This window comes from Arachis hypogaea, chromosome 9 (genome assembly GCF_003086295.3).
Source record: "Arachis hypogaea cultivar Tifrunner chromosome 9, arahy.Tifrunner.gnm2.J5K5, whole genome shotgun sequence".
Taxonomy (NCBI): domain Eukaryota; kingdom Viridiplantae; phylum Streptophyta; class Magnoliopsida; order Fabales; family Fabaceae; genus Arachis; species Arachis hypogaea.
Window position 1 is genome coordinate 31,779,089 of NC_092044.1, and position 72,089 is coordinate 31,851,177.

At 35.6% G+C, this 72,089-nt stretch overlaps 2 protein-coding genes and 1 non-coding gene across 4 annotated transcripts; 1 reads left to right on the forward strand and 2 right to left on the reverse strand.

Annotated features, from left to right (window-relative positions):
* Nucleotides 1-2,994: 2,994 nt before the first annotated feature.
* Nucleotides 2,995-3,102, reverse strand: LOC112713694 (small nucleolar RNA R71). The gene has a single exon (XR_003158665.1). It is a non-coding gene; the product is annotated as a small nucleolar RNA R71 (small nucleolar RNA).
* Nucleotides 3,103-33,365: 30,263 nt separating this feature from the next.
* Nucleotides 33,366-41,097, forward strand: LOC112710820 (E3 ubiquitin-protein ligase JMJ24). 2 transcript variants are annotated; one of them, XR_003157046.2, is made up of 13 exons: nt 33,366-34,571; nt 34,785-34,939; nt 35,037-35,136; nt 35,254-35,386; nt 35,482-35,536; nt 35,646-36,285; nt 36,422-36,751; nt 37,205-37,618; nt 37,708-37,838; nt 38,437-38,522; nt 39,776-39,895; nt 40,023-40,093; nt 40,654-41,097. XR_003157046.2 is itself a non-coding variant. In XM_025763235.3 (13 exons), the coding sequence occupies exons 1-13, from the start codon at nt 33,972-33,974 to the stop codon at nt 40,751-40,753; spliced, it is 2,877 nt and encodes a 958-aa protein (XP_025619020.1). In that variant the 5' UTR covers nt 33,366-33,971; the 3' UTR covers nt 40,754-41,097. The 2 variants fall into 2 exon arrangements, 1 of the variants encoding a protein (XP_025619020.1); XM_025763235.3 differs by having other exon boundaries at nt 37,766-37,838.
* Nucleotides 41,098-41,420: 323 nt separating this feature from the next.
* LOC112710821 (psbP domain-containing protein 7, chloroplastic) lies at nt 41,421-45,807 on the reverse strand. The gene is made up of 3 exons (XM_025763237.3): nt 45,175-45,807; nt 42,330-42,543; nt 41,421-41,858 (listed from the first exon to the last, which is right to left on the reverse strand). Exons 1-3 carry the CDS (start codon nt 45,521-45,523, stop codon nt 41,546-41,548), a joined length of 876 nt encoding a protein of 291 aa, XP_025619022.1. The 5' UTR covers nt 45,524-45,807; the 3' UTR covers nt 41,421-41,545.
* Nucleotides 45,808-72,089: the final 26,282 nt, after the last annotated feature.

Below are 72,089 nucleotides of genomic sequence, written 5' to 3' on the forward strand. Positions count from 1 at the left end.
GGAAGACATCCTCATTGAAGAGGACAAGCCCATCACTAAAAAGAGGATGGAGCAAATAAGAGAGCCCACTCATGGACCCCAACAAGAGCATGAGGAAGTCCCTCATCAAGAAATCCCTGAGATGCCTCAAGGGATGCAATTTCCTCCAAACAACTATTGGGAGCAACTCAACACCTCTTTGGGAGATTTGAGTTCCAATATGGAGCAACTAAGGATGGGGCACTAAGAGCACTCCATCATTCTCCATGAAATTAGAGAGGATCAAATAGCCATGAGGGAAGAGCAACAAAGGCAAGGAAGAGACATTGAGGAGCTCAAGCACTCCATAGGATCTTCAAGAAGGAGAACTAGCCGCCATCATTAAGGTGGACTCGTTCTTTAATTTCTTTGTTCTTATTTTTCTATTTTTTTATTTTTATGCTTTATGTGTTATCTATGTTTGTGTCTTCATTACATGATCATTAGTGTCTAGTGTCTATGCCTTAAAGCTATGAATAATTCCATGAATCCTTCACCTCTCTTAAATGAAAAATGTTCTTAATTACAAAAGAACAAGAAGTATATGAATTTCAAATTTTATCTTGAAATTAGTTTAATTACTTTGATGTGGTGGCAATACTTTTTGTTTTCTAAATGAATGCTTGAACAGTGCATATTTTTTATAGTGAAGTTTATGAATGTTAAATTTGTTGGCTCTTGAAAGAATGATGAAGAAAGAAAAATGTTATTGATAATCTGAAAAATCATGAAATTGATTCTTGAAGCAAGAAAAAGTAGTGAATAACAAGGCTTGCGAAAAAAAAAAGAGAAAAGAGAAAAGAGGCGAAAAAGGAAAAGAAAGAAAAAGAAAAAGCAAGTAGAAAAAGCCAATAGCCCTTAAAACCAAAAGGCAAGGGTAAAAAGGATCCAAGGCTTTGAGCATTAATGGATAAGAGGGCCCAAAGGAATAAAATCCTGGCCTAAGCGGCTAAATCAAGCTGTCCCTAACCATGTGCTTGAGACTGTGTGGTTAAAGTCGTGATCCAAAGCAAAAAGAGTGTGCTTAAGAACTCTGGACATCTCTAACTGGGGACTCTAGCAAAGCTGAGTCACAATCTGAAAAGGTTCACCCAGTTATGTGTCTGTGGCATTTATTTATCCGGTGGTAATACTGGAAAACAAAGTGCTTAGGGCCACGACCAAGACTCATAAAGTAGCTGTGTTCAAGAATCAACGTACTAAACTAGGAGAATCAATAACACTATCTAAATTCTGAGTTCCTATAGATGCCAATCATTCTGAATTAATTGTCTTGCAATTTTCGAAACACATGCATTGTGTTCTTGATGATCTTCAAGTCGTTCTTGATGAATTGCCTTGTTTGATCTTCATGATTTATTGATTTGCACTGCATGATGTTCTACATATGCATTCTTGCATTCATATGCCCCAAACATGAGAAAATTCTAAGTTTGGTGTCCTCCATGTTTTCTTTCATTAAGAAAACTGAGTTCTTGATGTTCATCTTGATCTTCAAGATTGTTCTTGGTGTTCATCTTGACGTTCATAATGTTCTTGCATATATCTTGTGTTTTGATCCAAGAATTATATGTTTTGACTCATTTTGTTATTTTTCAAAATTGAAAACGTATCTTCTTGAATAAAGGATTTAGCAAAATGAAGATCCAAGAACATAAAGCAGAGGAATTACAGAGAAAAAGCTGGGCGTTCAAAACGCCCAGTGAAGAAGAAAAACTGGCGTTTAAACGCCAGCCAGGGTACTTGGCTGGGCGTTTAAACACCCAAACCATGCAGCAATTGGGCGTTAAACACCCAAAACATGCAGCTCCTAGGCGTTTAACGCCATGATGACACAAAGAGAGGAATTTTGTTTTCAAATCAAATCTTTTTCAAATATTCATTTTTTTTTTCAAAATCAAATCTTTTTCAAGTCAAATATTTTCAATCATATCTTTTTCAAAATCATATCTTTTTCAAAAAAAATCAAATCTTTTTAAAATTTCATTTTCAAATCTTTTTCAAAATAAATTTTAATCATATCTTTTTAATCATACCTTTTTCAAATCATATCTTTTTTTAAAAAATATTGATTTCAAAAATCTTTTCTAAACTTCTTATCTTTTCAAAATTAATTTTCAAATCTTTTTTTCAACTAACTAATTAACTTTTTCTTTGTTTTACTATTTCTTATCTTTTTCAAAACCACAACCAATTTTTCAAAAATTTATTTTAAATTTTATTCTTTTTATTTTCAAAAATTCTCCCCCCTCTCTTATCTTTTTCTATTTAAACACTAACATTCCTCCTCCATTGTCAATTCGAACTCCATCTCTCTTTGTGTGTTCGAATTCTTACCTCCTTCTTCCATTCTTGTTTTCCTCTGACACCTCAAGGAATCTCTATACTGTGACATAGAGGATTTTATATTTTCTTTGTTTTCTTCTCTTTCATATGAGCAGGAACAAAGATAAAGGCATACTTGTTGAAGCTGAAGCTGAACCTAAAAGGACTCTGAAGAGGAAGCTAAGAGCAGCTAAAGCACAAAACTCTGAAGAGGACCTCACTGAAATTTTTGAAAAGGAAGCAGCAAAAGAAACAATTATGGCCGAACCAAATAACAATGCAAGGAAGATTCTTGGTGATTTTACTACACCAACTTCCAACTTCTATGGAAGAAGCATCTCAATCCCTGCCATAGGAGCAAACAATTTTGTGCTAAAGCCTCAATTAGTTTCTCTACTGTAACAGAACTGCAAGTTTCATGGACTTCCATCAGAAGACCCTTATCAGTTCTTAACTGAGTTCTTGCAGATCTGTGATATTGTTAAGACAAATGAAATTGATCATGAAGTCTACAAGCTTATGCTTTTCCCTTTTGCTGTAAGAGACAGAGCTAGAACATGGTTGGACTCACAACCTAGAGATAGCCTGGACTCTTGGGATAAGTTGGTCACGGCTTTCTTAGCCAAGTTCTTTCCTCCTCAAAAGCTGAGCAAGCTTAGAGTGGATGTTCAGACCTTCAGACAAAAAGATGGTGAGTCCCTCTATGAAGCTTGGGAAAGATACAAGCAACTGACCAAAAAGTGTCCTTCTGACATGCTTTCAGAATGGACCACATTAGATATATTCTATGATGGTCTGTCTGAAATTTCCAAGATGTCACTGGACCACTCTGCAGGTGGGTCCATTCACCTAAAGAAAATGCCTGCAGAAGCTCAGAAACTTATTGAAATGGTTGCAAATAACCAGTTCATGTATACCTCTGAGAGAAATTCTGTGAGTAATGGGACGCCTCAAAAGAGAGGAGTTCTCGAAATTGATGCTCTGAATGCCATACTGGCTCAGAATAAAATATTGACCCAACAAGTTAATATGGTCTCTCAGAGTCTGAATGGATTGCAAAATGCATCCAACAGTGCTAAAGAAGCATCTTCTGAAGAAGAAGCTTATGATCTTGAGAACCCTGCAATGGCAGAGGTGAATTACATGGGTAAAGCCTTTGGCAACACCTATAATCCTTCATGGAAAAATCATCTAAATTTTTCATGGAAGGATCAACAGAAGCAATGCTTCAATAATAACAATGGTGGAAGAAACAGGTTTAGCAATAGCAAACCTTTCCCATCATCATCTCAGCAACAGACAGAGCATTTTGAGCAGAATCCTTCTAGCTTAGCAAACATAGTCTCTGGTCTATCTAAGGCCACTCTTAGTTTCATAACTGAAATAAGATCCTCCATTAGAAATTTGGAGGCACAAGTGGGCCAGCTGAGTAAAAGGGTTACTGAAACTCCTCCTAACACTCTACCAAGAAATACAGAAGAGAATCCTAAAGGAGAGTGCAAGGCCATTGATATAATCAACATGGCCGAAACCTTAGAGGAGGAGGAGGACGTGAATCCCAATGAGGAAGACCTCAGGGAACGTCCAAAGATCAGTAAAGAATACCCTAATGAGGAACCAAGGGAATCTGTGGCTCATACAGAGACCATAGAGATTCCCTTGGACCTCCTTTTACCATTCATAAGCTCTGATGACTATTCATCTTCTGAAAAGGATGAAGACATTGTTGAAGGGCAAGTTGCCTAATATTTAGGAGCAATCATGAAGCTGAATACCAAGCTATTTGGTAATGAGACTTGGGAGGAAGAGCCTCCCTTGCTCACCAATGAACTAAATACATTGGTTCAGCAAAATTTACCTCAAAAGAAACAGAATCCTGGTAAATTCTTAATACCCTGTACCATAGGCACCATGACCTTTGAAAAAGCTCTGTGTGACCTGGGATCAGGGATAAACATGATGCCACTCTCTGTAATGGAGAGACTGGGAATCTATGAGGTACAGACTGCCAGATACTCATTGGAGATGGCAGATAAATCTATGAAAAAGGCTTATGGACTAGTAGAGGACGTGCTAGTGAAGGTTGAAGGCCTTTACTTTCCTGCTGATTTCATAATCCTAGACACTAGGAGGGATGAGGATGAATCCATCATCCTTGGAAGACCCTTCCTAGCCACAGCAAGAGCTATGATTAATGTTGACAGAGGAGAGTTGATCCTTCATGTGAATGAAGAATGCCTTGTAGTAAAGTCTCAAGGTTCTCCATCGGTAACCATGGAGAGTAAGCATGAAGAGCTTCTCCCAATACAGAGTCAAACAGAGCCCCCACATTCAAACTCTAAGTTTGGTGTTGGGAGGCCACAGCCAAACTCAAGTTTGGTGTTGAGAGATCTCAACCATACTCTGATCATCTGTGAGACTCCATGAGAACTCACTGTCAAGCTATTGACATTAAAGAAGCGCTTATTGGGAGGCAACCCAATTTTATTTTAAGTTTATCTATATTATTTTATTTTCTTTTAGGTTGATGATCATGTGAAGTCACAAAGACAATTACAAAAATAAAGAGAAAAATAAAAAAAAACAGCATTGAAAACAGCACACCCTGGAGGAAGGACTTATTGGCGTTTAAACGCCAGTAAGGATAGTAAAATGGGCGTTTAAACGCCCAATCTGGCACCTTTCTGGGCGTTTAAACACCAGAATAGCACACTAGACTGGCGTTTAAACACCAAAATAGGGCAACAAACTGGCGTTTAGACACCAGAACAGGAAGAAAAGCTAGCGTTTAAACGCCAGAACAGGGCAGCAGACTGGCGTTTAAATGCCAGAATTGCACTCTAAGGCATTTTGAATGCCCAATTGGAGCAGGAAAGCGAATTCCTTGACCCCTCAGGATCTGTGGACCCCACAAGATCCCCACCAACCTCAATTCACTCTCTCTCCCCTCACACCTTCTCATACCACTTTCCCCTCCCAAACCCAACCCCAAATACATGAACCTACCTATCCCCCCAGTCCTATATAAACCCCTCCACACTACTTCATTTTCACACATTACATATACTTTTCTTCTACCCTTGGCCGAATCCTATACACCCTCAATATCCTCCATTTTCTTCTTCTTCTACATCTTTCCTTCTTTTTTTGCTCGAGGATGAGCAAACCTTCTAAGTTTGGTATGGTAAAAGCATTGCTTTTTGTTTTTCCATAACCATTTATGGTACCTAAGGCCGGAGAAACCTCTAAAAAGAGGAAAGGGAAGACAACAGCTTCCACCTCCGAGTCATGAGAGATGGAGAGATTCATCTCAAGGGTCCATAGCTCAGTAGTAGAGCATGTGACTGCACAACAAGAGAGCCCATTCATGGCACTCAACAAGAGCATGAGGGAGTCCCTCATCAATAAATCACTGAGATGCATCAAGGGATGCAATTTCCTCCACACAATTATTGGGAGTAACTCAACACTTCTTTGGAAAGCTTGAGTTACAACATGGACCAATTAAGGGTGGAACACCAAGAGCACTCCATCATTCTCCATGAGATTAGAGAAGATCAAAGAGCTATGAGGGAGGAGCAATAAAGGCAAGGAAGAGACATAGAGGAGCTCAAGAGCACCATTGGTTCTTCAAGAGGAGGAAGACACCACCCTCACTAAGGTGGATTCATTCCTTAATCTCCTTATCTATTTATTTTTCTGTTTTCGACTTTATGCTGTGTCTTCTATCTATGTTTGTGTCTTCACTACATGATCATTAGTGTCTAGTGTCTATGTATTAAAGCTATGAACAACTCCATGAATCCTTCACCTTTCTTAAAAGAAAAATGTGCTTAACTACAAAAGAATAAGAAGTACTTGGATTTCAAATTTTATCTTGAAACTAGTTTAATTATTTTGATGTGGTGGCAATACTTTTTGTTTTCTGAATGAATACTTGAACAGTGCATAATTTTTATCTTGTTGTTTATGAATGTTAAAGTTGTTGGCTCTTGAAAGAATGATGAACAAAGAGAAATGTTATTGATAATCTGAAAAATCATGAAATTGATTTTTAAAGCAAGAAAAAATAGTGAAAAAAATTTGAAAAAAGAAAAGAAAAGAAAAAAATGGTGAAAAAAAAAAGAGAAAGAGAAAGAAAAAGCAAGCAGAAAAAGCCAATAGCCCTTAAAACCAAAAGGCAAGGGTAAAAAGGATCCAAGGCTTTGAGCATTAATGGATAGGAGGGCCCAAGGAAATAAAATTCAGGCCTAAGCGGCTAAATCAAGATGTCCCTAACCATGTGCTTGTGGCATGCAGGTCCAAGTGAAAAACTTGAGACTGAGTGGTTAAAGTCATGATCCAAAGCAGAAGAGTGTGCTTAAGAACTCTGGACACCTCTAACTGGGACTTTATCAAAGCTGAGTCACAATCTGAAAAGGTTCATCTAGTTATGTGTCTGTGGCATTTATGTATCCGGTGGTAATACTGGCAAACAAAGTGCTTAGGGTCATGGCCAAGACTCATAAAGTAGCTGTGTTCAAGAATCAACATACTGAACTAGGAGAATCAATAACACTATCTGAAACTCTGAGTTCCTATAGATGCCAATCATTCTGAATTTCAAAGGAAAAAGTGAGATGCCAAAATTGTTCAGAAGCAAAAAGCCACAAGCCCCGCTCATCTAATTAGGACTAAGTTTCATTGATACTATGGGATTCATTGTATATTCTCTTCTTTTTATCCTATTTTGTTTTCAGTTGGTTGGGGACAAGCAACAATTTAAGTTTGGTATTGTGATGAGCGAAAAATTTATACGCTTTTTGGCATTGTTTTTAGGTAGTTTTTAGTAGGATCTAGCTAATTTTTTGGGATGTTTTTATTAGTTTTTATGCAAAATTCATATTTCTGGACTTTACTATGAGTTTGTGTGTTTTTCTGTGATTTCATGTAATTTCTGGCTGAAATTGAGGGACCTGAGCAAAAATCTGATTCAGAGGCTGACAAAGGACTGCTGATGCTGTTGGATTCTGACCTTCCTGCACTTGAAGTGGATTTTCTATAGCTACAGAACTCCAAATGGCGCACTCTCAATTGCGTTGGAAAGTAGACATCCAGGAATTTCCAGCAATATATAATAGTCCATACTTTGCTTGAGTTTTGACGACGCAAACTGGCGTTCAAACGCCCCTTTTCTGCCTTATTCTGAAGTCAAAATGCCAAAACTAGCATAAAAGTTGGAGTTAAACGCCCAAACTGGTATAAAAGCTGGCGTTTAACTCCAAGAGAGGTCTCTACACGTGTAAAGCTCAATGCTCAGCCCAAGCACACACCAAGTGGGCCCGGAAGTGGATTTCTGCATCATTTACCTATTTCTGTAAACCCTAGTAGCTAGTTTTCTTATAAATAGGACCTTTTGACTATTGTATTTTCTTCTATCTTTGGAATCTTGGAACCATTGTTCACGTTTTGGGAGGCTGGCCATTCGGCCATGCCTACCCTATTTTCACTTATGTATTTTCAACGGTGGAGTTTCTACACACCATAGATTAAGGTGTGGAGCTCTGCTGTTCCTTGAGTATTAATGCAAAGTACTATTGTTCTTATATTCAATTCATGCTTATTCGTATTCTAAGATATTCGCTTGCACTTCAACATGATGAATATGATGATCCGTGACACTCATCACTATTCTCACTCATGAACGTGTGACTGACAACCACTTCCGTTCTACTTAAGACTGAGCATGTATCTCTTAGCCTCCATTCCGAAAGATCGGAGTCTTCGTAGTATAAGCTAGGATTATTGGCGGCCATTCCTGAGATCCAAAAAGTCTAAACCTTGTCTGTGGTATCCCGAGTAGGATCTGGGAAGGGATGACTGTCACGAGCTTCAAACTCGCGAGTGTTGGGCGTAGTGACAGACGCAAAAGGATAGTAAATCCTATTCCAACATGATCAAGAATCGACAGATGATTAGCCATGCGGTGACAGTGCATTTGGACCATTCTCACTGAGAGGACGGGAGGTAGCCATTGACGCCGGTGAAACCCAACATACAGCTTGCCATGAAAAGGAGTATGAAGGATTGGATGAAGGCAGTAGAAAAGCAGATATTTAAGAGGAGCAAAGCATCTGAGTACGCTTATCTGAAATTCCCACCAATGAATTACATAAGTATCTCTATCTTTATTTTCTATTTATTTATCTTTTTATTTATTAAAACTCCATAACCATTTGAATCCGCCTGACTGAGATTTACAAGGTGACCATAGCTTGCTTCAAGACGACAATCTCTGTGCGATCGACCCTTACTCACGTAAGGTATTACTTGGACGACCCAGTGCACTTGCTGGTTAGTTGTGCGAAGTTGTGACAAAGTGTGATTCACGTTTGAGAGCTCCAAGTCTTTGGTGCCATTGTTGATGATCACAATTTCGTGCACCAGTCACCTATGCAATTTAGCTGGACTTGTCATAGAGGAAGACATCCTCATTGAAGAGGACAAGCCCATCACTAAAAAGAGGATGGAGCAAATAAGAGAGCCCACTCATGGACCCCAACAAGAGCATGAGGAAGTCCCTCATCAAGAAATCCCTAAGATGCCTCAAGGGATGCAATTTCCTCCAAACAACTATTGAGAGCAACTCAACACCTCTTTGGGAGATTTGAGTTCCAATATGGAGCAACTAAGGATGGAGCACCAAGAGCACTCCATCATTCTCCATGAAATTAGAGAGGATCAAATAGCCATGAGGGAAGAGCAACAAAGGCAAGGAAGAGACATTGAGGAGCTCAAGCACTCCATAGGATCCTCAAGAAAGAGGACTAGCCGCCATCATTAAGGTGGACCCGTTCTTTAATTTTTTTGTTCTTATTTTTCTATTTTTTTATTTTTATGCTTTATGTGTTATCTATGTTTGTGTCTTCATTACATGATCATTAGTGTCTAGTGTCTATGCCTTAAAGCTATGAATAATTCTATGAATCCTTCACCTCTCTTAAATGAAAAATGTTCCTAATTAGTTTAATTACTTTGATGTGGTGGCAATACTTTTTGTTTTCTGAATGAATGCTTGAACAGTGCATATTTTTTATAGTGAAGTTTATGAATGTTAAATTTCTTGGCTCTTGAAAGAATGATGAACAAAGAAAAATGTTATTGATAATCTGAAAAATCATGAAATTGATTCTTGAAGCAAGAAAAAGCAGTGAATAACAAGGCTTGCGAAAAAAAAGAGAAAAGAGAAAAGAGGCGAAAAAGGAAAAGAAAGAAAAAGAAAAAGCAAGCAGAAAAAGCCAATAGCCCTTGAAACCAAAAGGCAAGGGTAAAAAGGATCCAAGGCTTTGAGCATTAATGGATAAGAGAGCCCAAAGGAATAAAATCCTGGCCTAAGCGGCTAAATCAAGCTGTCCCTAACCATGTGCTTGAGACTGAGTGGTTAAAGTCGTGATCCAAAGCAAAAAGAGTGTGCTTAAGAACTCTGGACATCTCTAACTGGGGACTCTAGCAAAGCTGAATCACAATCTGAAAAGGTTCACCTAGTTATGTGTCTGTGGCATTTATATATCCGGTGGTAATACTGGAAAACAAAGTGCTTAGGGCCACGACCAAGACTCATAAAGTAACTGTGTTCAAGAATCAACGTACTGAACTAGGAGAATCAATAACACTATCAAATTCTGAGTTCCTTTAGATGCCAATCATTCTGAATTTCAAAGGATAAAGTGAGATGCCAAAACTGTTCAAGAGCAAAAAGCTACTAGCCCCGCTCATCTAATTCGAACTAAGTTTCATTGATATTGTGAGATTTATTGTGTATTCTCTTCTTTTTATTCTATCTTGTTTTCAGTTGCTTGGGGACAAACAACAATTTAAGTTTGGTGCTGTGAAGAGCGGATCATTTATACGCTTTTTGGCATTGTTTTTAGGTAGTTTTTAGTATGATTTAGTTAGTTTTTAGTATATAATTATTAGTTTTTATGCAAAAATCACATTTCTGGACTTTACTATGAGTTTGTGTTTTTTTCTGTGATTTCAAGTATTTTCTGGCTGAAATTGAGGGACCTGAGCAAAAATCTAATTCAGAGGCTGAAAAAGGACTGAAGATGTTGTTGGATTCTGACCTCCCTACACGCGAAGTGAATTTTCTAGAGCTACAGAAGCCCAATTGGTGCGCTCTCCAATGCGTTGGAAAGTAAACATCTTGGGCTTTCAAGCAATGTATAATAGTCTATACTTTGTTCAAGATTTGATGGCCCAAATTGTCGTCAAAACGCCGGTCAGAGACCCTTTTCTGGCGTTAAACGCCAGAACTGGCATAAAAGCTGGAGTTAAACGCCCAAACTGGCACCAGAGCTGGCGTTTAACTCCAAGAAAAGCCTATGCACGTGAAAGCTTCAACGCTCAGCCCAAGCACACACCAAGTGGGCCCCGGAAGTGGATTTCTGCATCATTTACTTACTTCTGTAAACCCTAGGTTACTAGTTGGTATGCGAAATTGTGATCAATACTTTTCACAACACAAATAATCCCCGGTGATGAATCCAAAAACTTGGTGTTCAATACCATGGCATAAACACAACTTCGCACAACTAACCAGCAAGTGTACTGGGTCGTCCAAGTAATAAACCTTACGCGAATAAGGGTCGATCCCACAGAGATTGTTGGTATGAAGCAAGCTATGGTCACCTTGTAAATCTTAGTCAGGCAGACTCAAATGGATATGAATGATGATATACGAATAAAACATAAAGATAAAGATAGAGATACTTATGTAATTCATTGGTAGGAATTTCAGATAAGCGTATGAAGATTCTTGTCCCTTCCGTCTCTCTGCTTTCCTACTGTCTTCATCCAATCCTTCTTACTCCTTTCCATGGCAAGCTTATGCAAGGGTTTCACCGTTGTCAGTGGCTACCTCCCATCCTCTCAGTGGAAATGTTCAACGCACCCTGTCACGGCACGGCTATCCATCTGTCGGTTCTCAATCAGGCCGGAATAGAATCCAGTGATTCTTTTGCGTCTGTCACTAACGCCCCGCCTTCAGGAGTTTGAAACTCGTCACAGTCATTCAATCATTGAATCCTACTCAGAATACCACAGACAAGGTTAGACCTTCCGGATTCTCTTGAATGCCGCCATCAGTTCTAGCCTATACCACGAAGACTCTGATCTCACGGAATGGCTGGCTCGGTTGTCAGGCGAGCACTCGGTTGTCAGGCGATCAACCATGCATCGTGTATCAGGAATCCAAGAGATATTCACCCAATCTAAGGTAGAACGGAGGTGGTTGTCAGGAACACGTTCATAGGTGAGAATGATGATGAGTGTCACGAATCATCACATTCATCAAGCTGAAGAACAAGTGATATCTTGGAACAAGAACAAGCGGAATTGAATAGAAGAACAATAGTAATTGCATTAATACTCGAGGTACAGCAGAGCTCCACACCTTAATCTATGGTGTGCAGAAACTCCACTGTTGAAAATACATAAGAACAAGGTCTAGGCATGGCCAAATGGTCAGCCTCCCAAAGAGGGTTCAATCATAAAAACATGATCAAAAGCTCTAAATACAATAGTAAAAGGTCCTATATATAGAGAACTAGTAGCCTAGGATGTACAGAGATGAGTAAATGACATAAAAATCTACTTCCAGGCCCACTTGGTGTGTGCTTGGGCTGAGCATTAAAGCATTTTCGTGTAGAGACTCTTCTTGGAGTTAAACGCCAGCTTTTATGCCAGTTTAGGCGTTTAACTCCTATTCTTGTGCCAGTTCCGGCGTTTAACGCTGGGAATTCTGAGGGTGACTTTAAACGCCGGTTTGGGCCATCAAATCTTGGGCAAAGTATGGACTATCATATATTTCTGGAAAGCCCAGGATGTCTACTTTCCAACGCCGTTGAGAGCGCGCCAATTGGGCTTCTGTAGCTCCAGAAAATCCGCTTCGAGTGCAGGGAGGTCAGAATCCAACAGCATCTGCAGTCCTTTTTAGTCTCTGAATCAGATTTTTGCTCAGGTCCCTCAATTTCAGCCAAAAAATACCTGAAATCACAAAAAAACACACAAACTCATAGTAGTCCAGAAAAGTGAATTTTAACTAAAAACTAATAAAAATATACTAAAAACTAACTAGATCATACTAAAAACATACTAAAAACAATGTCAAAAAGCGTACAAATTATCCGCTCATCACAACACCAAACTTAAATTGTTGCTTGTCCTCAAGCAACTGAAAATCAAACAAGATAAAAAGAAGAGAATATGCAATGAATTCCAAAAACATCTATGAAGATCAGTATTAATTAGATGAGCGGGGCTTTTAGCCTTTTGCCTCTGAACAGTTTTGGCATCTCACTCTATCCTTTGAAATTAAGAATGATTGGCTTCTTTAGGAACTCAGAATCCAGATAGTGTCATTGATTCTCCTAGTTAAGTATGATGATTCTTGAACACAGCTACTTATTGAGTCTTGGCCGTGGCCCAAAGCACTCTGTCTTCCAGTATTACCACCGGATACATACATGCCACAGACACATAATTGGGTGAACCTTTTCAGATTGTGACTCAGCTTTGCTAGAGTCCCCAATTAGAGGTGTCCAGGGTTCTTAAGCACACTCTTTTTGCCTTGGATCACAACTTTATTTCTTTCTTTTTCTTTCTTTTTCTTTTTCTCTTTTTTTTTGTATTCACTGCTTTTTTCTTGCTTCAAGAATCATTTTTATGATTTTTCAGATCCTCAGTAACATGTCTCCTTTTTCATCATTCTTTCAAGAGCCAATATTCATGAACCACAAATTCAAAAGACATATGCACTGTTTAAGCATACATTCAGAAAACAAAAGTATTGCCACCACATCAAAATAATTAAACTGTTATAAAATTCAAAATTCATGCAATTCTTCTCTTTTTCAATTAAGAACATTTTTTATTTAAGAGAGGTGATGGATTCATAGGACATTCATAACTTTAAGGCATAGACACTAAGACACTAATGACCACAAGACACAAACATAAATAAACATAAGCATAATTTTTGAAAAACAGAAAAATAAAGAACAAGGAAATTAAAGAACGGGTCCACCTTAGTGATGGCGGCTTGTTCTTCCTCTTGAAGATCCTATGGAGTGCTTGAGCTCCTCAATATCTCTTCCTTGTCTTTGTTGCTCCTCTCTCATGATTCTTTGATCTTCTCTAATTTCAAGGAGGAGAACAGAGTGTTCTTGGTGCTCCACCCTTAGTTGTCCCATGTTGGAACTCAATTCTCCTAGGGAGGTGTTTAGTTGCTCCCAATAGTTTTGTGGAGGAAAGTGCATCCCTTGAGGCATCTCAGGGATTTGATGATGAGAGGGGTCTCTTGTTTGCTCCATCCTCTTCTTAGTGATGGGCTTGTCCTCATCAATAGGGATGTCTCCCTCTATGTCAACTCCAACTGAATAACAGAGGTGACAAATGAGATGAGGAAAGGCTAACCTTGCCAAGGTAGAGGACTTGTCCGCCACCTTATAAAGTTCTTGGGATATCACCTCATGAACTTCTATTTCTTCTCCAATCATGATGCTATGGATCATGATAGCCCGGTCTATAGTAACTTCGGACCGGTTGCTAGTGGGAATGATTGAGCGTTGGATAAACTCCAACCATCCTCTAGCCACGGGTTTGAGGTCATGCCTTCTCAGTTGAACCGGCTTCTCTCTTGAACCTCTCTTCCATTGGGCGCCCTCTTCACATATGACTGTGAGGACTTGGTCCAACCTTTGATCAAAGTTGACCCTTCTAGTGTAAGGATGTTCATCTCCTTGCATCATGGGCAAGTTGAATGCCAACCTTACATTTTCCAGACTAAAATCCAAGTATTTCCCCCGAACCATAGTAAGCCAATTCTTTGGATCCGGGTTCACACTTTGGTCATGGTTCTTGGTGATCCATGCATTGGCATAGAACTCTTGAACCATTAAGATTCCGACTTGTTGAATGGGGTTGGTAAGAACTTCCCAACCTCTTCTTCGGATCTCATGTCGGATCTCCGGATATTCACTCTTTTTGAGTGAAAAAAGGACCTCGGGGATCACCTTCTTCAAGGCCACAACTTCATAGAAGTGGTCTTGATGCACCCTTGAGATGAATCTTTCCATCTCCCATGACTCGGAGGTGGAAGCTTTTGCCTTCCCTTTCCTCTTTCTAGAGGTTTCTCCGGCCTTGGATGCCATAAATGGTTATGGAAAAACAAAAAGTAATGCTTTTACCACACCAAACTTAAAAGGTTTTCTCGTCCTCGAGCAAAAGAAGAAAGAAGAGAGGAGAAGAAGAAGAAATGAGGAAGAAGGGAATGGCTTTGTGTTCGGCCAAAAAGGGGGAGAAGTGGTGGTTTGGTTATGTGAAGATGAAGGAGTGAAGATGGGTTTATATAGGAGTGGGAGGGCTCATGGTTCGGTCATGTATGGGTGGGTTTGGGAGGGAAAGTGGTTTGAATTTGAAGGGTGAGGTAGGTAGGGATTTATGAAGGGTGGATGTGAGTGGTGAAGAGAAAGATGGGATTTGATAGGTGAAGGGTTTTTGGGGAAGAGGTGTTGAGGTGATTGGTGAATGGGTGAAGAAGAGAGAGAGTGGTGGGGTAGGTGGGGATCCTGTGGGGTCCACAGATCCTGAGGTGTCAAGGAAAATTCATCCCTGCACCAAGTGGCAAGCAAAAATGCGTTTTGAGCCAATTCTGGCGTTAAACGCCGGGCTGGTGCCCATTTCTGGCGTTTAACGCCGAATGCTTGCCCTTTTCTGGCGTTTAACGCCAGTCTGGTGCCCCTTTCTGGCGTTAAACACCCAGAATGGTGCCAGACTGGGCGTTAAACGCCCAACAGCTAGCCTTACTGGCGTTTAAACGCCAGCACGCTCTCCTCCAGGGTGTGCTATTTTTCTTTCTGTTTTTCATTCTGTTTTTGCTTTTTCAATTGATTTTGTGACTTCTCATGATCATCAACCTACAAAAGAACATAAAATAACAAAGGAAAATAGATAAAATAAAACATTGGGTTGCCTCCCAACAAGCGCTTCTTTAATGTCAGTAGCTTGACAGAGGGCTCTCATGGAGCCTCAGAAATACTCAGAGCAATGTTGGAACCTCCCAACACCAAACTTAGAGTTTGAATGTGGGGGTTCAACACCAAAATTAGAAGTTGGTTGTGGCCTCCCAACACCAAACTTAGAGTTTGACTGTGGGGGCTCTGTGTGGCTCTGTTTTGAGAGAAGCTCTTCATGCTTCCTCTCCATGATGACAGAGGGATATCCTTGAGCCTTAAACACAAAGGATTCTTCATTCACTTGAATGATCAATTCTCCTCTATCAACATCAATCACAGCCCTTGCTGTGGCTAGGAATGGTCTGCCAAGGATGATGGATTCATCCATGCACTTCCCAGTCTCTAGGACTATGAAATCAGCAGGGATGTAATGGTCTTCAACTTTTACCAGAACATCCTCTACAAGTCAATAGGCTTGTTTTCTTGAATTGTCTGCCATCTCTAGTGAGATTTTTGCAGCTTGCACCTCAAAGATCCCGAGCTTCTCCATTACAGAGAGAGGCATGAGGTTTACACTTGACCCTAAGTCACACAAGGCCTTTTTGAAGGTCATGGTGCCTATGGTACAAGGTATTGAGAACTTCCCAGGATCCTGTCTCTTTTGAGGTAATTTCTGCCTAGACAAGTCATCTAGTTCTTTGGTGAGCAAAGGGGGTTCATCTTCCCAAGTCTCATTTCCAAATAACTTGTCATTTAGCTTCATGATTGCTCCAAGGTATTTAGCAACTTGCTCTTCAGTGACATATTCATCCTCTTCAGAGGAAGAATACTCATCAGAGCTCATGAATGGCAGAAGTAAGTTCAATGGAATCTCTATGGTCTCATTTTGAGCCTCAGATTCCCATGGTTCCTCATTGGGGAACTCATTGGAGGCCAGTAGACGTCCATTGAGGTCTTCCTCAGTGGCGTTCACTGCCTCTTCCTCCTCTCCAAATTCGGCCATGTTGATGGCTTTGCACTCTCCTTTTGGATTTTCTTCTGTATTGCTTGGAAGAGTACAAGGAGGGAGTTCAGTAATTTTCTTGCTCAGCTGACCCACTTGTGCCTCCAAATTTCTAATGGAGGACCTTGTTTCAGTCATGAAACTTTGAGTGGTTTTGATTAGATCAGAGACCATGGTTGCTAAGTCAGAGGTATTCTGCTTAGAACTCTCTGTCTGTTGCTGAGAAGATGATGGAAAAGGCTTGCTATTGCTAAACCTGTTTCTTCCACCATTATTGTTGTTGAAACCTTGTTGAGGTCTCTGTTGATCTTTCCATGAGAGATTTGGATGATTTCTCCATGAAGGATTATAGGTGTTTCCATAGGGTTCTCCCATGTAATTCACCTCTTCTATTGAAGGGTTCTCAGGATCATAAGCTTCTTCTTCAGATGAAGCTTCCTTAGTACTGCTTGGTGCATTTTGCATTCCAGACAGATTTTGAGAAATCATATTGACTTGTTGAGTCAATATTTTATTCTGAGCCAGTATGGCATTCAGAGTGTCAATCTCAAGAACTCCTTTCTTCTGATTGGTCCCATTGTTCACAGAATTCCTTTCAGAAGTGTACATGAATTGGTTATTTGCAACCATTTCAATCAGCTCTTGAGCTTCTGTAGGCGTCTTCTTCAGATGAAGAGATCCTCCAGCAGAGCTATCCAAAGACATCTTGGATAGTTCAGAGAGACCATCATAGAAAATTCCAATGATGCTCCATTCAGAAAGCATATCAGTGGGACACTTTCTGATTAATTGTTTGTATCTTTCCCAAGCTTCATAGAGGGACTCTCCTTCCTTCTGTCTGAAGGTTTGGACTTCCACTCTAAGCTTATTCAATTTTTGAGGTGGAAAGAACTTTGCCAAAAAGGCATTGACTAGCTTTTCCCAAGAGTTCAGGCTTTCTTTAGGTTGTGAGTCCAACCATGTTCTAGCTCTGTCTCTTACAGCAAAAGGGAATAGCATAAGTCTGTAGACCTCAGGGTCAACCCCATTAGTCTTGACAGTGTCACAGATTTGCAAGAACTCAGCTAAAAACTGATGAGGATCTTCCAATGGAAGTCCATGGAACTTGCAATTCTGTTGCATTAGAGAAACTAATTGAGGCTTAAGCTCAAAGTTGTTTGCTCCAATGGCAGGGATAGAGATGCTTCTCCCATAGAAGTCGGGAGTAGGTGCAGTAAAGTCACCCAGCACCTTCCTTGCATTGTTGGCATTGTTGTTGTTTTCGGCTGCCATGGGTTCTTCTTCTTTGAAGATTTCTGTTAGGTCCTCTACAGAGAGTTGTGCCTTGGCTTCTCTTAGCTTTTGCTTCAAGGTCCTTTCAGGTTCAGGATCAGCCTCAACAAGAATGCTTTTGTCCTTGCTCCTGCTCATAAGAAAGAGAAGAGAACAAGAAAATGTGGAATCCTCTATGTCACAGTATAAAGATTCCTTGAGGTGTCAGAGGAAAAGAAAATTAGAAGGCAGAAGTAGAAAATTCGAACTTATCAAAGAAGATGGAGTTCGAGTTTTGCATTAAGGCATAGTGTTAGTCCATAAATAGAAGGATGTGAGAAGAGGGGAAGTAATTTTCGAAAATCAAGTAAAAGATTTTGAAAATATTTTGAAAAACACTTATTGATTTTCGAAAATAAAAGTGGGAAAGAAATCAAGTGATTTTTGAAAAAGAATTTGAAATTAGAAATCAAAAAGATTTGATTGAAAGTTATTTTGAAAAAGATGTGATTAAGAAGATGTGATTGGTTTTAAAAAGATGTGATTGAGAAGATATGATTTGAAAAACATTTAAAAAAAGATTTGATTTTAAAAATTAATGACTTGACTAACAAGAAAAGATATGATTCAAACATTAAACCTTTCTCAACAGAAAAGGCAACATACTTGAAATGTTGAATCAAATCATTAATTGATAGCAAGTATCTTTGAAAATAGAAAGAAATTGATTTTGAAAAAGATTTGATTGAAAAAATTTGATTTGAAAAAGATTTGATTTTGAAAAACTTTGAAAACTTGGAAAAAAATTGATTTGAAAACAAAATCTTCCCCCTTGTGCCATCCTGGCGTTAAACGCCCAGAATGGTATCCATTCTGGCGTTTAACGCCCAAAATGCTACCCTTTTGGGCGTTAAACGCCCAGCCAGGCACCTTGGCTGGCGTTTAAACGCCAGTCTGTCCTTCTTCACTGGGCGTTTTGAACGCCCAGCTTTTTTTGTGTAATTCCTCTGCTGCATGTTCTGAATCTTCAGTTCCCTGTACTATTGACTTGAAAATAGAACCAAGATCAAATAAACAATGCATGCAAGACACCAATCTTAAAATAAGACACTAGACTCAACAAGAAACATAAAATCTTTTTGGTTTTTTTTTTATTTTGTAAATTTTTTTTTGTGTTTTTCGAAAATTAAGTGGAAAAGAAAATAAAGGTATCAAAATTCTTAATGAGAATCCCAGGAATCATGCAATGTTAGTCTAAAGCTTCAGTCTAAAGGAATTAGACATGGCTAGCCAAGCTTCAGCAGAACATTGCATTCAAGAGCTAAATTGATGAAGATCAATCAGCTTTGGTGATGATAAGAACATCACCTTGAAACACTAGAATTCATTATTAAGAACTCTGAAAAAAAATACCTAATCTAAGCAACAAGATGAACCGTCAGTTGTCCAAACTCAACAATCCCCGGCAACGGCGCCAAAAACTTGGTATGCGAAATTGTGATCAATACTTTTCACAACACAAATAATCCCCGGTGATGAATCCAAAAACTTGGTGTTCAATACCATGGCATAAACACAACTTCGCACAACTAACCAGCAAGTGTACTGGGTCGTCCAAGTAATAAACCTTACGCGAGTAAGGGTCGATCCCACAGAGATTGTTGGTATGAAGCAAGCTATGGTCACCTTGTAAATCTTAGTCAGGCAGACTCAAATGGATATGAATGATGATATACGAATAAAACATAAAGATAAAGATAGAGATACTTATGTAATTCATTGGTAGGAATTTCAGATAAGCGTATGAAGATGCTTGTCCCTTCCGTCTCTCTGCTTTCCTACTGTCTTCATCCAATCCTTCTTACTCCTTTCCATGGCAAGCTTATGCAAGGGTTTCACCGTTGTCAGTGGCTACCTCCCATCCTCTCAGTGGAAATGTTCAACGCACCCTGTCACGGCACGGCTATCCATCTGTCGGTTCTCAATCAGGCCGGAATAGAATCCAGTGATTCTTTTGCGTCTGTCACTAACGCCCCGCCTTCAGGAGTTTGAAGCTCGTCACAGTCATTCAATCATTGAATCCTACTCAGAATACCACAGACAAGGTTAGACCTTCCAGATTCTCTTGAATGCTGCCATCAGTTCTAGCCTATACCACGAAGACTCTGATCTCACGGAATGGCTGGCTCGGTTGTCAGGCGAGCACTCGGTTGTCAGGCGATCAACCATGCATCGTGTATCAGGAATCCAAGAGATATTCACCCAATCTAAGGTAGAACGGAGGTGGTTGTCAGGCACACGTTCATAGGTGAGAATGATGATGAGTGTCACGGATCATCACATTCATCAAGCTGAAGAACAAGTGATATCTTGGAACAAGAACAAGCGAAATTGAATAGAAGAACAATAGTAATTGCATTAATACTCGAGGTACAGCAGAGCTCCACACCTTAATCTATGGTGTGTAGAAACTCCACCGTTGAAAATACATAAGAACAAGGTCTAGGCATGGCCGAATGGCCAGCCTCCCAAAGAGGGTTCAATCATAAAAACATGATCAAAAGCTCTAAATACAATAGTAAAAGGTCCTATATATAGAGAACTAGTAGCCTAGGGTGTACAGAGATGAGTAAATGACATAAAAATCCACTTCCGGGCCCACTTGGTGTGTGCTTGGGCTAAGCATTGAAGCATTTTCATGTAGAGACTCTTCTTGGAGTTAAACGCCAGCTTTTATGCCAGTTTGGGCGTTTAACTCCCATTCTTGTGCCAGTTTCGGCGTTTGACACTGGAAATTCTGATGGTGACTTTGAACGCCGGTTTGGGCCATCAAATCTTGGGTAAAGTATGGACTATCATATATTGCTGGAAAGCCCAGGATGTCTACTTTCCAACGCCGTTGAGAGCGCGCCAATTGGGCTTCTGTAGCTCCAGAAAATCCGCTTCGAGTGCAGGGAGGTCAGAATCCAACAGCATCTGCAGTCCTTTTTAGTCTCTGAATCAGATTTTTGCTCAGATCCCTCAATTTCAGCCAGAAAATACCTGAAATCACAGAAAAACACACAAACTCATAGTAAAGTCCAGAAAAGTGAATTTTAACTAAAAACTAATAAAAATATACTAAAAACTAACTAGATCATACTAAAAACATACTAAAAACAATGCCAAAAAGCGTACAAATTATCCGCTCATCACTAGTTCATTATAAATTGGATCTTTTACTATTGAATTTTCATCTTTTGATCATCTTTGATCTTGGGATCAGGTCTTTGAACCCTTTTTTTATTGCTACATGTTATTTGGGAGGCATGGCCATTCGGCCATGTCTAGACCTTGTTCTTATGTATTTTCAACGGTGGAGTTTCTACACATCATAGATTAAGGTGTGGAGCTCTGTTGTTCCTCATGAATTAATGCAAAGTACTATTGTTCTTCTATTCAATTCATGCTTATTCTTGTTCTAAGATATTCACTCACATTTCAACCTTATGGATGTGATGATCCGTGACACTCATCATCATCCTCCCTTATGAACGTGTGCCTGACAACCACTTTCATTCTATTTGCGAAAGCTTGAGTGTGTATCTCTTGGCCTTCTAGTACACGATGCATGGTTGCCTCTCCTGACAACAGAGTATTCCATTTCATGTGATCAGAGTCTTCGTGGTATAAGCTAGAATCAATTGGCAGCATTCTTGAGATCCAGAAAGTCTAAACCTTGTCTGTGGTATTCCGAGTAGGATCTGGGATGGGATGACTGTGACAAGTTTCAAACTCGCGAGTGCTGGGCGCAGTGACAGTGCGCAAAAAGATCAATGGATCTTATTCCGACACGATCGAGAACTGATAGATGATTAGCCTTACGTAACTCGTAGCTGGACCATTTTCACTGAGAGGACGGACGGTAGCCATTGACAACGGTGATCCCCAACATATAGCTTGTCATAGAAGGGAGTACGCATGACTGGATGAAGGCAGTAGGAAAGCAGAGATTTAGAAGGAACAAAGCATATCCATACACTTATCTGAAATTCTCACCAATAAATTACATAAGTATTTCTATCTTATTTTATGTCTTATTTATCTTTTAGTTATCAAAACCCCATAACCAGTTGAATCTGCCTGACTGAGATTTACAAGATGACCATAGCTTGCTTCAAGCCGACAATCTCCGTGGGATCGACCCTTACTCACGTAAGGTATTACTTGGACGACCCAGTGCACTTGCTAGTCAGCTGCGCGGAGTTGTGAAGAAAGTGTGTGTATCACGATTCCGTGTACTAATCTTAAAGTATGATTTTTGAATGAATTGAATGATGAGAATGGATTTGAAAATGAAATTTAATTTGAATAAGATACCTGGGAAGTAGTAAGGGTTGTGGTTCGTTCCACTTGCTCCGGGTCAGTGATTGTGATGCCTGGGCAGTAGTAGTAGTAGTAGTTTATTCCACTTGCTTTGGGTTGAGTTCTTAAACACCCGCCTAGGTAGTAACAGCAGTAGTGGTTTATTCTACTTGCTTTGGATTAAGCAGGTAGTAGCAAGGGGGTTGTGGCTCAGACCCACTTGCTCCGCAATAGGGTGTTTTTGTCCAAGGTTTGCTACCAGGACATGTCGGGTTTTGCTATATAACCGACAAATGATATCATCAGCCATAGGATAGGAATACATCATATGCATTTGTATGCTTTGTTTGAGTTTGATTTTGTCTTGGTTTGCCTAATTGCTTAACTATTATTAACTACTATCTGAGCTGTTTGCTGTAACTGTTATCTATACTTGTGCTTTCTTGTCTGTTTTGCCTGTGTTTGTTTTTGAGAGATCCTTCTAGCGGGTAGAGGAGGTGCTGAGGGTTGTTTCTAGTGTGGTATTTTTGAGATTAAATATTGGTGATGAGTTTATGATAGTATTGATTGATTATATAATGGGTTGGAGGCCCTAATTGGTTTCTAATTGAGGTTTAGTTAAGTTTGAAAAATCAAGCTGGTTCAGCATAGACTTAATAAACCTATGCTTGAAACAGGTTGGTCATTCATACAGTCTAAGAAACTTTTAAAATTTTCTTATAAGAAAAGAAAGATTTTGGATAATTAACTTATTTCTTTTAAAAAGATTCATAAGACGAGCGATGATCATTGTGCTTGAAAACAGTTTTCTTTTTAATATCTACTTATGACAATTCTAAAAATCCATCACTCCCTATAGCTTTATCTTTTCAGGAATTGGATGAATAAGCTTATGAAGAATTTAATTGCATTTTGCTTATACGATATGGTTACATTAGTTTAGTTATTATTTATTTATCCCTTGCCATTAATTTTGTATCTTGTAAAGAGGGTTAGGAATTGTGATGGCTATGTTTGCAAGTTATTGTATATATATATATATATATATATATATATATATATATATAGTTATGATTGATTTTTATGTATATATGTGCGTTTTACAAGAAAAAGTATTTCCAGAATTTCTTTTTGAAGAAAATTTTTTATACGGTTTCAAGTTAAAGGCTCCTATGTTAATACTATATATACGAAGTTGTTGTAATATTCTCACTATCAGAGTGGCGCAGCCAAAAGTGTGACATTCTGATAGTTAGGCTGTTACACAAAACATTAGAGAATGGAATCATCAGAACCATAAACATTTTTCACATTCAACAAGTTGAGATATTCACCAAAACATGCAATTTTCACATTCAACATGCAAATCACATTCACCAATGCACATTTCAACTACTTCCCCTTTTGTCATCAAGGAAGAAAACTAAAACCAGTCCAGACCTGCAAAAGATGGATAAGATAATGATAGAATAGCAAAATAAATAGCATATGTCTAATTAGTTAGGTACAATCATCCAGAAAGTAATGAAACAGTGTCTAAAACCAAAAGTCACATAAAAGTAAATGTAACAAAATTGAAATTCTTCATCATGAGACATCCCTAGGTATCTGAGCCTTCGTCCTCAGTGTCTAATGGCTCCTCTTGATCAGTGGCCATAATGTCATCTTCATGAATGTTGTCCACATATTTCAGGAGAGCCACAACTCTATCTCTTGACTTGCGCAATGTATTTTCATTCTAAACGGCTAGCTTTCTCTCTTGTTGGCTTGTGGAGATAAGGTGATTGGACAAATTCACAAACTCCTACAGAACATCCTTAACAACTTCATACAAAAGTGATTTGTGTCCAGTAGAGTTAGATGTTCCATTGGTGGAAAGAGGAGGAATGTCATCAAACTCTTCCTCATCATCATCAAGGACCACTCTTTCAAATCGTGTAGGTCATTTCTTTTGTTGTCTCAATGTACCACCCCTTTTTAGGTTAGAGTTTCTATTTTCAAATGTCTCATTCGTCAGGTCAACACCAAAGAATTAAAAAATGCAGGTTAGAAATATGTTATAAAAAAGTGACACATTTTTATCACTCCTTATACAATCATACACATATGTCTTATCATTAAATAAGTAAAAGAATTTTTAATTTTCATAATGATAGCATACAACACCAGTGTTTCACAAAATAAAACCCTTTGGTATGAACCGCTTTGAGAGAGGATGATGTGATTTACAATGCAATGAAGCTGTGCAGGAACAGGACCTAAAGCCTTATGGTTAGGAGTAAGACTATCAATGAGAGAGATATTTTCACAGACAGAGACAAGGGCATCTTGATAAGTAACACCTAGACCTTCATCCCATTTTCCAGAAGTATAAGCATTAGCACCAACATCCGAATATCCTAGGGCATCACTAATGATTTTACTATTTAGATTTAACTTACGTCCTTTGACATAGGAATGAACATTTTCATTATGATAGGTCACGTTGGCATAAAATTCACGAACAATATTAGGGTAAATAGGCATTTTTATTTTGAAAAGATGATTCCAATCCAAAATAGTTATATGTTTCACAAAGATGAGACTTTTCTTTTCCCAAGCAAGTAAATCAGCAAGATACGTAGGGAACAAGGGTCAGTGAACAACAACTTGTCTATAAAACTCATAGTTCATGAAAGAAGTGAAACGGTGAGGGTTGAAGTGAGAGTGAGAGGTAACAAAATGAGATTTGAAAGCAGATGGGTCAACATTTGGAGGATCTTTTATAGAACAAAGAGGGATTCGAGGGTTACCTCTTTGAGAGCATTAAGGAACAGATTTAGGTTTGGGTCTTGGAGGATCACGATGCTCTTCTTCCATTGCTGGACATTTTCCCTTTGAGGCAATTTTTCTTAAAGGAGCATTTGATGGTTCGGCTGCCTGAGAAGAGGTGGGATGCCTTGCCGTTGTCTTGGTGCGTGCCATCGGGTTTGTATGAGGAGGTGAGGGAGATGGAGATGGTGTAGGAGAGTGGGTTAGAACATAAGAATGTGGTTGAGCATGAGAGCCTTCAGAGATTTTGGGAAGTTGATGAGAGAACGTGTTTCTACGGGTTGTAGTTTTTTTTCTCACTTTAATGACAAAAGGAAGTTGCAGTTTTTCAAGAAAATTGAAACGATGAGAATGAAAAAGGAAGAGGAATGCAAGGTATATGAAGGGAGTTGGTTATGCAATTGCAACAAGTTAAAGTTTTCTAGAAAAGTGGAAGTTCAGAACCTATGAGTACTTGATTTCAAAATATTTGACCTTTGGTTGAAAAATTATTTTATTAAAATAATATATTAGATACAGAAAAGACAAAACAATAAATTTCAATGTATGAAAAAACTAATAAAACCCACTTACACACAAACTAACTCATATTTGGCCCAAGGGGTTGTGTTTAATGAATGATATCTGAAGAAATGGTTTGGCCCACATGAAATCCATTCAAAACTGAAGATCATATACAATGTTCCATTGATGAAAGTAGGGGTGGCAAACGGGCCTAAACACGTCGGGCCGGCCCGCGTAACCTGCCAAAAAAGGCGGGCCAGCCTGGAAATTCGGGACCACCGAAAGACAAAAGTCCGCCTAACCCACATTCGCTTAAACCGTGGGCTTTGGCAAGGCGGGGCGGGCTTCCTCGGTGGGCTGAGGATTTTTTTTTTGTTAAAAGGCTGAACAGGTTTTAGCCCAGACCCAGAACCCAATTAACCCACAACTTGACCCGACCACCCAATGAAACCCTACCCGCCTAAATCCCTAGTTGCAGATTTGCAACTTTGAGCTTCCTCACTCCTCATTGTCACTCTCACTCGGTCACTCACTCGTCACTCCCTCGGTCCCTCCCAGGCTCAACACAGAGCTTCAGCTTCTCTAGTCTCCACTTTCCACCCATAGGCCATAGTCACTCTCACTCACACCCGCAGTCTCGCACAGACGTCCTCACCCTTCATGATCGCACTTCCATCGACCTCACCCCTCATGCTTGTACTTCGGAGTTTCGTCCTCACCCCTTACGCTCGCAGAGTCGCAGTCACCGTTGCTCTTCAGTCCTCCTAGGTTCTGGCCACCGCTGCTGCTTCATCTAGCCGTCATCGCTGCTGGTCTCAGTTATGGGCTCCTGGGCTCCTAGGTCCTGTCCTCTCGCTCTCTGGCCTCTAGGTATGCTTGTCGGTCCTCTCGCTCTCTGGGTCTCCTTGTATGTCTTCATCGCCGCTGCTCCTCGCCTCCTCTGTCTTGGTCCTTGCCTCCTCTGGTATGTTAGTTTTTTGGCTTATGGTTTGAGATTAGAGATTTAGGTTTGTTTGTTGTGTTCTGTGTTGTTTGATAATGGTTGAGTTTTGATTATGGTTGATAATGGCTGATATTTGATTAAATCTGATGCAGATTCATATATTGTTTGTTGTTTTTTGTGTTGTTTGATAATGGTTAAGTTTTGATTATGGTTGATAATGGTTGATATTTGATTTTTGTGTTGTTTGACAATGGTTGAGTTTTGATTATTGTTGATAATAGTTGATATTTGATTAAATCTGATGCAGATTCATATATTGTTTGCTGTTTTTTTGTGTTGTTTGCTAATGGTTGAGTTTTAATTAAATCAGAAATGTTGATACATGTTTTATTTTAGATTCATATAAATAATTTACATTTGTTTTTATTTCAAAAAATATGAATTCTAAAACTGTGAGTAACCTTGTTACTGTTGGAGCTGGTTCTGAGGCTGCTCCGGTCGAGGTTGATGAACCTAGTTTGAAAAGGGTCAGACCAGCAACATCTGATGTTTGGAATTTTTTCAGAAAGCTCGGTCCAGATAAAGATGTAGTAGAACGTTCCGAGTGTAAAGGATGCAAGAAGGTGTTTAAAGCTGGAGGTAAGCGATATGGCACTTCTACTCTAAAACAACATCTTGATAGTTGTACTCAAATTAAGCATGAAGATATTGGTCAGACTATAGCAGAATTCCAACTTAAAATGGGTTCACTTAAGATTGATTCAGGAGTGGCTAGAGATATGTTTGCTTCTTATGTAGTTGCTGGGGATAAGCCATTCAATATTGTTGATGATAGGAGATTTAGAAATTGGGTGAAATATATAAGTCCAACTTTGAAACTTCCTTCTAAGAATACGGTTAAGGCTGACATAGTGAAAGTTCACAAGAGAGAAGTTGCGAAACTTAAAAAAATTTTAGTTTCCATTCCAAATAGAATTTGCTTAACATCTGATCTTTGGACGTCCAGTACCAATGAGGGGTTTATATGTTTGACTGCACATTTTGTTGATGAGAACTGGAAATTACAGAGTAAAATTCTCAATTTTTGTCATATGTCTCCTCCTCACACGGGATTTGAGTTGTCTTCTAAAATCTTTACACTTTTGAATGAGTGGAAAATTGATAAAAAGATTTTCTCCATTACTTTGGATAATGCTTCTTCTAATGATACCTGTGTTGATCACTTAAAAAGTACTTTGGATGTGCATGGTTCATTATTGTGTGGTGGTGAATTCTTTCATGTTTGTTGCTCTGTTCATATTTTAAATCTTATTGTCAAAGATAGAATGAAAATATGTGGTGATGTAGTGCATAAGATTAGAGATTGTATTAAGTATCTAAGAAAATTCGAAAGTCGAATGGTTAAGTTTAAAGAATGTTTTCAAGATATTGAGGGACTTGAGTATACGACTGCATTATGTTTAGATGTTCCTACTAGGTGGAATTCACTTTATGCAATGCTTGCAAGTGCTATTCTATATAAGAAAGATTTTGAAATGTATGAAGTAAAAGAAGCTGGATTTAGGTAGTATTGTCCTTCATCAGATGAGTGGAAAAGAACTGAAAAGATATGTGATTTCTTGTTATTATTTTACGAAACTACCAAGTTGATGTCTAGAACTTCTTACCCAACATCAAACTTGTATTTTTTTACAAGTTTGGCAAATTCAGCTTATTTTGATGAATAGTTTGAAGAATGATGAAGTGCTATAAAGAACATAGGAGAACAAATGATGATTAAGTTCAAGAAATATTGGGAGGAATACAGTGTTGTTCTTGCATTTGGGGCAGTTCTTGATCCTAGATTTAAACTCAACACTTTGGTTCATTGCTATAATGAGATTGATCCTATTAGTGCTAAAGACAAAGTGGAGCATGTGAAGAGTAAGTTATACAAGCTCTTTGAGGTTTATGACAATAATTCCTCTACAACTGTAGAGAGTTCTTCCCAAATTCCAAGTAATTTTTCTCAAGCAACATCTTCTGCAATTGGAACTCAGCTTATTAAAATTGTTGGTGTAAGTATTTTTATCTTATATTCACTCTACTTGGTTATATGTATTTTTTATTTTTCATGCTTTTTGAGTCATATATTGTTTACAATGCAAATGATTTGATGTCCCGTAATCAAGAAGCTGAAGTGAAAAGTGGAAAGAGTCAACTTGATATTTATTTGAGTAAGACAACATTATTTTGCAATGATGCAATCATAGATGTTTTGCAATGGTGGAAAGACAATCATCATCTTTTTTCATACTATCACTAATGGCACGAGATTTGTTGAGCATTTCTATTACTACTGTGGCTTCAAAATCTGCATTTAGCATGGGTTCTCATGTTTTGAATAAGTATAGAAGTCGTTTGTTGTCAGATAATGTTGAAGCAGTGATTTGCACTCGAAATTAGATACGTGGATATGATGATTATGGTATAATTATATTTATGACATGCATACTTGAGTGATTTTGAAAATTATTATGTACTATTTTTTAATATATTTATTTACTTTTTTCTAGAGGGAGATTTAGATGAGGAAGATATTGCAAAAGGAGAAGGCTATTCTTCAGGAGTTGGTTCCAATGATGTTATTGACTTACATGAATATGAAGATGAAAATTAAGTGTTTCGAATTATGTTTATTTTGTTTTAAAGACTATTTATAATTATGTTTTTGGATTTTGGATTATATTTATTTTGTCTATGGGACTATTTATAATTATGTTTTTGTATTTTAGATTATGTTTATTTATTTTGGAGACTATTTATATTTAATATTTGCATTTATATTGATTTAAATAGAAGATATATCCTTATAAATATTATAAAAAAAACAGTTTAGGCGGGCTTAGCCCGCCAACCCGCCATTAAGCGAGGCGGACTAGGATTTTGGAACTACCTGAATAGGCGGGGCGGGTGGGACGGGCTTCCCCGCCTATCACCCCTAGATGAAAGCTCTTCACTTGTCCAAAAATGTCTCATCTCGATCTGAGAGACAAAAACTTCAAACAGCACATTAACAAAGTTAAAACAAGAATTCAGAACTAAGTATGCCTAAACTAATTCTTAATTTACAGAACCTATCTTCAGCCAAGGGTTTAGTGAATATATCAATCAGTTGTTTCTTTGATTTAACAAATTGAATATTTATATTTTCCTTTGGAATATGTTTTCTTATTGAGTGAAATCTTACTTCAATATGTTTTGTTATTGAATGTAAAATAGAATTTTTGAAAATATTAATAGCACTCATGTTATCACAAAAAGAGAGAATATTATCAACATTAAATTTGTAATCTTCTAACCGAGTTTTCAACTATAACAATTGGGAATAACAAGATGAAGCTGCAATATATTCGGCTTTAGTAGTGGAGAGAGCCACTGTGGATTGCTTCTTACTTGAGTATACATTCAGAGACCTGCCCAAAAAATAGCAAATATCAAAAGTACTTCTCCTATCTACTCTATCTCCAATAAAATCTGCATCACACTAACTAACTGCAGAAAAATTATCAGACCTAAGATACCATAAACCAAAATTGAATGTGGCATAAACATATCTAATGATTCTTTTAACTGTAGAAAGATGCGACTCTTTAGATTGTGATTGGAATCTTGAACAAATTCCAAAATTTTGCACAATGTCAAGTCTAAAGGATGTTAAATACATAAGAGAACCTATCATTCCTCTATATCTAGTCTCATCAACATCTTTCTCAGTTTCACCCTATTTCAACTGTGAGTTTGGGTTCATGGGAGTGCCCATGGATTTGGTATCCTCTATTCCAAACTTCTTAATTAGTTCCTTGGCATACTTTTCTTGGTGAATAAAAGTTTTATTAGGAGTTAGTTTTATTTGAAACCCAAGAAAGAAGTTAAGTTCATACATCATACTCATGTCAAATTCACTAGTTATGACTCTACCAAAATCAGCACAAAGTGATTCATTGGCTGAGCCAAAGGTTATGTCATCAACATAAATTTGAACTAGGATGAATGAATCATTAAAATTTTTAATGAAAAGAGTAGTATTTGTGGTGCCTCCTTAAAAATTATTTTTCAAAAGGAAAAAAATTAACTCTTTCATACCAAACTCTTGGAGTTTATCTTAAACCATAGAGTGCTTTAGAAAACTTGAAGACATGGTTTGAAAATTCTTTAGTTTCAATACCAGGAGGTTGAGCCACATACACTTTGCTATGGATAATACCATTCAAGAAAGCACATTTCACATCCATTTGAAAAAGTTTAAAACCACAATGGGCAGCATATGCAAGGAGAAGCCTTATTGCTTCCATTCAGACCACTAATGCAAAAGATTCGTCAAAATCTATTCCTTCTTTTTGGTCATATCTTTGAGCCACCAATTAGGGGTGAGCATGGCCCGGCCCGACTCGGTCCCGAACACTTTAGGGGCTAATTTGGTGTGATTTCATCGGGTCTAGTGCCGGGTAAGGATCTCAAAAATAGACCCGGTCATTATTTCGGGTCGGGTCCGGGCCAAAGCTCGGGTCTCCCGAAATCGGCCCCGTGGCCTGGTCACCATACACAATAAATATTTTGTATTATTAGTGATGGATGATGGCTATTATTATGTGGAATTTAAATATTGTAAACCTTAATATTTTATGTTATTAGTCATTATATATAAGACTATAAGTTAATGTTTTATATTTAAAATGCATAAGACTTTAGACTAATGCATAATATTGTGTTATTTGTATTGATTTAAATATTTGGTGTTATTAGACAATATTAGTATTGATTATGGTTATGCTTTAATTTTAGAGAATAGTTGGTTCTTGTTATATTTTTCTAAGTGAATTTTACCATGTCAAATAATGGTTGGAGTCTTGAAAATTTGGATATTTTTACATGCTAACTTACAAGAAGGTATCAAGGTATTATAATGTTAACGGCCCAGTTTTCACCCGATATAGTTGTGGCCCGAAAGGGTATAGGTTTCATCGGGTCTAGGGTCGGGTCGGGTCTGGGTCACATCAAACCCGGTTTCACCCGTCCCATGCACACCCCTACCACCAATCTTACTTTGTTCTTTGCTATACTTCCATCTTCACCCAATTTGTTCCTAAAAATCTACTTAGTATCCGTCACTTTCTTTCCAATTGGACTTGGAATAAGTGTCTAAACTTGGTTCTTCTCAAACTGTTATAGCTCTTTTTCCATGGCTTTGACCCAAGAGAGATCACTAAGAACTTCTTTAATATTTTGAGGCTCTATTTGAGAAAGAAATGTCAAATTATTTTCTTCCAAAGCCCTTTTTGAAGTGGATCTTGTGGTGACACCTTGTGAGGGATTCCAATAATGAACTTAAGGATAGTTCTTTAGAAATCTCCATTCATAAGGTCTTGGTGATTTAATAACAGATTCGGGCATGTTTAATTCAATGGTATTGGAGCTTCCAGGAATTTTACCAGTTGCAAGAGATAAAATGAGATTGTCTTCTACAGAATTATCTGCAGCAGCTGGTTTAGGATCATGTTGCTCAGATTCACATTTTCTTGATCTAGAGCTTCACTTTTATTGCTATCCACTTTTATGTGATTTTTGGGTTTTAGACACTATTTCGTTACTTTCTGGATGACTGTACCTAATTAATTAGACATATGTTACTTATTTTGCTATTCTATCATTATCTCATCCATCTTTTGCAGGTTTGAACCGATTTTAGTTTTTTTTTTGGTGATAAAAGGGGAAGTAGTTGAAATATGCATTGGTAAATGTAAATTGCATGTTGAATGTGAAAATTGCAAGTTTTGGTGATTATCTCAACTTGCAATTCACATTTACCAATGCATATTTTAACTACTCTCCCTTTTGTCATCAAGTGAGAAAATTAAAACCAGTCCAAATTTGCACAATTACCAAATTAATCACACTCCTAATTGGACTTTTAATCTAATAGTAATGTTTAGTCATCATCTATAATATGCTAGTTCTTCAAACTTAACAATGTTACCAAAACATAAGCTACTCTAGTCATGTATAAGAAATACTAATTCTATAAAAGTACTTTAACTATAATTACGTGCTTATTTATTGAAAGAGGAAAATAACAACACTAACCTGAAAGTCGATCGCTCCCGCAATGTGTCACGTCACATTCAGGCAGTTGATGTCATCATTTCGTGCATCCGCGTACGCTATAATTTCTGAGAATATCAAGAATATAAAGAAAAACTGTCGAAAGAGGGAGAAATGAAGCGAAAGAAAGAGTAAAAGAGATATTTAAGGCGCTGTAAACGACTTCCTTATATAAGCGCGTGTCATTTTTATCTCATTTATATTATAAATGAATTGAGATTGAGCATAGTATAAACGAGATAAGACACGTATCAATAACACGTGTGCAAACGTGATACATATACGACAAAATGTGTATTATCTCATTTACACTGTAGATGAAATATGCTTAACCTCAATTCATTTACCGTATAAATGAAATAAGTAAAAAGATAAAAATTAATAAATACACTACAAATAACATATATCAATAAATAAAATATTTAAATTAATTATTTAAAAAAATTCTAATTTTCTCCCTACATATTGTTTTTTTAATAATTAAAAATACAAGACATCCTCTACATACTATTTAAAAAAAATTATAATTCCTACAATTTAATCTGTAAATGATCTTTTTGACAAATTACGTCCAGAACTATGTTAAAGCCCCCTAAATTTAATAACTATGTTACATACTAAATTTTTATCAATATAAAAAAATTAACCTCTAAATGTATGATAATTTTTATTAATTATAAATTATATGTCTTAAGTTTAAATTTGATATACTGATAGTATAAAATATTTTATAAATTATGTAATTATATTTATTTTTTAAAATAATTATTTATATAATTAATATAAAAAATAATTATTTTTACTGATATAATATTATATAATTAAATATTAGTGTAAAATTATTATTTAATAATAATATATCAAAATTAAATTTTCATTTCAAAGTACAATACTCTTTATCTACGGAAAAAATTGCGTACAACAGTTTTTTATTTAATTTAAAAAAGATCTCCCTTCCTTCTTTTTGAACTCACCTGTACAGAGTAATCTCACTTCACTTCCAAGCCAATAGTTACCGTCCTTTGGAAATTGGAACACATTCGTTTTGGTTTTTGCATATGATATCAGACAATTGATTAACGGATAATGAATTGAATTACGAACGCAAGAAAAACTCCGGGGAAAACAGAAAACGAAACAAAGAACATGGTTTAATGTATCAGAAAGAATAAATGTAATTGGTTCTGTGATTTTCTAAGCTAGCAATGGGTAAGTACTAAGTACTACTAAGCACACGAGACAAACTTCAGTAACTTTCCTTCTCAAGCCTAATACAACACAGCACATATACACATTACACGCTCTCTCTTTCCCCGGTCTTGCTCTTCTGTAAATTAAAAAGCCACCTTACGAAACACAAGCTTCTGCGTTCTTCCAACCATACCAAACGACGTCGTCACCGCCGCAACAACAACCCCAATCTCTAAGTAACTACACTCTCTCTATCTCTCTCTCTCTTTCTAACAGCTAGCAAATATTTCAAATTTCCAACTCACTCTACTCCCAATTCCATCTTTCTCCTTCTACTGTCTATCCGAAATAATCGATATTAGGGTTAGGGGTACAGTAGGGTTTTCACTGTTCACTCAATTTTTGGGGGTTTTCCCCAAATTGAGGTGAGGGGTTTCCCATCTTCATGGATCAAGCGCGATCATCTTCTGGGAACAACATCAACAACAACAATGGCGAGGACAATGTGGGAATTCCCGACGACCTCCGGTGCAAGCGTTCCGACGGGAAGCAGTGGCGGTGCACCGCCATGTCGATGCCGGACAAGACCGTCTGCGAGAAGCACTACATCCAGGCCAAGAAGAGGGCCGCCAATTCCGCCATGAGAGCTAACCTCAAGAAGGCTAAGCGCAAGTCTGGAGATTCCGAGGGACACCTTGAAAGCAAGAGTGACGATTTCGATATTCCTCTGTCCGCCATGAAGCACGGTGGTGGGGAGCATAGTTCTGGTGGCGGCAGCAGGTTGTTGGATAAGGTGGGGAAGAATCAGTTCAGGTATGTCCCCAAGAAGGGGGCCATGTCGGGGCGATCCTCGCTTCCCAAGCCAGATGAGGAGGATGAGGAAGATTATGAAGAAGAGGAGGAGGATGAGGAAGAGGTGGAGGAAGAGGAGGAGGGTGTGCCTCTTTATGAGGAAAATTGGACGGGTCACGAGTCGCCTGAGCTGGCTTCTGGTGGGGACTCGTCCAGGAAGAGGAGGAGCTTGGAGGCCACTAATGTCACTACTGTGAGTTTTAAGGACTTAATTTTAGTTCACTGTCAATTCAGAATATTTTGTATAAACATTCAATTTTATATTTATATATTCCAATTGGCCTATAAATGAATGGTTTTTGTCTATTTTACACTGACACTGGCCACTAGATCAGAATTCAAATTTTGATAGCAGTTATAGTTGTGACAGTAGAGTCCTTTGAGTTGAATCGGGTGCTTGTGACAGGAATACTCGGATGCAAGCACCGACTCCTCGGAGGAGACTGGTGACACTGGCGGGCAGACATGCCATCAGTGCCGGAGGAATGACAGAGACAGGGTGGTTACTTGGTGCCAGCGGTGTGATCGAAGAGGATACTGTAATAGCTGTATATCAACTTGGTGGGTAATGAGCATGGAATCTTAATTGTGTGTCAATTTTGGTTGTTGTTTTTCCTTGTGTAATTGGGTGGTGAATTTATGGTTTGCTTGATATTAGGTACTCAGACATTTCGCTGGATGAAATTCAGAGGATGTGTCCTGCGTGCCGTGGTATTTGTAACTGTAGAGTTTGTGTACGTAGTGATAATTCAATAAAGGTATTTGGTAGTTAATGTTTGATGAAGCATGAATATTCTATGTTTAGTGTTGTAATTCCTTCTCCAGTTGGTTAAGTTTCCCTTTTTCCCCCTTTTTTTTTCTGTTGTGTAATTAAGGTTCGGATACGGGAGATACCTGTTCTAGATAAGTTACAGTATCTCCACTCGCTGTTGTCAGCAGTGCTTCCTGTAGTAAAACAGATCCACCAAGAACAGTGTTTTGAAGTTGAGCTCGAAAAGAAGTTGCGTGGTAAGAAGTTGCCTTGCACTGCAAGTAGCATATATTATTTGCCCTTTCTGATGAACAAATAGGTGACAATGTTGAACTAATGGTTTTTCCCTCAGGTGCGGACATAGATCTTCCCCGGATAAAATTGGGGGCAGATGAACAGATGTGCTGGTACATTTCTTTTAGACTTGATAGATTCAATTTTTGTGTATAAGCATCACGTTTATGCATGCTTCCTTTTCATAGGGTCAATATTTTTCTTGATTTTGTTTTCTTGCAGCAATTTATGTAGGATACCCATCACTGATTATCATCGGCGCTGTCCAATTTGCTCATATGACTTGTGCCTTAATTGTTGTCATGATCTTCGAGAAGCAACTTCAGATTACAACAAAGAACCACAAACAGAATTAGCGAAAGCTTATGACCAAAACATATTAAGTAAGTTTCCTCATTGGAGATCCAATGATAATGGAAATATTCCATGCCCCCCTAAGGAATATGGTGGCTGTGGTTATTCGTCGTTAAATTTGAGCAGGATTTTCAAGAGGAATTGGGTTGCAAAGTTGGTGAAAAATGTAGAAGAAATGGTTGGTGGCTGTAAGATTAATAATGCTGATGATCTACCAGAAACTCAGTTGAATGCTGTCAGATTGCGCAAATGTTCTCATAGAGAGACTAGTGATGATAACTATCTTTATTGTCCTGCATCTGAAGATCTCATGAAAGATGGGATTGGAAATTTTAGAAAGCACTGGAAAACCGGTAAACCCATTATTGTTAAGCAAGTGTTTGATAGATCATCCTCTTCTAGCTGGGATCCGCTGGTCATCTGGAGAGGGATTCTAGAGACAACAGATGAGAAAATGAAAGATGAAAACAGAGTGGTTAGGGCCATAGATTGCTTAGATGGGTCTGAGGTACACATCTATAGCACTTCTTTTTGTCAATTCAGATTGCAATTTTTTACTGCAGTGTGTTCATGGATTAGGCATCTTTGTTTAATTATTCACTTTCCGACTGCACTTCTTTTTCCTTTCAATTTTATACTGGCAGATTGATATTGAGCTTAGTTACTTCATGACTGGTTACACTGAGGGCCGTACTCATGAAAACGGTTGGCCACAGTTATTGAAGTTGAAGGATTGGCCTTCACCTAGTGCATCTGAAGAGTTTCTCTTGTACCAAAGACCAGAATTTATCGGCAAACTGCCTTTACTTCAGTATATTCACTCCAAGTGGGGCCTTCTTAATGTTGCAGCTAAATTGCCTCATTACTCCTTGCAGAATGATGTAGGACCCAAGATTTATATATCTTATGGAATCAATCATGAACTTGGTAGAGGTGATTCAGTGACCAATCTCCACTTCAATATGCGGGACATGGTACTCTATCCTATTAACCCACAATTGAGAAATGGTTGTTTTGTCTTGTATGTATTGCAATAATATTATGATACTCAGGCTTCTTGACTGAAAGGATTTCTAATTATATATATATATACACAAAATTTGATGCTTCATTATTAGTTTGTCTTCCTTAGGTATCTATCATGTGTTATTTTTTCATTATGTTTATAAGTTGTTGATATTAGGTGCTACGTGTCAGTTTATAATTTGCTATGCTGTTTCAAGCGAAAAGACTTAGCATGTGTGATGTGTCTTGTTTACCCAAATTCTGCTTAGTACTCTCTCTGCTCTTTTACTGTCTGGAGTAAAATGATGCAAAAGGAAAGAGGTCCTCTAACCTTAACAAACATTTTTTTTAAAAAAAAAAAGAAGGAAAGAAGTGGGTTCATGAATAAAGGTAGTCGTAATAAACTCACCAACTTTCCACAGGTGTACCTTTTGGTCCATACAAGTGAAGTAATGTTGAAGGACTGGCAGAGAACTAAAATTGAAATGATCCAAAAAGAATACAAGGAGATAGAGGTGAAGGAATCACCTGGAGATAATCAAATGTGTTCTAGCAGGAGTTCACCTAACTCGGCATTTGGTACAGAAAATAATGGGCTGGATTTGGATCCAAACCTGAGTAAGTCACTGGATCAAGGGTTTGAAAATCATTCTAGTTCTGATGGGAATATGGTCAATTATGAACTTCCATTCAAACAAAATGGAAATTTCTCTGAGCAAATGCATCCTGGAGTTCTTTGGGATGTCTTTCGTCGGCAGGATGTTCCAAAGTTGAATGAATATTTGAAAACACATTGGAATGAGTTTGGAAAGCCAGATGATATATTAAATGAATATGTAAGTCCAATTTTTTTTAATTAATAATTATTATTATTATTATTATTATTATTATTATTATTGAAAAAGAAATGAAAAATCCTTTCCAGCTGTGCCTCCATCTACTGCTTCAATTTTATATTGCTGATGGTACGCTTTCATTGCAAGGTTACATGGCCTCTTTATGATGGAGCTATTTTTCTTGACAGACACCAAAAAAGAAAGCTGAAGGAAGAATTTGGTAAGAATTTATACTCCATCCTATTTTTATTTAAAACGAAACTATTGAATAGTCTTCCCCCTCCTTTCTCTCATTTGAGGGAGAAGAATATTGGATCCTTGAGGTAGATGCGAGCAACATTTTCAAGTTAGGAGAATCTCTGGGCATACCAATTAGAAGGATTTCTTAGTTCTCTTAAAAAAAATGTTTTTTTTTATTTTTTTTTATTTTTTAAAATTACTTGCAACCTTTAAGCTTTGCGCTTGCTTCCTTCGTTATTCATCTAAAGTCTAAACACAGGGAATGCTACTCTTTCCTATTCCATCTTTTCCTTTTCCATTTAGTCCACTTACACCTACACCTAAATTGGCTGAACAATGAGATGTGGACACTGTTCAAGACTTAATTGAAGGGATTCGTGTTTATTTTTCCATGCATACTATCAATCATGGAAAACTTGGTACCAATGCTCTAAATTAAGTTGTTGATAGACTACTTTATCGGCTTATCACGAATTTTCTTTGTCTTGTTTTTAACTGTGATTCTTTAGCTGACCCAATCTAGTGGGATAAAGCTCTGATGTTCCTGTTTTAAAATATGATTACCATCTTCTGCATAGGAGTGGAGCCCTGGTCATTTGAACAGAATTTGGGGGAAGCTATCTTTGTTCCTGCTGGTTGCCCTTTCCAGGCAAGAAATGTTCAGGTGAGTTCATTTTTCCTTGTGACTTCATCTATTTTAGTTGACAACCTTGATAGTGTGATAAGTGTTAGTTAAACGGATTGAAAGGGTAAATTTTCATGTGATTAAGAGTCTACCATTATTAATATCAGGTTTAAATGCTATCTTTTAGAAAAGAAGGAATTTTATCTATAAGAGGAATAATTAAAAAAAGAATAGAGGACAAGAGATTCATAATAATAATATACAAAAGATATCGAAAGAGCGAATTGTTCCATTTCTTAGCATACCTATAAGAGAAGTCCCTTTAGAAAGATCAGATGCCTTGCATCAATAAGCCAAACATATGCTTGTCCAAATGTCCACCGATAAAGTTACTAGATATGTTTCGGCCAAATACGCCAAACAGCAGCACACTACTGAGAAGATGTGGCTTCCTTTCTCCTTCAGGGCCAACAAAACAAGTCATTGCGAACAAATTTAAAGTTCTTGAACATACCCAATAGTCACCAAAGATACCAAACAGAGCGGTTGATGAAAAGTTAACCATATAGTAATGCCAAAATAGATCTGTAGTTGATATGAGCAGATTCACTATACGTGTGGCACATACCCGGGGAGATAGCCTTCTATGGTCCTCAAACCTACAACTTAATCTCGTTGATGTTAATTCTATCATGCTCTGTTTAAATAATGGATTTGCCTTTGAGGAAGCTTCAAACTTCAAATGGATTTATCAATGTGAAAAGAAGCTATATTTAACGAATAGGATGTGAAATGAATTTAACATTTATAAGCAAAGACTCTAGAGGATTCACTCAGACTTTTGACAAAGAGACTGAGTGATAGAATCAAGACCTAAACGGATTACTCAATCTGAAGACGCTATCATATAAATTTCTGAAAAAGTTAAAACTCTGTAGATATAGACATGAAAAGAACTTCAAAAAAAAAAAAAAATTCTCGGGACTGAGGTATTCTTAAGAGGATAACATGAAAAGGCTACTTTAAAAGAGGAGTTTCTTATCCAATGCTTGTACCAAATGTTGGCATGGGAGCCGTTGCCTACCTCAAAAAGGCTTTCCAATCTTTCATCCCAGAGGAAAGGTCCTCTAGAAAGATCATTAGTATATTTCGTATCTTATTGGATACTCTTGTGCAAGATAATAACTGAATATTTTCTTTGATGAATTAAAATGAAACTCCTTTTGTTCAGTGACGTGGATTCCTCTCTCACAATAGTGTATGTGATTATCTCTGTATTATGAAAATTTCAGTCCACTGTTCAGTTGGGGCTTGATTTCTTATCTCCCGAGAGCCTGGGAGAGGCTGTTAGACTGGCAGAGGAAGTCCGCAGTCTACCTAATGAACATGAAGCAAAACCTCAAGTATTGGAGGTCAGAAGAGAAGATTTACATTTAATTAAGCTCATTTTTGTTCGTTCCTATGTTTTCTTTAAAATGCTTGTGATTCATTGTTGACTTGTGTTTATTAGTCTTGAAATACTCTTGGACATCGTTGCAGGTTGGAAAGATCTCTCTTTATGCTGCAAGTTCATCTATCAAAGAGATTCAGAAACTTGTACTTGATCCAAAGTATGCAAACTTCATACTTGTCTTTGTTATTGCATTAGTTCTTTTGCTCATTATCTCTACTCTCTCCCCCTTTTATTTTATTTCCTCTCATAACATTCTAATCCTATGTTTGAAATAGAGAGAGTAAAACCTCAAATTGAGCTTCAAAAGAGTTGTAAGATATGAATTTGGTCATTGAAGGAGCCTGACATCAATTTGATTCTTGAAAGATTAAAATTCATATCAAATATACCAAAAGAAAATGTTTGGACTTGAAATAATGTTTATCTTTCAAATGACTAACTTGATAACACAAATCTATTGAGGGACCAAGTTGATTTCCAACAATTATTTGAAGGGTTAAATTCATATCACAAATCTTCCAAGAACCAAATTGGTGTTTCACAACTCATTTGAAGATTAATTTGGGGTCTTATTCAAATAGAAAAAAAAAATTCTCTATGCCTGCTGATTTCTTTATTCTCTGTTAGGTTCATTGTGAAAAAATAGTCACCAGACCATATATCCATATTTTCTTTGATAATCATAATATTGAAATGTCTTGTGTGTTTCTACCATAGGCTTGGTGCAGAGATCGGATATGGAGACCCTAATTTGACTGCAATGGTATCTGAGAATTACGAGAAGATGGTTAAGCGACGGCAGATTACTTGTGCTTGAACTCCCACGTGCCACATGCAATCCAGTCCTTGAATCAGGAAAGCAGTTATGTACAGTAGTTGTATTATGTTGGTTGGTAATTTTCAGTGTAGTTTTGATCAAATATCTAGGTCATCACTTGATGTGTATAATAGAGTTAGAGAATAGAGATACATTAGAGACACAATCATTGTTAATCTGTATTTTAAAAGAAACATGTAACGTAAATCCTATGCTGATGTAGTTGAGTCCAGAAATAACTGGATACAATACAAGCACCTCACAAATTGAAACTATAATTGAACTTTTAGGGAGTGTCTGTGTTTTTGGTTTTGGAGAAAGAATGGGGATCACTTTACTCTTAACCCTTTTCCTTCGTTTCATTTTCTCCCAAAATAACTCGTCAACACACCTTTTAGGGATGACTTCTATAGGCATGCAATTCAAAAACAGCCTGGAAATTCCAAATCGGGTAAAGAATGTTTTTTTTCCTAATGTTTGTGATTTTTTAAAAAAATATTTTTAATATTTAATTTGATTCAATTTTATTCTTAACATTTAGATTTATTTAATTTTGTTAATTTTTTTTGTGTGTTAAAATTATTCTTTTAATTTTGTCTCTAATATTTTAGATGAAGTTAATATTCAGGAATAATTTTGATGTAAATTAAAAACGTTATCGGATAAATTTGGAAGAAATTAAGCATTAAGAATACTTTTTGAAGAAAATAACAAATGTTACGGACAAAAAGTTATAGTTTACATTATCAAATATCAAGGTATATTTGTATGAAGGAGAAAAAATGTTGGACTTTATGCTGTGAGGCTGAATGAATCAACAATTCTATAGAAATCTGACTTAACTCTTGGCCAGGCTGATTCAGGTGCCTGAGCATTCAAAGTAAATAGCTTGCCATGGCGAGCGCAGCAGACTGCAACATTGTGTCGCCGGAACGAAGGACTCTCCACTCTGAACTCGATTTCATAATATTTTGCATTTCTGAGGGAATCCTCTCTCAAACTTGATCTTATCAATGTGCCCTTCACTTCTGGGCGCTGCCCTGATCCTGTTATGGTCCTAACCACGGCTTCACCAACCTCCTCTGGCCCTCCAAATGCTTCAATTCTTGTCAAAAGAAACATTAGAAATATAATAGTTTATGAAATTATTAGAGAAAAGATGATTTGTAAACCAAGTATAATTTCAATTTTGTTTTTATACGCGATTTAGACCCTCCACTTGCCGCTACGAAAGCTAGTGTGGAAAAGTCCGTCCTTTCATTAATGAATAATTAGCTCTTTTAGTTGGCTGGTCGGTTGCTAAAGTAAGTGAAGTCACATCTGTGATATGTGATAATTTGAAGTTTGAAGCGAGTTAGTTTACTACTTATTGCATCATGAATTCCTAGTTCTTTCGACATATCATATGATATCACAAAATGAACTGTTTTAAAAATAAAAAGGATTAAGTATACCCAAGTCTGGTTTAGTTTTGGAAGAATACCAGAAAAATTGCTAAAATTATTTTAAATATTAAAGCCAATTAAACCAAATACAAATTTTGTGCAGTTATTGAGTATTGAGTAGCGAGACTTACGAGAAATCTTGGGCAACTGGGGAAACAATAACACTGACATTGAGTTCTCCAGTGGAACCTGGGGGACCAAATGCAACAACCGGTTCACTGAAGTTGGAACGTTTTGGAGTAGCATTTAATGCTGGTGGATCCAGTGACAGTTCAAGTTCTCTTTTCTTAGCGGCTCTGTACAGCACAGTCTGGTCTCCAGCCCAATTTGCTGGGTATATAAATTCTGCTCATTCAAATTCATATACAATAATACAATGTTAGAAAGGGGTAAAAGAGAGCATAAAGAAAAGGTTTATGTATATTTAAGATTGTATGAAATTATACAACATAAAAAAGATATATATAGATTCTAAGAGAATCAAAATAATAAAGACGTAATATTTTATAATAAATATTTAGATATGTTAAATAATGCTGATTGATCTAATTTATCCTAATTATACTCTAAATTGATAGAAAAAAAAAGCATAAACTGATAGAACGGGTCCAGACAAAATTGTCCGAAGAAAATGCAGAAAGAAGTAGACGGAACTGTCAAAAAGGAACACAGATGAAACTGTCGGGAAGAAAAATGTAGATAGGACAAACTGTAGAAAAGATGACGAACTATCCAAAAACTACCGAAAAGATTGCATACTACAAAGAGATGGTAAAATATCCGCGGATAAAGAACTACCGGAAAATGGATGAGGTGTTTGACTCGTTAGACTCTAAAAGACATAAGATGAAAAAGATAGGATAATCGGTGAGGTGAAAGACATAATAAGAGTGATCAAAGACAAAGAAAAATGGTATAGAGAAAAAGGAAAATGGATCCTCTCCATTCTTTTAACACTTGAGAGAATAAAGTGTGAAGTATGACCAAAATTAAATAAGAGAGAAAGTAATGAAAGGTGAGATTTACCATCCAGTTTTTTTTTCACTGGAGAGGATCAACTCCCGAAAAAAAGTATGAAAAATCCGATAATTTCATCGAAAGAAAAATAATATATCCTCTTCAAAAAGGTAATATCATGTTAGAAAGGATAAAAGAGAACAATAAAAAAATATTTATGTTTATTCAAGGTTATATAACATGATACAATATAAATATATATATATATATATATATATATATATATATATAGATATTAAAAAAATCAAAATAATAAAAATATAATATCCTACAATAAATATTTAAATATATTAAATAATATTAATTAATCTAGTTACTCCTAATTATACTCTAATATACAATACCATATCATCATAATCAGAATAAATGATAATAACTATAATAACCTACTCATTCATTCACAATTTGTATCGGATAATATTGTTAATGTAACCGATCTCAAAGAACAAATAGGCTATGTTAATTGTATTTAATCTAATCATTATTGGTTTCTTCCGTGAAAATTTCTAACTACTTTTGCTGGCAATAATGATGATAGCAAAGACTTTCAGTGAAAAAACTGATGATGGTAAAGACTTCAATGTTCAGTAGAAGCAACCGAACCTAATACAATATGGGGTTTATTTATTATTTGTCTTAAGATTACAAAATAAAAAAGTTTTTATTAAAAATATAAAAAAATTTAAATTTTTAATACATTTATTTTATATTTATTAAATAAAAATACTTAAATCTTATAATATAATATATACCCAGGACAAAATGGTAATTAAGTTCAAATAGTTTAAATAAAGCTAATTACCAATCATTCAAAGTAGCGATTTTTAATTGAATTGATATAGGGATTAAATGGTCGAAAATCGAAATAGTCCAACAAAATCACATGCGTCGGTTTGGTACTTCAAAATTCGAATTCCTCCTAAAATTGGTAAATAAAAAACGTTGTATCTTTTATAATTAGTTAATCCACCTAATCTTAATTCTCTGAATCGGATTAGAACTTTTATCTTAGAAAATTTTGAAAATTAAAAAATAGTATAAAATAAATAAAAAATTATGCAAAATTCATGTAAATTTAAAAAAATTCTTACGTGATGAAATGTGTTACAAATATAAATATTTATGTGTATTTTTCTATAAAAGATATAAAGAAGTTGTATTAAAATTTTTACATTTTTTAAGAATAAAGTTTTTAGAGAATCTATAAAATAGTATTTAAGAGAAAGACTGAAATTGATAGACAGAATAAAAAAATAAAGATAAAGAGATAAATACTAAATTAAATTTTTGAAGTGTGTTTGGTATGAAATATATATAATTGAAATATATATTAATATCTTATTTGATGAGAGTAAGTGTCCTCATAAAGTGAGGAAATAAGAGTAGAATAAAAAGTTAGAGTCACGAGAATGATGAAAGAAATATAATAAAAATTTAAAAGTTAAATGATGATATTTTTAAAAATAAATATTTTAAAATTTTAGCCCTTAATTCTGTATCTCTAATACTAAAAAGGAAATGTTAGGGGGATAATAATTTTGTTGAATAATGTGAACAACTATCAATCAAATAAAAATATATTATACTTCTAAATTAAATTTCTAAATTTTAATATTAAAATAGTCATCCATACACTAATAAAATGAACATCCGATATATCTATTATTTATATTATTTAATATTTTTTATTGTTTAACTATACTTTTCTGTACTAAAATTTTAGTTCAATGGTTTTTTAGCAAACACAATATTCAATTTGTGCGCCCATATTCAATTTCAGTCTCTTCAAATAAACACTACTTAAAATGTGAGACATTGCTCACTCCTAAACTAACTTTTAACGTTGAATTAAACTCATCTCATCTGGATTCTAATATAACCTAAAGTATTAAATTAACATATACTTAGTTTTTGAAAGAAGAACCATTTTGATTAATAACCGGTTTAAAATAGTCATACCAAATCCTTCCCTTGTGTCAAGGCAACGGCTGTAACCTCCAACGGGATAAAGCACGTCAAGCTTCAGATTCCGGCCATTCTCCGGCGATAAACCTAGCAGAAAGCTCGTGATTCCGGCGAAGTTGGCATCCACAGCTACAAGTGAAGCTGAGCCCACGCCAACAAGAAGCCGGCGCTGAAATCTATTGGCCAAAGGTGCAAACTGCTCTGCTGGCGACGAAGAAGAAGAAGAAGAAGACCCCAACAAGGGATTTCCGTGTTCTTCTTCTCGTTGTTGCTGTTGAGAACAACAGTGTGTTGTGCGAAAACGGTTCAACGTGTTACTAATAAAGTTGCATTGCAACGCCATGCTTTACTTTCATTTGAATTCCAAACTAATAAAAAGGGGCACTGGTTTATTTCGAATGATTGCAATCAAGGTTTTGAACTATTTTGGTTTCGAAATCAAGTCTCGTCTAATGGAAAATGCTGATGAAGTGGTGAATTCTGATTGGTGATCGATGTCACTGAGTGTGGGGGCGTTTGTGACTCTTCTGCATTGGTAGTTATCCGCTTTCTGTGGTTCTCGTTTCTCTATCTATGCTATGGGTACACCATACAGAGTAAATATAACGATGAAAATATTCAAATAATTTAAAAGCCTGTTAAACAGAAAAACATAACGTGATTTATTTGTTAATGTTCGAATCTTGTCATTTAAAAAACTTTGTTGGTAAAATGTCTCAGTTTAAGATTGTGTATTTTTGTTATGTTTTTTAATAATCTAAAAACATTTTTATTCATAACAAAATTTGAGATTATTTTTGTTAATAATAAAATAATTCGAATATATTTTTGGTAGTTGATTTTATTATTTTTTAAAAAAATTTTCCACAATATTTATGTATATATTTTTTTATATACAACGAAAGATAGTTTTTTATTTTTGTTTTAAATTTTATGAATTATTTTTAATATTAAAATTAAAAGATGTATATATATAATAACATAATATTTTTGTACTTTTAATTTGGAGTAAATTATTTAAAATACATCAAGTGCTAAGAAAAATAATTATAAAAGTGTTTTAGTATTGTTATAATAGTTACGGTGATTATACAAATATTATATTGTTAAAAAGTTAGATGATTATGTAAGTATTGTTAAAATTAAAATATTTTTTTTATAATTTGCTAATACTTTTTTTAAGTAATATTTTTTAAAAAGTATTGTTTAACAATAAAATAACGTTAGTTTAATTTTAACAACACTTTTAAAAACATCATAACCATTGTATCCACCATAACATAATTATGTTCAAATTCGTCATACTTTAGACTAACACTTTATTTTTATACTATTAGGATTAAAGGTTTAGTATTAGATAATAAAATTTAGTATACAAATATTTTTGCTGGTCAATTATTGAAAAGAAAGTAATTTTTGTTAGTCATATAGTGTTATTCTAAAAGATTAAAATGATTAAAAATACAAAACATTTGAAAAATTAGCAAAAGAGATTAATTACCAAATAATTCTAATTTTATTAACTAAAAATACTATGTTGATGTGACACTCAAAGGTGGAATTAGGTTAGTTTTGTAGAGGTATAAAATAAAAAAATAGTATAAAATTAATTTTAAAAAGGGAGAACCAATAAAAATGTAAGAAATTAAACTAAAAATTATTTGTAATTTATATAAAAAATTTTGAATATTGGATAAAAAATCTTTTATATTTAAAAATCTCTGTATAAAAAAAAGCAATAGTTAAAAGCTTATTGTCATAAAGTCAAGACTTCACTAGTTACACATTTTTTTCTGAAGGTTGTAGAAGGTTTAGAGAAGGAAGGGTCGAATCTATGACCTTTTTTACTTTAATGATGTAACTCTTTTATAACAATCTTTCAGTCTGAATCTGTTTGAACTCAGCAGCGAAAAATTTATAAGACAATTTTATTTTGTCTCATGAATATCAGAAAACAGAACAGAGAAGGGAAGAGAGAAGCCGACACCATCATGTATCCTGGTTCAGTTGCCTTGTGCAATGCAACCTACATCCAATCTCCGCCACAACAGTGGTGGAATTTTCACTATAGTTAAAGTATTACATACACGAATTCCACAGGATTGACACAATCCTTTCACTCTCAAGTTCTAACCTAACTTGACTTGGTTATGCTAATACCTAACTCTTCACTCTTAGTGTTCACCCGACTAAGAAATGGGTACCTCACTGGTACAAGATACAAGACACAAAATCAACCTAAAGAAATTTGAAATCACTCTAGGCTTTTCTCTCAAGTGTATCCCTCAGCCTTTTAATACTCATTGGCTTTTACTTGAGCTCTCTCTTTATGCCTTTTCACACTTAAGAAATTACAGAAAGATATACATAGAAAATGAAATTACAATCTGTAAAACATGAAGGAGATTGATGCTTCAACAACCTCTGTTGCTATGTGATGAACCAGATTTGCTTGACTCTGATTTAGTTCCTCATTCTGGCAGAATGCCCTTTTGACTAGGAAACACTGTCCAAGTTGATAAACTTTTCTCAGAGAAGACTTCTCAGAACATGAACTTCAAACCCTGGTTCTTTCTCCTTGTCTCAGAATAATGAACAAATTGTCTTTTGTATCTTCTTGCATGTTGTTGAGTTGCACTCTACCAAGTCAACTCCTCAAGCTTTGTGCTTCACCAACTTACCACATCACTTTTTTCAGTTAATCTCTAAATTAGAAATTTGAATATGACTTTCTCTTACTTGACCGAAAGCCTCAGGGAAGCAATGAATAAAAGTTTTCAATGGCAATCCCACATCTGAACCCTTGAGATACTACTTGGTCTCCAAGAAACAATCTTGGCCTTTGATTTACAACAGTGGTTAACAGAGTTTACTTTCTTCATTTATCTTAAATTGGAGTGGCAGAGAGTTGGGGAAGAGGAGAAGAAAGCACGATGCATGCAAGAGGAAATAAGTTACCTTTAACTTCTGCCTTAGCCTAAAATGGGTAGATTTAGGTGATTAGACCTCAACCTTTTTGCTTAACCCTTCTCTTTCTTTCTTCTTTGATGAATAGCTTAGGAATGAAGCTCTCTCTTACTTCTCTGATTTCTGACCAAGAGGGAAAAAGGTGAACGTTGCTTTGGAGGCAACAACTTGGAGGGTTGAGCTTGAGTGGACTTCCATTCGGGCTTGGGTTAGCTTTCATCTTGATAAGCCTAAGTGATTTCTTTGCTCAATCAGTTTGGGCTTTAAGTGATTTATTGCCTATTTTTGTTTCTGGTTTGATCTCCATCCTATTGGGCTGCTGCAATATTATTTCTTTGGCCTTCATCACTTAAACAAAGTGATAAAATCTAATTGGGTAATTAGCCTAATAAAATTAATATTTGTCATCATCAATTATGTTAGTTAATTTCTTAACTCAACAATCTCCCCCTTGATGACAAACAAAATTGAAACATTAATCAAAAGGAATTGAATTTGAATAAAGTTAAGAAATTTTGCTTTGAATGATGTTACTTGCTTTTGTGTTGCTCCCCCTTTCCTTTTCAAGAGATGCTCCCCCTAGATTTATGCTCTTCTCTTCTTTTCTGTTTGCATATACTTATTTGGAACCCAATAAAATGCTATTTACTATCCAAGGATGCAGCAAATAGTTTCAAAAATTTATAACATCTTATGAAACATGGCTAAGTGGATTTGTTTACCCCAAATCTAAATCATAACAAATCAGCAATTTTGACAAATATCCAGCTCATGCCTTAACCAAATCAGAGCATCAGGGCTCACAAAAGCAAAAACAGCAGTAGATCATTTAAGGCAGTTTCAAATTCACATGCTAAAGGAAATCGAAGCAGCAGCAAAAATTCAAAATTCAAACTTCTAATAAATTCTATGCTACTATTCCCCCTTTTGTCATCAAGGGTGGAACAAAAGGAGCTGACACCTGCAACAAACTGTTAGTGCAAAGTCCAAAACCAGTAGGTAATTAAAACTAAGTGCAATAGTCGTTAAAAGTACTACAGTCATCCAAAAAAAATAAAGTAGTCCAAAAGTAAATGACAACAGTATTCACGAGACAAAAGTGAACAAAAAGGTAGCAGCAACATGAGACAATTTTAGGCATCCGAACCATCCTCCTCAGAATCAGCTTCTTCTTCAGCATCAGTGGCAGCAGCTTCATCCTGTTGGAGATTATCAATGAACTTCATGAAAACATCCACTCTATCTCTTGATTTTCTGATGAAGTTCTCATGCTTTCTTGCTAGCTTCCTATGTTCTTTGCTCATAGCAATCATATGGTTTGATTGGGAGATAAACTCTTGTACTACATCTTTGACAACCTCAAATAGAGCAGATTTTTGTCCAGTTGAGACTGAGATACCCTCGGTAGAAGAAGGAGGAGATTCCTCAGGAATGAAGTCATCATCATCATCATCTAGGACCATACCCTCTCAAAACGAGTATGTCCCTTTTTCTGCTGTTTCACTGAACCACCTCCCTTTAGATAAGAGTGTCTATTCTCATATGACTCATTAGACAAATCAACACCAAAATATTCAAATATACAAGTTAAGAACATGCCATAAGGAAGGGCTTTATCTTTCTCACTTCTAACAGAATCAAACATATATCTTACCATTAAATAAGCAAAGGAGATTTTTGTTTTAGTGAGGATCGCATACAAAACAAGAGTGTCAGTGTAAGAAACCCTTTGGTATGAACCACTTTGAGGAAGTATGATGTGATTTACTATACGATGCAATTGAGCACGTTCATAACCCAGGGATTTGTGAGTGGGGGTAATGCCATCAATCAAGGAAATGTGTTCACAAACATAAGCAAGAGCATCATTGAAGGAGAGTCCTACCCCCTTTATCCCACTTACCCAAAGTGTAAGCACAAGCCCCAACGTCAGTGAATTCAAAGGAATCGCTGATAGTTTCATTGTTTAACATAATGTCACGGCCTTTCACATATGAGCGAACGCTACCCTCATGATAAGTCATATTAGCGTAAAACTCTTTGACTAAAAGTGGGTACACTGGCTTTTTGATGTTAAAAAGATGATTCCATTCAAGTAAAATCAAGTTATAAACAAAAGAAAAACCTTTTCTTTTCATATTAGGTAAATCAACGAGAAAAGAGGGACACAGAGTGCGATGAGCAATAACATTTTCAAAGAAATCATTATTCATGCAGATCTAAATCTGTGAGGGTTGTTGTTTGAGTGGAAAGTCAAGAAGTGGGATTTGTGTTCACAAGGGCCAACAAAGGGTTCTCTAACAGATTTAAGAGGGATTCGAGTTTCACCTCTCTGAGGGTGAGTAGGTACAGACCTTGGCTTAGGTTGAGTTGGCTCAGTATCTGGTTTGGCTACAGCAGGGCGTTTCCCCTTCGAGGTACTGGGTTTTGAAGGAGGCTCCTTTGGTGGTGGCGTCAGCTTGGTAGAAGAAGAATGAATCCTTGAGGGATTCTTGGTGCGAGCCATGGGGTCTGTGTGAGGAGGAGATGTAGGAGGAGAAGGAGAAGGTGTAAATGTTCGGTCTTGTGAACGAGTAGAGGGTTTGGTTTTGCTGGAATCTTGAAAATCTTTTCACGAGGAGGCTTTTGAGGAATAGTTTTCTTCCTCATTTGTTTAGTTTCTGATTTAGAACAAAGAGAAGCAGTGAAGGTAGTGGGGAAAAAACCGAAGGGTTGGAGGAAGAAGTTATGAAGGGAGAAGATGGAGTGTTGGTAACTGCACCATGAAAAAATATTTCTTAAAGCATGCAACTGCATCATTTAGGATTTGACCTTGAAAGGACTTGATATCACAAAGAAAAGTAATTTGATTTTATTAAAAATTAAAATAGAAAATAATTTTAAATTTGAAAACTTTTGAATAAAGGACAAAAAGGAACAGAATAAAATAAAATAAAGTGAATAAAACACATGAATGATGTAACACTCATTTTGGGCCCAGAGGTGGTTGGGTTTAAGGAAGCACATTGGACCACTTAGAATATGAATTTTAAGGCTAGCCCAGATGATTCAGCATGTGCAGTAAAGTCCAGAGAGTGCCATTCAGAAATGGTTCTTCATATGCCCAGAATTGTCTCATCCCAACCTATGAGACAAAAACTTCAATAAACACATCAGAGATTTTCAAACAATGAATCATGACTTAAAATTCCTAGACTAGTTCTAAGCATACAAAATCTGTCTTCAGCTAGTGGTTTAGTAAAAATATCTGCGAATTGCTCTTCTGATTTAACAAATTGAATGCTAATATCCCCTTTTTGAACATGTTCTCTTATTGAGTGAAATCTTGCTTCAATATGTTTAGTTCTAGAGTACAAAACTGGATTCTTTGAAATATTAATGGCACTCATATTGTCACATAACAATGAAATATTTTCAGCAATTAATTTATAATCAGCAACTGTATTTTTAACCACATAAGCTGAGAACAACAAGAAGAAGCAGCTATATACTTAGCCTCAGCAGTGGATAAAGCCATTGTGGACTGCTTCTTACTTGACCAAACATTCAGAGACTGTCCAAGGAAACAACATAAGGCTGATGTGCTCCTTCTATAAACTTTATTAGAAGCAAAATCTGCATCACAATAGCCAACTGCAGAAAAATCATCAGTCTTAGGATACCATAAGCCAAAATTGGATGTGCCGTGAACATATCTAATGATCCTCTTTACTACTAAAAGATGTGACTCTTTAGGTTTTGATTGGAATCTTGAACACATTCCAATACTTTGCACAATGTCAGGTCTAGAGGAAGTTAAGTATATAAGAGAGCCAATCATTCCTCTATACCTAGTCTCATCTACATCTTTCTCAGTTTCTCCCTTTTTCTAATTTTGAATTAGGGTGCATGGGAGTTCCTATGGGTTTGAAATTTTTCATACCAAATTTCTTAACTAGTTTCTTGGCATACTTCTCTTGATGAATAAAAATACCATTTTTAGTTTGCTTAATTTGAAGCTCAAGGACAAAATTAAGTTCACCCATCATACTCATGTTAAATTCACTTGTCATGAGTTTTCCAAATTCAGTATAAAGGGATTCATTGGCTGATCCAAAGATAATGTCATCAACATAGATTTGGACTAGAATAAAAAAATTATTAGAATTCTTGATAAATAGAGTAGTGTCTGTGGTGCCTCTTTGAAAACTATTTTTCAAAAGAAAAGAGCTAAGTCTCTCATACCAAGCTCTAAAAGCTTGTCTTAAACCATAGAGAGCTTTTGATAATTTGAAAACATGGTTAGAAAATTCTTTATTTTCAAAACCAGGTGGCTGAGCCATATACACTTCTCTATCTATCACACCATTCAAGAATGCACATTTCACATCCATTTGATATAATTTAAAACCACAAAAGCAGCATAAGCTAGAAGAATTCTTATGGCTTCCATTTGGGCAACAGGTGCAAAGTATTCATCAAAATCTATTCCTTCTTCTTGGTCATATCCTTGTGCTACTAGCCTTGCTTTGTTTCTTGCAATGCTACCATCCTCTCCTAGCTTGTTCCGAAATATCCACTTGGTGCCGGTCACTTTTTTTTCATTTGGTTTTGGAACAAATGTCCAAACTTAATGTCCAAACTTGCAAGCCACACTTAGTTTCTTTTTACTTTGATTCATTATCTCACTCGTTAAGTATTGTTCTTAGCTCCTCTATACTTAATTTCATCGGCTCTAAACTCTTATTGATGTTCATAAAGGTTTAAAAGACCAAAAGAATGGTTGAAAGCCATAAAAACACATTTTTCCAAATTCTGGGAGGTGTGCGTATGCATAAAGGTGGTGTGTGTACGCATAGGCTAAAAACTTGGGATTCGCGTACGCATGTGAAGGTTGTATACGCATGATGTGAAAATTTAGTAAGTCACATACGCATGCAGGATGTCGCGTATGCATAATCCCAATTTTGGACCATGACGCGTACGCATGCGATATCCGCATACACAGAGGCACTTGGTAGAGGCCAATGCCTGCGTACGCATGTCAAAAGTTGCGTACACATGCATATCATAAAACAAAAAATTTGATATGTTGCAGAAATAAGTTTTTAAGTCCAATTTTCAAAACCTCAACTTTTTCCAAAAAATTCCTTTTCCAACCATTCTTGAACCGTTGGAAAGATAGTTGAATGAACTTTCATAAAAATCAAGTTTTGAAGAATTTCCAACTCCAATGACCGAATTACGGACTGACGAAGTTGGTCAAAAATCGGTTTTTACCTAAAAATAGAAATCACCAATTTTTCCAAAGTTCACAAGCCAAATTTATTTTCATCTATCAAATTGACCCCAAATCAACCAAATTCACCAATTTCACTCAACCAAATTCAAACGTACCTCATCTACACAATTTTCACCCAAAACCATCAAATTCCACACCTCAATTCCTCAATCTCATTACTGAACAATCCTACCAATTATTCACACGTTCAATATCTAAAATTCATTCAATCTCATATATCATCACACCATACAAATACCACTTACCTTTCTTACCTCTTTCGATTCACGGCCTCCAGCCCAATTCATCAATCCATTATATATATATACCAATATATAATGGTATATATATATATATATATATATATATATATATATATATATATATATATATATATATATATAATGGGGATACGGAATTTTGGTATCCAATTCTTTCTTCCTATTTTACCCATGTTCTCTCTTTATTAGAAACTGATTTTATCCCACGACACGACAGAACTTAAAAACTGATTTCAATAAAAAAAAACTGTTACCAATTTTTTTTTATTTTATTCACTTTCAATAAAAAAAATTATTAATACGTACTCAATTCAAATACCGATTCATTTTCAATAACAAAATAACAGACGTTATAGTAACATAATTAATTGGTATTCTATAACAAAATTAATTAAATTAATATACACTCTTATGCTTATTATTTAACTTAAAAAAATTACATATTACAAAGTACTCCTTAATAAAAAAATACAAAAAGTTACTAGAATTTGGTGTCCAATTTTTTTAGACTTCGTATATCCTTACATAATCTATTTCATAAAATAAATTTAGTGGACAAAATAATAATTTTTTTAATATTTCATCTTTATCATATAATATATAAATAATTAAAAAATTAAAATAAATAATGTATTCATAAAACTAATAATAACAAATAGAATAAAGAGAGAAAAAAATTAACATATTGCTTATTTTTTATCATGTGTATTTTTAAATTTGAGTGATTAAATATATTTTATAAAGTAATAACTCTGAAATGAAAATAAATTTATTGTTCTAAATTATAAAAGGAAGTATTGAGTACTCTTTAACTAAAACTTTTATTATAAAAATTTATTACAAAAAAAATATATTTATGTTTCAAATTAATGTAGATGCTTGAGATAAAATATTAAAAATAAAAAAATATGCATTTGCATTCTTATATTAAAAAAAATGAAGTCATTTTATATATAAAAATACTACGTTATAAGATAATTACAAAAACTTGTCAAACATAATAATTTTATTATCAAAATAGTATTTATATATTGTGTTAAATTAATGTAACATAATGATTTTTAATATACTTTAATTTAATTTTTTTAGTTTTTATTTTAATTTATATTTTCATATTTTAAAATTTTGGTAATAATATATATTTTTATAATTTTAAAATAAAATTAGGAGAAATCTGACCTAAATACAAACATAATAATAGAAGAAGAATACAAAAATATTGATATTTCATCTCATGTATTTAAATGTATGGCATAAATAAAAATTAATCCTTCTTACTATAAAATTATTGTCCATTTAAAAATTTAACAAATGCCAAAATTTGATCACGGTAAAATGGGTCATAATTTTATAAAAAATCTAAATACTATATTAAATATTACAAACAGTGATTGGATAAATAATTTTCAAATTCTAAAATTAAAAACATAGATAATGCTTTACATATTTATATGAGCTACTGAATCAATTTTTATTGAATAACTATTTTAAATATCAATTATAAAAAAATGCTATTATATCAGCCAATGATAATAATTATGAGACACGTAACATTATTTATTATTAAAAAATATATTAATTTAATAATATTAAATATATAATAAATTTCTAATGTGAAATGTTAACAAATAAACACATTAAATCTTAATATAGAAGATTAACAATTTTTTAAGATAATCTACAACATATTAAGTTTGTATTTTTTTTTATAAGTGTAGGTCAAGATAATCTTAATATACTAATTCAATGTCTCAATCAATCTCTTATAATGAACCATTTACAAACAATGCTAAAAGTCATGCAAATATGAATAGTTAGTACTCACTTACTTTACTTATATTTTTAATATTTTATCTTCATTGTATAATATTCATTTAAAATATTTTTTGTATTGAATAAATTAAGAGGTTTGATATTGTACACTACTATATAAAATGCCTCGTGTCAAACAAAATTATGAATTCCATAATAAAAAAATAAAACAAATAATTAACAAATACTATAAATTTTAAATAGGCAATATATTCGTAAGACTAATAATAACAGTAACTTTGTAATAAAATTTTGGTAACAACATATATTTTTTAAAATTAAATAGTAAAATTAGAAAAGATCTATCTTAAACACAAAACAACAACTATTAAAAAATAGTACAAAAATATGTCTTATTTTATCTCATGTATTTATTAATGTATTGTACAAATTATATGGATCCTTTTTATTATAGAATTTTTATCCAACTAAAAATTTAATAGATAGCAAAATTTGGTCACGGCAAAATGTGTTCTAATTTCTTAAAAAATATCAAAATACTATATTAAATATTACAAGTCAATAGGTAACTAAATTAAAAATTCTCAAATTAAAAACATAGATAACATTGTATATATTTTTATGAGTTACCGGACAAATTTTTATTAAATAATTAATTTAAGTACAAAAAAAAATGCTACTACAAATATTATTTAATGGCAATAACTGTAATACACATAACATCATTTAGTGATGAAAAATAAATCTTAATTAAATTATAGTAACTAAATAATAAGCCCTTAATTATAAAAAAACTTATCAAATTGAAATTTAATAATATATGGAATATAACATAAACACCAAAAAAAAAGTACGATGAATAAACTATTTTTTAAAAATATTTTCGCAATTTTAGCAGACAAAATCCTCATCATATCGTTATTTTGTCATAATAAATTTTAAAAATTAAGTTAAAAATATTATAAATTAATAAACGACATTCAAAACTTTTAAAGAAATACAGTAGAAGCATTATCATTCTGAAAATACTTTTTGTATATTTTAGAATAGTTGAGAATAAAAATTTACTCTATCGAATATTTCACCTCATATATTACCTAAAATTTTAAACTATGACCATTTTATATTACCTCTCTGTTGTGTGGTTTTATAATTTAACATTTTAAAGTGTCTTATAGTAATTTTAGTTTCAACAAAATATGATACAAATAAGATCACGTCAATATTAAAATAAAAAAATCTAATAAATTTAAAGTAAATAATATATTAACAAAAAAATAAAATTAATTTCTTAAAAATAATAGAAAAGCGGCTGAACAGGCACGTTAGTGCCTGTTGAGCCGCTAGTATATATATATATATATATCAACACATACTATCATCATCCAATTCCTCAATTTCACAACACACCAAATATGCAAAATCACGTAATACATATCCAAATTATTATTCTCTACAATATGTCATCTATACACATCAATTCCAATCAAACACACAATTCAAACTTAATCCTAGGGGCATTTAACCTAGGAATTCTTATCACACCATACGATACTTAAATGAAACTTAAACCGTACCTCTTGAAAGTCAAATTTAAGCCCTCACTTGGGAGTCTCCATCAAAACGCAGCTCCAAGCTCCACCAAACACTTTCACAAGCAAGATTCAAGTTCCAAAAGTGTACCCAATACTCTAATACACACATTACATACATACATCAACTTAGGACTCACAAAATCTCATAAATTACAAGGGGTTAGAGGGTTCCTTATCTTAACCCACAAAATTGGTTGATGGAACTCACCAATGGCTCATACTAGAGCACCCCTAAACAACCAAAATTACAAGATTTTCTCAAAACCCACAATCAAATTTGAATTTAAAGTGAAAAAAAAAACTGGACAGAGGAGAGCAAAATAATCACCACAATACTTAGATAAACTTGAAGAGCTCATCAAGGGTTTTGATTCATCAATCAGAGCTCCGGAGAGAAAGTTATGGTGATTTGAAGATCAAAAGGAGTTAGGATTTTGATTTCTCTTTTCTCTCTTCTCTGTCATTGTAGAACACAAAAAGGGGGGAAGAAATGATACTGAAATGGCTTAATGTGAATGCTTATATATGTGGGTTTCGGCCCACTTGGATCCGGTTCACTTGGTTTAGCCTGTTGGCCTAATTTTAGGATAAATCCTTTGAGATTAGCATTTTAATGTGTGCTTTAATTATTTATACCACCTCAACAACAAATATTTAACTTTCTAACCTTTCTCACTCATAAATAATTTTCTCAGCTGCAGTACCAGACAGATCTCAGCTGGTACTGCCGGTCAAATTTTCAGTGCGACTTTTACGCATAAAACTATATTTTCCGACTTAGAAAAATCTACTGAGTCCAAATATCATATTTAAATCATCAAATTCTGATTGCTAAATTTTCTAACTATATTCGCTCATATTTAATTTATTATTTAATTAATTATGATTTGACTGGATTTTACATCTTAAGCGATGCGAGTTATGTAGGTAGGCTGGCCACAGTAAGAGGACTTGCCCTTACCGTTAAGTTGCTTCAGGATCCGAAATCAGGAGCAACGATTAGTGCATCATTGTTTGTGATGTTACTTTGCTCATGCGATGGTTGTTATGTTCTTAATTTTGTTGGTGTCTTCTTAGTGTCACTTTATTAATGTGTCTTTATGAGTGTTGAAATCGTAATGCTCATCTTTAGTAATGTTATTTGCTATTTGGCCAATTTGCATAGGGTGTTTCAGACCAACTGACATTAAACAACGATAAAGTAAATGACAGTTACATATGACTGCTACAATAAACAACCGAGAACTAAATGATGCTTACATTCAATCCTTACAATAAGCCAAGGAAAAGTAAATGACATTTACAGTAACTATTTAATCAGGACACGAACGCTAATACATTAGTAAAAGCAAACCAACTCTAATGGGCGACATCATGATGCCCCAAACAATGATCAATACCACATTGAGGATCTCTAGTGACCCTCCTCGACTTTTGAACTAAGGACTCCTCATCCTCGATCTCATTTTCCTTTAGCTGTGGCTGTAGCTGTGACATTGATTGCTGAAATGGTTGAATTATGTGCCCCAAAGGCTAATGGTGGAGTACCTCCCCGTGCAAATAAACCACTAGCGTCACTATAAGGACCTCGTTGAAGTCCACCATACCACTCTGGTGATGAGGCTATGTCACCTCCATCGATGGCCTATAATGGCCCACATCATCATCCTATAACATGAAGCTATCTCAAGGCTAGCATACATCTGACTGGTATCGATCCCTATATCATGGCTAGCGAAGCAGCGGTATATGAATGTACTAACCCAACTCTTAGCATGTCATGGCAATAACCGCTGGATGTTACTCATCAATGATCCTATAGAGCTATAGCTCTATATTTAGTTATATAATATTGAACATGTTATACTCGTCACAGAGCTTAACGCCATAGTATGATAATAGTTGAGAAAAGAATGTATGTTGTGAGTGTCTCTGATAAACCACAATTTTATGGTTTATATTATGTTTAATTGAGTGGTTTTTATCAAATTCTTGCCCACTTATTCATATGATTTGCATGAATTTACAATTCCTTCCTAAAACTGTTCCAAGATTGAAAACTTGCTTCCTAGAGATCTTTTCATTGTGTATTTTAATTCTCCTTTATACCATTCGATATCGTGATCTGTGTGTTAAGTGTTTCAGGCTTCATAGGGCAGGAATGGCTTAGAGAATAGAGAGGAAGCTTGCAAAAATGGAAGGAGCACAAGAAATAAAGGAGACAACCAGCGGACAGTGACACATACGCATGGCTGACGCGTGCGCGTGAATTGGACAAAATCACAGCGACGCGTACGCGTGCTTGACGCGTACGCGTAGATTGAAGTTCGCGCAAACGACGCGAGTGTGTGCCTGACGCGCACGCGTGGAGAGAAAAATCGCTGAATGACGCATACGCGTGACCGACGCGTACGCGTGACATGCGCGATATGCAGAAATTACAGAATACGCTGAAGACAGTTTCGGGCCGCGTTTTGACCCAAATTTCGGCCCAAAAACACAGATTAAAGTCAGGGAACATGCAGAGACTCAAGATATCAGACTCATATTTCACTTTTCATAATTTAGATGTAGTTTTTAGAGAGAGAGGTTCTCTCTTCCCTCTTAGGAATTAGGATTATGATTTAGGATTTCTATTATGTTCAGACTATTTCCTTTCATTACAGGTTCAATGTTCCTTTTATTTTTTCAATTTGACTTATGACCTTTTCCAAGTTGAATTTTATTTCTTTTATTAATATTTGAGGTATTTCAGACACATGACTTTTATTTAGTTTTTTATATTCTTGGTTTTGGTTGATTAATTGGTAACTCTTGAGTTGTCAAACTCATCGTGATTGATAATTGATATATTTGCTTATTGATTTAGATTCCTATAACTCTAGTCTTTCTTCAGGAGTTGCCTAGGACTTTAGGTGTTAAATTGATTTGTCCACTTGACTTACCTTCATAGTTAGAGGTTGACTGAGTGGGAGCAAAAATATAATTCTCATCACTATTGATAAGGATAACTAGGATAGGACTTCCAGTTTTCACACCTTGCCAAGAGTTTTATTAGTCATTAATTTATTAATTCCTGCAATTTATTTCTCTTGTTCAAACCCTTTTAAAACCCAAAAATATTATTTTTCATAACCAATAATAAATTATACTTCCCTGCAATTCCTTGAGAAGACGACCCGAGGTTTGAATACTTCGGTTTATAAATTTTATTGGGTTTGTTACTTGTGACAACCAAACGTTTGTACGAAAGAATTTTCTGTTGGTTTAGAAGCTATACTTACAACGCGATCATATTTGTGCAATTCTTTACCGATAGGAAATCCAATCGTCAAAATGGGACCCCGGAATTCATTCCAACAATCAACACTCGTGGGGCCTTGTCACTTGCTTTAACTTGCTTGAAGGCTTTCTGCGCCTAGTTTGGGATCCTGGAGGCTATTGGAAGTGCAAACATTGGTGGGGATTCCTGGATCAGCAAGCATAAGTCACCATAACAGGGATGTCACCAAATGTCCAACTTAAGGACTTTAACTAAAAGTGCTAGGTGGGAGACAACCCACCATGGTATGATCGTTCCTTTTTCAATTATAATTTTATTTAGTTTTGTTTGTTTTTGAGTTTTATTTTCTCTTATTGAAACTAGAATTATTCATAACATCTGCATCAGCATCTACAAACTGCATTTTGCATTTTGCATAAAAAATAGGGTGAACGACGCGCCAACATCTATGACGCGCACGCGCCGTTTGTGTAGCGAAACTGAACAGAGAGTTGCGCGAGAGACGCGCGGGAGTGGTGCGTGCCGCACATGCCACACCACGCGTACGCGTGTGACACGCGTACGCGTGTGACACGCGTACGTGCCCCCTGCAAAAAAGTTCAACCCACGCGTAAGCGTTACCGACGCGTCTGCGTGGGTGTGTAAATCGGCGTTATTGGGGTTTCGCACAGAAAGTTGTGCGGGAGTGTGGATGGCTTTGTGCATTTTGCACGATACCTAATCGCGCGTGCGTGTAACGGACGCTCTCATGTCCCTCCCCTATACGCTCACCCACGCGTCCGCGCCGTTAGTGCCGTGCGCCTGGCACGTAGCGCGCCGCATAATCAGTTTTCTTTTCTTCTCTTTTCAAATCCTATTTCTTTCTTATATTCCTCCCTCTTCTCTTCTTCATTCTTCTTCTACCTTTTGCACTTTTCTCCCATCCCTTCTCATCCCTATTCTCTTTCACTTTCCTCTACTTAATTGAATTGCATACTTTCATTCATCTTTTAATTACTGCATTTGATTATTTTTTCTTAAATTTTCTTTTTAGTATAATTATTTAGGGTCTCTTCTTCTTTCTTCTTCATGCATTTTTATGTTGGTGTTGGAAGTTTATTTAGGTCTTCCACTATTGCCTGTGGATTATTATGGAGTTGTTTGACAATTCATATTAATTATTTTCGGAATGCTTGCATGTTCCAATTTCATTCTTCCCCTATCATATTAAACATTCATACTAAGTGTTTGTGAGAAAGCCCGTATGGCATTGTGCATTCTTCATTATTCTATCCTTCTACTCTAATGCCTGTTTTTTTTTTGCAAAACCCTTTCCACATTTTATTCATTAATTATAATTGTCAATACAAACGTGTTTGTCGGTTTGTTACGAGTAATAATACATTTTTAATTTTTGATGCTTGATCTATGCTACTCATGTCTTTGCCGGCATGCTAATAAATATCTTGCATCCAATACTTACCATGCCTTACTATATTTTCATTAATGAACTGATCACATGGAATCGCGACCATGTCTTTCGTTCACTATTTTCCTTACCTGGGCATCGATTATTACTTGCACTGTCCTCTTCCTTGGACTTACATGCTACTACTCTTTTCCCTTTCAGGATGGTCACCCAAAAGGGTAAAAAGAAAGCCTCTAACAAGCCACCGGCGAAGAGCGGAACGAAAGAAGCACCGGCTGAGGAACCACAACCCCCGCCCACCTGCACATCTTTGCATGCACCGATGATGGTGTAATCTCTAAGTGTGGGGAGGTCGATACCGATCTTCATGGGTTAGTAACTTCCTGTCTCAACACCAATGTTTAAATTTTCTTTGATTAGTTGTTGCATTTGCATGTTTGTTTGATTTTGTGCATATTTTACCACTTGGTTGAAGTAATATTTTCTTTTTCAAGAAACTTTTTATAGCATTTCACTAATTTGAATTAAACTTTTTAAAAAACTTGTTTGATGAAATTTTATTTTGGAACATGGTTTAGAGCTCGAACACACAAAACCAGTGAGATTTTGAGCCTATTTGATTGGTTGCATTTTATCAACCAATATTTTATTTTTGGTGTGTGTTTTTATCTCTAAAATTGTGATCTTTGTCTTGTTTGATTCTATATTTCCATGGTTTAATGTATGCATGCACTTATATGATTGAGGCCTTATTTTACTTAGCTTACATACCCATATGGCCTTACCCTTTCATTATCCTTTGTAAACCAATGTTGAGCCTGTTTTACCCCTTTGTTCTTTACTTTAGCTCATCACTAACTCTAATCGAAAAACAATAATATCCTTAATTTGAATCCTTGATTAGCTTAGACTAGTGAAAGTACTCATGAATTAAGTGTGGGGAAAGTGGGTTTGGAAACGTTTGGTTTGGGAATTGAGTATGTTAGACTTCGTGTGAAAATGTGAAAAATGTTAAGAACATGTTTATGCATTCAATACCTTAATCACATGCATTGAAAAGAAAAAAATAGATTAAGAAAAGAAAAATAGAAAAAAAAGAGAAAAACAAACAGAGCAAATAATAAAAAGGGGACAAAATGCCCCAAAGTAAATGGTGATAGCAATGCATATGTATTGTACTTGAAATCAGGATGCATGAATATGTGGAAAACATGGTTAATGGACAGTTAGATATTGTATTATGATTACATGGATTGTCTAAGTTAGGTGGAAAGTTTATGTTAATTAAGGATTCAAATTTTAGTTCACTTGGCCAAATACACTCCTACCTTGACCCTAACCCCATTACAACCCTTAAAAGGCCTCTTAATATGTGTATCTGTGCATTAACTCTTTGTTGATTGTTAGATGAAGAGCAAGTCTTAGAAAGCAAGGTTAGTAGAGAATTGAGAGATCGAACCTTAAACACCTGAGCAATTAGAGTGCATACACTTCTAGTGAGGGTTCGATGCTCGATTCCTTGTTCCCTGCTTTCATGAGCTATTTTCTTCTTGCAAGTTATTTGTACTTTATTTTTGTGATTTGAATTAGTGAAATCCAGTTCATATTTATTCTTGAAAGATTTATTTACTTTTTCACCAAGTAGGTAGAATCATTTTAGCATGTAAATTGCATTCACATTCATAGGTTGCATTGCATGAGTCTTGCTTTTCCCTACTCATTTGTTTTATCTCCTTAAGCTAAGCACGAGGATATGCTAATGTTTAAGTGTGGGGAGGTTGATAAACCACTATTTTATGGTTTATATTGTGTTTAATTGAGTGGTTTTTTATCAAATTCCTGCCCACTTATTCATATGATTTGCATGAATTTACAATTCCTTCCCAAAACTGTTCCATGATTGAAAACTTACTTCCTAGAGATCTTTTCATTGTGTATTTTAATTCTCCTTTATACCATTTGATGTCGTGATCCGTGTGTTAAGTGTTTCAGGCTTCATAGGGCAAGAATGGCTTAGAGAATAGAGAGGAAGCTTGCAAAAAGGGAAGGAGCACAAGAAATAAAGGAGACAACCAGCAGACAGCGACGCGCACGCATGGCTGACGCGTGCGCGCGAATTGGACAAAATCACAGCGACGCGTACGCGTGGATTGAAGTTCGCACAAATGACGCGAGTGTGTGCCTGACGCGCACGCGTGGAGAGAAAAATCGCTGAATGACGCGTACGCGTGGCCGACGCGTACGCGTGACATGCGCGATCTGCAGAAATTACAGAATACGCTGGAGACAGTTTCGGGACGCGTTTTGACCCAGATTTCGGCCTAGAAACACATATTAAAGTCCGGGAACATGCAGAGACTCAAGATATCAGACTCATATTTCACTTTTCATAATTTAGATGTAGTGTTTAGAGAGAGAGGTTCTCTCCTCTCTCTTAGGAATTAGGATTAGGATTTAGGATTTCTATTATGTTCAGACTACTTCCCTTCATTACAGGTTCAATGTTCTTTTTATTTTCCCAATTTGATTTATGAACTTTTCCATGTTGGATTTGATTTTTTTATTAATATTTGAGGTATTTCAGACATATAACTTTTATTTAGTTTTTTATATTCATGGTTTTGGTTGATTAATTGGTAACTCTTGAGTTGTCAAACTCATCGTGATTGATAATTGATATCTTTGCTGATTGATTTAGATTCCTATAACTCTAGTCTTTCCTCAGGAGTTGACTAGGACTTTAGGTGTTAAATTGATTTGTCCACTTGACTTACCTTCATAGTTAGAGGTTGGCTGAGTGGGAGCAAAAATATAATTCTCATCACCATTGATAAGGATAACTAGGATGGGACTTCTAGTTTTCACACCTTTCCAAGAGTTTTATTAGTCATTAATTTATTAATTCCTGCAATTTATTTCTCTTGTTCAAACCTTTTTAAAACCCAAAAATATTGTTTTTCATAACTAATAATAAATTATACTTCCCTGCAATTCCTTGAGAAAACGACCCGATGTTTGAATACTTCAATTTATAAATTTTATTAGATTTATTACTTGTGACAACCAAACGTTTATACAAAAAAATTTTTTATTGATTTAAAAACTATATTTACAACACGATCATATTTATGCAATTCTTTATCGATAGGAAATCCGATCGTCAGTCTCCACTAACAAATTCAATCAAACACTAAGCAAAAGCGGTGCAACTGCTATCTTTGCTAGTCATACATTCTTAAATGGCATACATTTTGAAATTTTAAGATTTCTAACTCTTTCTCTAATGATAAACTTTTAACACATTGTTTCATTCTTAGTGTGGGACCCTTTTACCTTTAATCTTCTAATAAATTCTAGTTTTTCCATTCTCTTAATCTTTTAATGAATTACCATTATGTTCACTTTTCTTATAATTACTTTTTTTCTCTTTAATATTTTACGACATGACTGTTTTAGCCTTTATCTTTCAATTCTTACTAAATTAACCTCGTATTTTTTTAAAATGATTATTTTACCTTTAGTGTTTCCACTTTTTCTATTTTAGCCTTATATTTTATTCAAATGATCATTTTACCCTTAGTGTTTCTACCTTTATTATTTTAACTTTATATTTTACCCAAAAATCCATTTTATCCCTATGTTACATAATTACTCATTTTAATTTTATGTTTTATTAAATTAATCAATTTTCTTCTTAAATTTTTTAAATTATTATTTTATCTTCAATATTTTTTAATGACTATTGTATCTTTTATTAGCCTAAATTACCATTTTACCCCTATTATTTCATTCTTATCTTATTACTTTTATATATTTACAATTTTACTCCTGAACTTTACTAAAATTATTAATGTCTGAAATTTTATCCTAATTATATTGTTGACCCGAATTTGTTATATAATTATATTTATATCCCTAAATCTACTATGTTCATATTTTTAAGCCTATTGTTTTATTATTTATACTTTTAATTAGGGGTGTTCAAATTCAAACCGATCCAAATTAAACCGCTCATCCAATCCAATCCAAACCAAAAATCGATTAAAACCGTACTGATTCGGATTTAATTAGATTCTATTTTTTGCAAACCGTTGGATTGGATTGGATTTCATATCTACTTTTGATAACTGATTCAATCCAATCTAAACCGTACAATGTGCTATAATAATATTATTTTATTATTATATTTACAATTATACTTATAACATGTTCAATTTGTTATACATTTTTATATTATTCATGTATTATAATGATTTAATAAATATTTTATATTCAAAATATTATTTATTTATTTATTTTAACTAACCTATAATTTTATTTCTATTGTCACTTCAATTAGCTTTTGTGAATATACAGCCTCAGGGTCAATTGCCTCCACCACCTCCTCCTTCATTGAAATTTTACTTAATACAGTGGCCTCTTCTTCCTCTTCTTCACTCACAGTTTGTTCTTCATCCTTACCATTTGGCAATCTTGAATGTGTCCTCCTTTTCTCTAAGGGCCCATTCATCTTCTTGAAGAGGATTTCTTTCCAGGAGGATTGTTTGTGTCTTTCTAAGAGTTGTCCTTGTATTTTAATGACTTGGCTTTGGCTTTCAAAGGGTTCTTTGGACCATTGAAGGTAATCCTCAACTGCTAGTTCAAGAGATGAAGGTCGAGAGAAATTTTGGTAACATGGATGTGTTGTGATGAAGTTGTGTTGAGGGGTGTGGAATGAATTTTGTGAGTTGTGGGATGAATTTTGTGGTTGGTGGGATGAGTTGTGTGGATTTTGGAGGAAACTTTGTGTTGAGGCATAATCAAGTGATGAACAATCTTCCAAGTATGCTCTGGCAGTACAATCAAGTGATAATGTCCTTGAATAATTAGAATGTGAATCATTGCATTTCCCTTCTCAGCCATCATTTGTGTACGTGCCATCACAGTGTGAGTCACTTTGTGGCTCTGGAAAATATTTCATTTCACTTGATTATTCATACTTCTTCATTCCTTGTTGATACCCCCATCCACCATGAGGATAATGATATGAATCATTTTGTGATGGTGGTTGGTATCCCATATGATTCTCTTGCTCATCTTGTGTTTCTGAAGCAAATCTCCATGGATTGGAGTGCTCAGGATTTACAAATTTTTGGTGATATTTCCAGCCACCATTAGAGATTGGTGATAGTGGATAATATCCCTTGAAATTTGTTTAATCATAAGATGAGTTGAACTCCATTTGAATTTTGTAAAACACACAACCAGTGAAAACTGAAATTACTCATATCAGAGATGAGAATTTCTTAGTGAGGCAAAAACACAAACACCTTGGTTTCAACTTAAAACAGAGACCAAAGCAAGTAAAATGCTTAATCTAGACTTCTCACCCACTTAATCATTGTTGATCTAAATCAATCCCCGGTAACGGCGCCAAATACTTGATGGGTTGGAAAACGAATTCCAACATAAAACTCACCGGCAAGTGTATCAGGTCGCATCAAGTAGTAATTACTCACGTGAGTGAGGTCGATCCCACAGGGATTGATGGATCAAACAACTTTAGTGGTTGATTAATTTAGTCAAGCTAACATTGGTGAGTGATAATTGATGCAGCAGAAAGTAAATGACAAGAAAATTTAAAGTGCAGAAAGTAAATTGGACAGAAACTTAAAGAGTAAGAAATGTAAATTACAGAAACTTAAATGACAAGAAATGTAAACTGCAGTGAATGTAAAGGGGAGTGGGTGCTAAAAATTAAATGAAAGCAGTAAATCAGAAATCAGAACAATTGCAGAAGACTTAAATTACATGAAAAGTAAATTCAGATCACAGCAAGCTCAAATGTAAAGTTGCACAAGACTAAGAAGCTCTCAGATGAGGAAATTCAGAAACAGATTAATTCAGTATCAAAACAGGAATGTAAAAGTGTAGAGGAAATAAAAGCAGCAAGAAGACTTAGATCAATTCTGAAATCCTTAAGAGAAATCAACAATTTCAATGAAATAGCAAAAACAGAAAGAACGCCAAGAGGTCAATTGCTCTCTCGATCAAAGGGGAAAGGAAATTGTAGAGGAAAGAAAATGAAGCAGAGAAGAAAAGAGAACTCAGATCTGATTTCCAATTCTCAAATTCAAACAGAAAAATTAAAAGAGATTTGTCTATTCTACTCCTACTCCTACTGCTCTCTAATGGAGTCAGCCTTCTCTAAAATGGAACAGATGCCCTTTTTATAGGCTTTTACAAAAATGACAAAATGAAAATGAAATTGAAGACAAATTACAAATAAAATGAAATTTCTAATCTAATTGTTTCTTATGCCTTTGAGTGATGATAATGGGCTTTGCTTGCTTTGGATTTGAAGGATTGGCTTTTGGTTTTAAGAAGAGATCTGAGCAAAGTTTGAATACTGGTGCTTCAAGTTTGAGTCAACGTTGACTCAAACGCCACTTCGAACAGACCAGCAAAAAAAGAAACTGCTGCTGTCATTAGCGTTTGACTCAACGTTGGAGGGCCAACGTCCTCCGATCCACGCGTATGCGTACCGTGCGCTTCTGCGCACAATGCTGAAAATGCTTATCAATGTGTACGCGCACTGTGCGCTTAAGCGTGCATTGATATTTTTCCCATGCACGCGTACGCGGCATTGACGCGTGCGCGTCGATTCCATTTTTTCCAATTTCAATTTTGGGCTGGGCGTCGCGGACGTTGGAGGTAGCGTTTGAGGTAATGTTGGACCTCCAATGTCTAGTTAAAAATACTCGTTTGTGCGTACGCGTGCTGTACGCTTCCGTGCCGATTCCAGAATTTGCTATTTTTGCGTGTACGCGGCATGTACGCGTACGCGCACCTCAAAAATCCTTTGGCCCCAGAATTGATCATTTTCTCACTATGTTGGGGTTAACGTTGGACCCCCAACGCCATCTCAAACGTGAGCTTCAGCCAGTTTGTGTTATGTTTCTCTTCTCCAAGTCTCCATCCTCTCCATATTTTTTTTTCTTCAACCTTCCTCCATGCCTTTATTCACGTATCATCAACCAATAAATACATGAAAGCCTTGCTAAAGTCATGAGAATTCTTATCATTCTTAACACACAAATAATTATAGCATAATTCTCATGAAATTGTATCATATTAATCATAATTGGATGAATCTAGGTATGCATGAATTTCTACCCAAATGGCTTACTTATGACTCAAGAAAGTGCATAAACCCTAATAAAAACAAAGAAAAAGGCTAGTAAAACTAGCCTGAGATGCACTGGCATCACAACACCAAACTTAAACCTTGCTTGTCCCCAAGCAAGAAAAGAATCATGCAATAAAGATTGACAATCCAAGGTATGAAGAACAGTAACTCAATGTTCATGGTTAGCTAGTTTTCTAAGCATGCTACAATCACAAAAGAAATGTAAATGATTGATGCTTCTATCTAGCTCAATTTATGAAATCTTTTCCTTATATTTCTTTCTTGGAACAAGCTTTTGATTTTCTTATTAGCTTCTCCTTTTGGGTGCTTTGCCCCATGAGTTGATAACAAAGCTACGACTCTAAATGCTTCGTTTTCAAGTATTACCACTTGATGCTCAGAGCCTTGAGCTTTGAGGGAGTGCATTTGCACTTGAGCCTAACCTTGACTCTAAGTGTTTTGTTTTCAAGCATTTTTCTTGATACATAAACACCACAAGTACTTAACAATGGAATTGTCATTGGTACTTAGAGCCTTCAGCTTTCTCATTCTTTCCCTTTTGCTTTTCTTAATTTACAATTGCTTCTTCAAGGTTTTCATGATTTCAAAAGATTTCACAAAGTGTCCTAGATGAAAACTTCAATTAAATAAAATCCAATGCAATTAAGCAATAATTAACCATACTAGCCATCTAATGCTTGTATGCACATGCTAAGATCTTCTTTAATTCCTTGTTTGTTTATTGGTGCACGAAATTGTGATCATCAATGGCGCCATCAACATGGTACGCTCAATTGCAATCTCAACTCTTTATCACAACTTCGCACAACTAACCAGCAAGTGCACTGGGTCGTCCAAGTAATAAACCTTACGCGAGTAAGGGTCGATCCCACGGAGATTGTTGGTATGAAGCAAGCTATGGTCATCTTGTAAATCTCAGTCAGGCAGACTCAAATGGTTATGGATGATGAATAAAACATAAAGATAAAGATAGAGATACTTATGCAATTCATTGGTGAGAATTTCAGACAAGCGTATGGAGATGCTTTGTCCCTTCCGTCTCTCTGCTTTCCTACTGTCTTCATCCAATCCTTCTTACTCCTTTCCATGGCAAGCTGTATGTTGGGCATCACCGTTGTCAATGGCTACAGTCCCGTCCTCTCAGTGAAAATGTTCAACGCGCTCTGTCACAGCACGGCTATTCAGCTGTCAGTTCTCGATCATGTCGGAATAGAATCCAGTGATTCTTTTGCGTCTGTCACTAACGCCCCACAATCACGAGTTTGAAGCTCGTCACAGTCATTCAATCCTCGAATCCTACTCAGAATACCACAGACAAGGTTTATACCTTCCGAATTCTCTTGAATGCCGCCATCAATTCTAGCTATTACCACGAAGATTCCGATTAAGGAATCCAAGAGATAAACATTCAAGCCTTGTTTGCTTGTAGAACGGGAGTGGTTGTCAGGCACGCGTTCATAAGTGAGAATGATGATGAGCGTCACATAATCATCACATTCATCATGTTCTTGGGTGCGAATGAATATCTTAGAACAAGAATAAGCTGAATTGAATAGAAGAACAATAGTAATTGCATTAATACTCGAGGTACAGCAGAGCTCCACACCTTAATCTATGGTGTGTAGAAACTCCACCGTTGAAAATACATAAGAACAAGGTCTAGGCATGGCTGAGAGGCCAGCCTCCCAAAGAGGGTTCAATCATAAAACATGATCAAAAGATTCAAGTGATCAAAAGACGAAAATACAATAGTAAAAGGTCCTACTTATAGAGAACTAGTAGCTAGGGTTTACAGAAATGAGTAAATGACATAAAAATCCACTTCCGGGCCCACTTGGTGTGTGCTTGGGCTGAGCATTGAAGCATTTTCGTGTAGAGACTCTTCTTGGAGTTAAATGCCAGCTTTTGTGCCAGTTTGGGCGTTTAACTCCCATTCTTGTGCCAGTTCCGGCGTTTTACGCCAGAATTCTTGAGCTGACTTTGAATGCCTGTTTGGGCCATCAAATCTCGAAAAAAGTATGGACTATTATACATTGCTGGAAAGCCCAGGATGTCTACTTTCCAACGCAGTTAAGAGCGCATCAATTGGGCTTCTGTAGCTCCAGAAAATCCACTTTGAGTGTAGGGAGGTCAGAATCCAACAGCATCTGCAGTCCTTTTCAGCCTCTGAATCAGATTTTTGCTCAGGTCCCTCAATTTCAACCAGAAAATACCTGAAATCATAGAAAAACACACAAACTCATAGTAAAGTCCAGAAAAGTGAATTTTAACTAAATATAATAAAAACTAACTAAAACATACTAAAAATATACTAAAAACAATGTCAAAAAGCGTATAAATTATCCGCTCATCATTTATGATAATGATACTTTACTGCTTTGAACTTTACAAAACTCAAGTTGGTAGTTATAATGGCATAGCAACATGTTACAGATCAGAATTCAGGCTATGCTTATTCATATACACATGTAAACAGAGAAGATAAAGACAATCATGCAATTTAAAGTGCTGGAAATAAATGAGAGAAAAAGGAACTTTACAACCTTGTAATTCATCTTCTCTACTGTTGTCATTTTCCTCTCATTCTTCCTCTTCCCATGCTAAAATCAGAATACTTGCTTATCCTCAAGCAACAATTAGAACAATGGCTATGGGGCTAACATGGATCATGAATGTCTTACATAATGAAATGTTAGTAACACATGTGTTTTAAGCAAGCAGAATTAAAGATAACAGTCAAGGGATAGGAAACAGAGACATTGTGATTGCAAACATAAGAGAGTGCGCATGATACATTGCATAAAGAACAAGTGGCACACCAAACTTAGTGTACACTTTCACTTGGAATTGATGCAAGTATCTAGAAGATATTGGAATCAAATTTTTGTTGCATAGCAATACCAAACTTAGAATGCAGTCACATGTCCATTTTATTTGAAATAAGACTAAATGAAACTGTTGTTTGTTAAATACAATCACCAAGTGAAGAATCTGTCATGAATAAGGATCTCTTGATGATGTATTAACAAAAAAAAATAGTTAAAGAGCAAAATAATGAAAGCTTTAAAAGCAAAGAAATGACTAAAACAAAGAGAACAACATAGAAAAAATTGTCAAACCAAAGAAAAAATAACACTACAAAGGCATTATGAT

Excerpts from the sequence above, each read along its gene's own strand:
- LOC112710820 (XM_025763235.3), top strand. The coding sequence starts at position 33,972 with ATGGATCAAGCGCGATCATCTTCTGGGAACAACATCAACAACAACAAT. Across the intron at positions 35,137-35,253 it reads GTAGTGATAATTCAATAAAG|GTTCGGATACGGGAGATACC; the intron begins GTATTTGGTAGT and ends TGTGTAATTAAG. Across the intron at positions 36,286-36,421 it reads ATTGCTTAGATGGGTCTGAG|ATTGATATTGAGCTTAGTTA; the intron begins GTACACATCTAT and ends TTATACTGGCAG.
- LOC112710821 (XM_025763237.3), bottom strand. The coding sequence starts at position 45,523 with ATGGCGTTGCAATGCAACTTTATTAGTAACACGTTGAACCGTTTTCGC. Across the intron at positions 42,544-45,174 it reads TGACACAAGGGAAGGATTTG|AATTTATATACCCAGCAAAT; the intron begins GTATGACTATTT and ends TTGAATGAGCAG. Across the intron at positions 41,859-42,329 it reads CCAGTTGCCCAAGATTTCTC|AATTGAAGCATTTGGAGGGC; the intron begins GTAAGTCTCGCT and ends TCTTTTGACAAG.